Consider the following 72,089-nt stretch of genomic DNA (forward strand, 5'->3'; position numbering starts at 1 on the left):
CTCAGCCCCCACCTAGGGAAACCTACCAAACCTGTGCATTTCTGAAAACTAGAGACCTAGGGGAATCCAAGATGGGGTGACTTGTGTGGCTCGGACCAGGTTCTGTTACCCAGAATCCTTTGCAAACCTCAAAATTTGGCTAAAAAAACACATGTTCCTCACATTTCAGTGGCAGAAAGTTCTGGAATCTGAGAGGAGCCACAAATTTCCTTCCACCCAGCGTTCCGCCACGTCTCCCGATAAAAATGATACCTCACTTGTGTGGGTAGGCCTAGCGCCCACGACAGGAAACGCCCCAAAGCGCAACGTGGACACATCCAAATTTGTTGAAGGAAAACAGAGGTGTTTTTTGCAAAGTGCCTACCTGTAGATTTTGGCCTGTAGCTCAGCCGCCACCTAGGGAAACCTACCAAACCTGTGCATTTCTGAAAACTAGAGACCTAGGGGAATCCAAGATGGGGTGACTTGTGTGGCTCGGACCAGGTTCTGTTACCCAGAATCCTTTGCAAACCTCAAAATTTGGCAAAAAAAAACACATGTTCCTCACATTTCTGTGGCAGAAAGTTATGGAATCTGAGAGGAGCCACAAATTTCCTTCCACCCAGCGTTCCCCCACGTCTCCCGATAAAAATGATACCTCACTTGTGTGGGTAGGCCTAGCGCCCGCGACAGGAAACGCCCCAAAGCGCAACGTGGACACATCCAAATTTTTGAAGGAAAACAGAGGTGTTTTTTGCAAAGTGCCTACCTGTAGATTTTGGCCTGTAGCTCAGCCGCCACCTAGGGAAACCTACCAAACCTGTGCATTTCTGAAAACTAGAGACCTAGGGGAATCCAAGATGGGGTGACTTGTGTGGCTCGGACCAGGTTCTGTTACCCAGAATCCTTTGCAAACCTCAAAATGTGGCTAAAAAAACACATGTTCCTCACAATTCTGTGGCAGAAAGTTCTAGAATCTGAGAGGAGCCACAAATTTCCTTCCACCCAGCGTTCCCCCATGTCTCCCGATAAAAATGATACCTCACTTGTGTGGGTAGGCCTAGCGCCCGCGACAGGAAACGCCCCAAAGCGCAACGTGGACACATCCAAATTTTTGAAGGAAAACAGAGGTGTTTTTTGCAAAGTGCCTACCTGTAGTTTTTGGCCTGTAGCTCAGCCCCCACCTAGGGAAACCTACCAACCCTGTGCATTTCTGAAAACTAGAGACCAAGGGGAATCCAAGATGGGGTGACTTGTGTGGCTCGGACCAGGTTCTGTTACCCAGAATCCTTTGCAAACCTCAAAATTTGGCTAAAAAAACACATGTTCCTCACATTTCAGTGGCAGAAAGTTCTGGAATCTGAGAGGAGCCACAAATTTCCTTCCACCCAGCGTTCCCCCACGTCTCCCGATAAAAATGATACCTCACTTGTGTGGGTAGGCCTAGCGCCCGCGACAGGAAACGCCCCAAAGCGCAACGTGGACACATCCACATTTTTGAAGGAAAACAGAGGTGTTTTTTGCAAAGTGCCTACCTGTAGATTTTGGCCTGTAGCTCAGCCCCCACCTAGGGAAACCTACCAAACCTGTGCATTTCTGAAAACTAGAGACCTAGGGGAATCCAAGATGGGGTGACTTGTGTGGCTCGGACCAGGTTCTGTTACCCAGAATCCTTTGCAAACCTCAAAATTTGGCTAAAAAAACACATGTTCCTCACATTTCAGTGGCAGAAAGTTCTGGAATCTGAGAGGAGCCACAAATTTCCTTCCACCCAGCGTTCCGCCACGTCTCCCGATAAAAATGATACCTCACTTGTGTGGGTAGGCCTAGCGCCCGCGACAGGAAACGCCCCAAAGCGCAACGTGGACACATCCAAATTTTTGAAGGAAAACAGAGGTGTTTTTTGCAAAGTGCCTACCTGTAGATTTTGGCCTGTAGCTCAGCCGCCACCTAGGGAAACCTACCAAACCTGTGCATTTCTGAAAACTAGAGACCTAGGGGAATCCAAGATGGGGTGACTTGTGTGGCTCGGACCAGGTTCTGTTACCCAGAATCCTTTGCAAACCTCAAAATGTGGCTAAAAAAAACACATGTTCCTCACAATTCTGTGGCAGAAAGTTCTAGAATCTGAGAGGAGCCACAAATTTCCTTCCACCCAGCGTTCCCCCATGTCTCCCGATAAAAATGATACCTCACTTGTGTGGGTAGGCCTAGCGCCGGCGACAGGAAACGCCCCAAAGCGCAACGTGGACACATCCAAATTTTTGAAGGAAAACAGAGGTGTTTTTTGCAAAGTGCCTACCTGTAGTTTTTGGCCTGTAGCTCAGCCCCCACCTAGGGAAACCTACCAACCCTGTGCATTTCTGAAAACTAGAGACCAAGGGGAATCCAAGATGGGGTGACTTGTGTGGCTCGGACCAGGTTCTGTTACCCAGAATCCTTTGCAAACCTCAAAATTTGGCTAAAAAAACACATGTTCCTCACATTTCAGTGGCAGAAAGTTCTGGAATCTGAGAGGAGCCACAAATTTCCTTCCACCCAGCGTTCCCCCACGTCTCCCGATAAAAATGATACCTCACTTGTGTGGGTAGGCCTAGCGCCCGCGACAGGAAACGCCCCAAAGCGCAACGTGGACACATCCACATTTTTGAAGGAAAACAGAGGTGTTTTTTGCAAAGTGCCTACCTGTAGATTTTGGCCTGTAGCTCAGCCCCCACCTAGGGAAACCTACCAAACCTGTGCATTTCTGAAAACTAGAGACCTAGGGGAATCCAAGATGGGGTGACTTGTGTGGCTCGGACCAGGTTCTGTTACCCAGAATCCTTTGCAAACCTCAAAATTTGGCTAAAAAAACACATGTTCCTCACATTTCAGTGGCAGAAAGTTCTGGAATCTGAGAGGAGCCACAAATTTCCTTCCACCCAGCGTTCCGCCACGTCTCCCGATAAAAATGATACCTCACTTGTGTGGGTAGGCCTAGCGCCCGCGACAGGAAACGCCCCAAAGCGCAACGTGGACACAGCCAAATTTTTGAAGGAAAACAGAGGTGTTTTTTGCAAAGTGCCTACCTGTAGATTTTGGCCTGTAGCTCAGCCGCCACCTAGGGAAACCTACCAAACCTGTGCATTTCTGAAAACTAGAGACATGGAGAATCCAAGATGGGGTGACTTGTGTGGCTCGGACCAGGTTCTGTTACCCAGAATCCTTTGCAAACCTCAAAATTTGGCTAAAAAAACACATGTTCCGCACATTTCTGTGGCAGAAAGTTCTGGAATCTGAGAGGAGCCACAAATTTCCTTCCACCCAGCGTTCCCCCACGTCTCCCGATAAAAATGATACCTCACTTGTGTGGGTAGGCCTAGCGCCCGCGACAGGAAACGCCCCAAAGTGCAACGTGGACACAGCCACATTTTTGAAGGAAAACAGAGGTGTTTTTTGCAAAGTGCCTACCTTTAGATTTTGGCCTGTAGCTCAGCCGCCACCTAGGGAAACCTACCAAACCTGTGCATTTCTGAAAACTAGAGACCTGGGGAATCCAAGATGGGGTGACTTGTGTGGCTCTGACCAGGTTCTGTTACCCAGAATCCTTTGCAAACCTCAAAATTTGGCTAAAAAAACACATGTTCCTCACATTTCTGTGGCAGAAAGTTCTGGAATCTGAGAGGAGCCACAAATTTCCTTCCACCCAGCGTTCCCCCATGTCTCCCGATAAAAATGATACCTCACTTGTGTGGGTAGGCCTAGCGCCTGCGACAGGAAACGCCCCAAAGCGCAACGTGGACACATCCACATTTTTGAAGGAAAACAGAGGTGTTTTTTGCAAAGTGCCTACCTGTAGATTTTGGCCTGTAGCTCAGCCGCCACCTAGGGAAACCTACCAAACCTGTGCATTTCTGAAAACTAGAGACCTAGGGGAATCCAAGATGGGGTGACTTGTGTGGCTCGGACCAGGTTCTGTTACTCAGAATCCTTTGCAAACCTCACAATTTGGCTAAAAAAACACATGTTCCTCACATTTCTGTGGCAGAAAGTTCTGGAATCTGAGAGGAGCTACAAATTTCCTTCCACCCAGCGTTCCCCCACGTCTCCCGATAAAAATGATACCTCACTTGTGTGGGTAGGCCTAGCGCCCGCTACAGGAAACGCCCCAAAGCGCAACGTGGACACAGCCAAATTTTTGAAGGAAAACAGAGGTGTTTTTTGCAAAGTGCCTACCTGTAGATTTTGGCCTGTAGCTCAGCCGCCACCTAGGGAAACCTACCAAACCTGTGCATTTCTGAAAACTAGAGACCTAGGGGAATCCAAGATGAGGTGACTTGTGTGGCTCGGACCAGGTTCTGTTACCCAGAATCCTTTGCAAACCTCAAAATTTGGCTAAAAAAACACATGTTCCTCACATTTCTGTGGCAGAAAGTTCTGGAATCTGAGAGGAGCCACAAATTTCCTTCCACCCAGCGTTCCCCCACGTCTCCCGATAAAAATGATACCTCACTTGTGTGGGTAGGCCTAGCGCCCGCGACAGGAAACGCCCCAAAGCGCAACGTGGACACATCCAAATTTTTGAAGGAAAACAGAGGTGTCTTTTGCAAAGTGCCTACCTGTAGATTTTGGCCTGTAGCTCAGCCGCCACCTAGGGAAACCTACCAAACCTGTGCATTTCTGAAAACTAGAGACCTAGGGGAATCCAAGATGGGGTGACTTGTGTGGCTCGGACCAGGTTCTGTTACCCCGAATCCTTTGCAAACCTCAAAATTTGGCAAAAAAAAACACATGTTCCTCACATTTCTGTGGCAGAAAGTTATGGAATCTGAGAGGAGCCACAAATTTCCTTCCACCCAGCGTTCCCCCACGTGTCCCGATAAAAATGATACCTCACTTGTGTGGGTAGGCCTAGCGCCCGCGACAGGAAACGCCCCAAAGCGCAACGTGGACACATCCACATTTTTGAAGGAAAACAGAGGTGTTTTTTGCAAAGTGCCTACCTGTAGATTTTGGCCTGTAGCTCAGCCGCCACCTAGGGAAACCTACCAAACCTGTGCATTTCTGAAAACTAGAGACCTAGGGGAATCCAAGATGGGGTGACTTGTGTGGCTCGGACCAGGTTCTGTTACCCAGAATCCTTTGCAAACCTCAAAATTTGGCTAAAAAAACACATGTTCCTCACATTTCTGTGGCAGAAAGTTCTGGAATCTGAAAGGAGCCACAAATTTCCTTCCACCCAGCGTTCCACCACGTCTCCCGATAAAAATGATACCTCACTTGTGTGGGTAGGCCTAGCGCCCGCGACAGGAAACGCCCCAAAGCGCAACGTGGACACATCCAAATTTTTGAAGGAAAACAGAGGTGTTTTTTGCAAAGTGCCTACCTGTAGATTGTGGCCTGTAGCTCAGCCCCCACCTAGGGAAACCTACCAAACCTGTGCATTTCTGAAAACTAGAGACCTAGGGGAATCCAAGATTGGGTGACTTGTGTGGCTCGGACCAGGTTCTCTTACCCAGAATCCTTTGCAAACCTCAAAATTTGGCTAAAAAAACACATGTTCCTCACATTTCTGTGGCAGAAAGTTCTGGAATCTGAGAGGAGCCACAAATTTCCTTCCACCCAGCGTTCCCCCACATATCCCGATAAAAATGATACCTCACTTGTGTGGGTAGGCCTAGCGCCCGCGACAGGAAACGCCCCAAAGCGCAACGTGGACACATCCAAATTTTTGAAGGAAAACAGAGGTGTTTTTTGCAAAGTGCCTACCTGTAGTTTTTGGCCTGTAGCTCAGCCCCCACCTAGGGAAACCTACCAACCCTGTGCATTTCTGAAAACTAGAGACCAAGGGGAATCCAAGATGGGGTGACTTGTGTGGCTCGGACCAGGTTCTGTTACCCAGAATCCTTTGCAAACCTCAAAATTTGGCTAAAAAAACACATGTTCCTCACATTTCAGTGGCAGAAAGTTCTGGAATCTGAGAGGAGCCACAAATTTCCTTCCACCCAGCATTCCCCCACGTCTCCCGATAAAAATGATACCTCACTTGTGTGTGTAGGCCTAGCGCCCGCGACAGGAAACGCCCCAAAGCGCAACGTGGACACATCCACATTTTTGAAGGAAAACAGAGGTGTTTTTTGCAAAGTGCCTACCTGTAGATTTTGGCCTGTAGCTCAGCCCCCACCTAGGGAAACCTACCAAACCTGTGCATTTCTGAAAACTAGAGACCTAGGGGAATCCAAGATGGGGTGACTTGTGTGGCTCGGACCAGGTTCTGTTACCCAGAATCCTTTGCAAACCTCAAAATTTGGCTAAAAAAACACATGTTCCTCACATTTCAGTGGCAGAAAGTTCTGGAATCTGAGAGGAGCCACAAATTTCCTTCCACCCAGCGTTCCGCCACGTCTCCCGATAAAAATGATACCTCACTTGTGTGGGTAGGCCTAGCGCCCGCGACAGGAAACGCCCCAAAGCGCAACGTGGACACATCCAAATTTTTGAAGGAAAACAGAGGTGTTTTTTGCAAAGTGCCTACCTGTAGATTTTGGCCTGTAGCTCAGCCGCCACCTAGGGAAACCTACCAAACCTGTGCATTTCTGAAAACTAGAGACCTGGAGAATCCAAGATGGGGTGACTTATGTGGCTCGGACCAGGTTCTGTTACCCAGAATCCTTTGCAAACCTCAAAATTTGGCTAAAAAAACACATGTTCCGCACATTTCTGTGGCAGAAAGTTCTGGAATCTGAAAGGAGCCACAAATTTCCTTCCACCCAGCGTTCCCCCACGTCTCCCGATAAAAATGATACCTCACTTGTGTGGGTAGGCCTAGCGCCCGCGACAGGAAACGCCCCAAAGCGCAACGTGGACACATCCAAATTTTTGAAGGAAAACAGAGGTGTTTTTTGCAAAGTGCCTACCTGTAGATTTTGGCCTGTAGCTCAGCCGCCACCTAGGGAAACCTACCAAACCTGTGCATTTCTGAAAACTAGAGACCTGGGGAATCCAAGATGGGGTGACTTGTGTGGCTCAGACCAGGTTCTGTTACCCAGAATCCTTTGCAAACCTCAAAATTTGTCTAAAAATACACATGTTCCTCACATTTCTGTGGCAGAAAGTTCTGGAATCTGAGAGGAGCCACAAATTTCCTTCCACCCAGCGTTCCCCCATGTCTCCCGATAAAAATGATACCTCACTTGTGTGGGTAGGCCTAGCGCCTGCGACAGGAAACGCCCCAAAGCGCAACGTGGACACATCCACATTTTTGAAGGAAAACAGAGGTGTTTTTTGCAAAGTGCCTACCTGTAGATTTTGGCCTGTAGCTCAGCCGCCACCTAGGGAAACCTACCAAACCTGTGCATTTCTGAAAACTAGAGACCTAGGGGAATCCAAGATGGGGTGACTTTTGTGGCTCGGACCAGGTTCTGTTACTCAGAATCCTTTGCAAACCTCACAATTTGGCTAAAAAAACACATGTTCCTCACATTTCTGTGGCAGAAAGTTCTGGAATCTGAGAGGAGCTACAAATTTCCTTCCACCCAGCGTTCCCCCACGTCTCCCGATAAAAATGATACCTCACTTGTGTGGGTAGGCCTAGCGCCCGCGACAGGAAACGCCCCAAAGCGCAACGTGGACACAGCCAAATTTTTGAAGGAAAACAGAGGTGTTTTTTGCAAAGTGCCTACCTGTAGATTTTGGCCTGTAGCTCAGCCGCCACCTAGGGAAACCTACCAAACCTGTGTATTTCTGAAAACTAGAGACCTAGGGGAATCCAAGATGGGGTGACTTGTGTGGCTCGGACCAGGTTCTGTTACCCAGAATCCTTCGCAAACCTCAAAATTTGGCTAAAAAAACACATGTTCCTCACATTTCTGTGGCAGAAAGTTCTGGAATCTGAGAGGAGCCACAAATTTTCTTCCACCCAGCGTTCCCCCACGTCTCCCGATAAAAATGATACCTCACTTGTGTGGGTAGGCCTAGCACCCGCGACAGGAAACGCCCCAAAGCGCAACGTGGACACAGCCAAATTTTTGAAAGAAAACAGAGGTGTTTTTTGCAAAGTGCCTACCTGTAGATTTTGACCTGTAGCTCAGCCGCCACCTGGGGAAACCCACCAAACCTGTGCATTTCTGAAAACTAGAGACCTAGGGGAATCCAAGATTGGGTGACTTGTGTGGCTCGGACCAGGTTCTGTTACCCAGAATCCTTTGCAAACCTCAAAATTTGGCTAAAAAAACACATGTTCCTCACATTTCTGTGGCAGAAAGTTCTGGAATCTGAGAGGAGCCACAAATTTCCTTCCACCCAGCGTTCCCCCACATCTCCCGATAAAAATGATACCTCACTTGCGTGGGTAGGCCTAGCGCCCGCGACAGGAAACGCCCCAAAGTGCAACGTGGACACAGCCAAATTTTTGAAGGAAAACAGAGGTGTTTTTTGCAAAGTGCCTACCTGTAGATTTTGGCCTGTAGCTCAGCCGCCACCTAGGGAAACCTACCAAACCTGTGCATTTCTGAAAACTAGAGACCTGGGGAATCCAAGATGGGGTGACTTGTGTGGCTCGGACCAGGTTCTGTTACCCAGAATCCTTTGCAAACCTCAAAATTTGGCTAAAAAAACACATGTTCCTCACATTTCTGTGGCAGAAAGTTCTGGAATCTGAGAGGAGCCACAAATTTCCTTCCACCCAGCGTTCCCCCATGTCTCCCGATAAAAATGATACCTCACTTGTGTGGGTAGGCCTAGCGCCTGCGAGAGGAAACGCCCCAAAGCGCAACGTGGACACATCCAAATTTTTGAAGGAAAACAGAGGTGTTTTTTGCAAAGTGCCTACCTGTAGATTTTGGCCTGTAGCTCAGCCGCCACCTAGGGAAACCTACCAAACCTGGGCATTTCTGAAAACTAGAGACCTAGGGGAATCCAAGATGGGGTGACTTGTGTGGCTCGGACCAGGTTCTGTTACTCAGAATCCTTTGCAAACCTCACAATTTGGCTAAAAAAACACATGTTCCTCACATTTCTGTGGCAGAAAGTTCTGGAATCTGAGAGGAGCCACAAATTTCCTTCCACCCAGCGTTCCCCCACGTCTCCCGATAAAAATGATACCTCACTTGTGTGGGTAGGCCTAGCGCCCGCGACAGGAAACGCCCCAAAGCGCAACGTGGACACAGCCAAATTTTTGAAGGAAAACAGAGGTGTTTTTTGCAAAGTGCCTACCTGTAGATTTTGGCCTGTAGCTCAGCCGCTACCTAGGGAAACCTACCAAACCTGTGTATTTCTGAAAACTAGAGACCTAGGGGAATCCAAGATGGGGTGACTTGTGTGGCTCGGACCAGGTTCTGTTACCCAGAATCCTTCGCAAACCTCAAAATTTGGCTAAAAAAACACATGTTCCTCACATTTCTGTGGCAGAAAGTTCTGGAATCTGAGAGGAGCCACAAATTTCCTTCCACCCAGCGTTCCCCCACGTCTCCCGATAAAAATGATACCTCACTTGTGTGGGTAGGCCTAGCACCCGCGACAGGAAACGCCCCAAAGAGCAACGTGGACACAGCCAAATTTTTGAAAGAAAACAGAGGTGTTTTTTGCAAAGTGCCTACCTGTAGATTTTGACCTGTAGCTCAGCCGCCACCTGGGGAAACCCACCAAACCTGTGCATTTCTGAAAACTAGAGACCTAGGGGAATCCAAGATTGGGTGACTTGTGTGGCTCGGACCAGGTTCTGTTACCCAGAATCCTTTGCAAACCTCAAAATTTGGCTAAAAAAACACATGTTCCTCACATTTCTGTGGCAGAAAGTTCTGGAATCTGAGAGGAGCCACAAATTTCCTTCCACCCAGCGTTCCCCCACATCTCCCGATAAAAATGATACCTCACTTGCGTGGGTAGGCCTAGCGCCCGCGACAGGAAACGCCCCAAAGTGCAACGTGGACACAGCCACATTTTTTAAGGAAAACAGAGGTGTTTTTTGCAAAGTGCCTACCTGTAGATTTTGGCCTGTAGCTCAGCCGCCACCTAGGGAAACCTACCAAACCTGTGCATTTCTGAAAACTAGAGACCTGGGGAATCCAAGATGGGGTGACTTGTGTGGCTCGGACCAGGTTCTGTTACCCAGAATCCTTTGCAAACCTCAAAATTTGGCTAAAAAAACACATGTTCCTCACATTTCTGTGGCAGAAAGTTCTGGAATCTGAGAGGAGCCACAAATTTCCTTCCACCCAGCGTTCCCCCATGTCTCCCGATAAAAATGATACCTCACTTGTGTGGGTAGGCCTAGCGCCTGCGACAGGAAACGCCCCAAAGCGCAACGTGGACACATCCAAATTTTTGAAGGAAAACAGAGGTGTTTTTTGCAAAGTGCCTACCTGTAGATTTTGGCCTGTAGCTCAGCCGCCACCTAGGGAAACCTACCAAACCTGTGCATTTCTGAAAACTAGAGACCTAGGGGAATCCAAGATGGGGTGACTTGTGTGGCTCGGACCAGGTTCTGTTACTCAGAATCCTTTGCAAACCTCACAATTTGGCTAAAAAAACACATGTTCCTCACATTTCTGTGGCAGAAAGTTCTGGAATCTGAGAGGAGCTACAAATTTCCTTCCACCCAGCGTTCCCCCACGTCTCCCGATAAAAATGATACCTCACTTGTGTGGGTAGGCCTAGCGCCCGCGACAGGAAACGCCCCAAAGCGCAACGTGGACACAGCCAAATTTTTGAAGGAAAACAGAGGTGTTTTTTGCACAGTGCCTACCTGTAGATTTTGGCCTGTAGCTCAGCCGCCACCTAGGGAAACCTACCAAACCTGTGTATTTCTGAAAACTAGAGACCTAGGGGAATCCAAGATGGGGTGACTTGTGTGGCTCGGACCAGGTTCTGTTACCCAGAATCCTATGCAAACCTCAAAATTTGGCTAAAAAAACACATGTTCCTCACATTTCAGTGGCAGAAAGTTCTGGAATCTGAGAGGAGCCACGAATTTCCTTCCACCTAGCGTTCCCCCACGTCTCCCGATAAAAATGATACCTCACTTGTGTGGGTAGGCCTAGCGCCCGCGACAGGATATGCCCCAAAACACAACGTGGACACATCACAGAAAACAGACCTGTTTTAAGCAAAGTGCCTACCTGTAGATTTTGGCCTCTAGCTCAGCCGCCACCTAGGGAAACCTACCAAACCTGTGCATTTCTGAAAACTAGAGACCTAGGGGAATCCAAGATGGGGTGATTTGTGTGGCTCAGACCAGGTTCTGTTACCCAGAATCCTTAGCAAACCTCAAAATTTGGCTAAAAAAACACATGTTCCTCACATTTCTGTGGCAGAAAGTTCTGGAACCTGAGAGGAGCCACAAATTTCCTTCGACCCAGCGTTCCCCCATGTCTCCCGATAAAAATGATACCTCACTTGTGTGGGTAGGCCTAGCGCCTGCGACAGGAAACGCCCCAAAGCGCAACGTGGACACATCCAAATTTTTTAAGGAAAACAGAGGTGTTTTTTGCAAAGTGCCTACCTGTAGATTTTGGCCTGTAGCTCAGCCGCCACCTAGGGAAACCTACCAAACCTGTGCATTTCTGAAAACTAGAGACCTAGGGGAATCCAAGATGGGGTGACTTGTGTGGCTCGGACCAGGTTCTGTTACCCAGAATCCTTCGCAAACCTCAAAATTTGGCTAAAAAAACACATGTTCCTCACATTTCTGTGGCAGAAAGTTCTGGAATCTGAGAGGAGCCACAAATTTCCTTCCACTCAGCGTTCCCCCACGCCCCAAAGCGCAACGTGGACACAGCCAAATTTTTGAAGGAAAACAGAGGTGTTTTTTGCAAAGTGCCTACCTGTAGATTTTGGCCTGTAGCTCAGCCCCCACCTAGGGAAACCTACCAAACCTGTGCATTTCTGAAAACTAGAGACCTGGGGAATCCGAGATGGGGTGACTTGTGTGGCTCGGACCAGGTTCTGTTACCCAGAATCCTATGCAAACCTCAAAATTTGGCTAAAAAAACACATGTTCCTCACATTTCAGTGGCAGAAAGTTCTGGAATCTGAGAGGAGCCACAAATTTCCTTCCACCCAGCGTTCCCCCACATCTCCCGATAAAAATGATACCTCACTTGTGTGGGTAGGCCTAGCGCCCGCGACAGGATATGCCCCAAAACACAACGTGGACACATCACAGAAAACAGACCTGTTTTTAGCAAAGTGCCTACCTGTAGATTTTGGCCTCTAGCTCAGCCGCCACCTAGGGAAACCTACCAAACCTGTGCATTTCTGAAAACTAGAGACCTAGGGGAATCCAAGATGGGGTGATTTGTGTGGCTCGGACCAGGTTCTGTTACCCAGAATCCTTTGCAAACCTCAACATTTGGCTAAAAAAACACATGTTCCTCACATTTCTGTGGCAGAACGTTCTGGAATCTGAGAGGAGCCACAAATTTCCTTCCACCCAGCGTTCCCCCATGTCTCCCGATAAAAATGATACCTCACTTGTGTGGGTAGGCCTAGCGCCTGCGACAGGAAACGCCCCAAAGCGCAACGTGGACACATCCAAATTTTTGAAGGAAAACAGAGGTGTTTTTTGCAAAGTGCCTACCTGTAGATTTTGGCCTGTAGCTCAGCCGCCACCTAGGGAAACCTACCAAACCTGTGCATTTCTGAAAACTAGAGACCTAGGGGAATCCAAGATGGGGTGACTTGTGTGGCTCGGACCAGGTTCTGTTACCCAGAATCCTTTGCAAACCTCAAATTTTGGCTAAAAAAACACATGTTCCTCACATTTCTGTGGCAGAAAGTTCTGGAATCTGAGAGGAGCCACAAATTCCCTTTCACCCAGCGTTCCCCCATGTCTCCCGATAAAAATGATACCTCACTTGTGTGGGTAGGCCTAGCGCCCGCGACAGGAAACGCCCCAAAGCGCAACGTGGACACATCCAAATTTTTGAAGGAAAACAGAGGTGTTTTTTGCAAAGTGCCTACCTGTAGATTTTGGCCTGTAGCTCAGCCGCCACCTAGGGAAACCTACCAAACCTGTGCATTTCTGAAAACTAGAGACCTAGGGGAATCCAAGATGGGGTGACTTGTGTGGCTCGGACCAGTTTCTGTTACCCAGAATCCTTTGCAAACCTCAAAATTTGGCAAAAAAAAACACATGTTCCTCACATTTCTGTGGAAGAAAGTTCTGGAATCTGAGAGGAGCCACAAATTTCCTTCCACCCAGCGTTCCCCCACGTCTCCCGATAAAAATGATACCTCACTTGTGTGGGTAGGCCTAGCGCCCGCGACAGGAAACGCCCCAAAGCGCAACGTGGACACATCCAAATTTTTGAAGGAAAACAGAGGTGTTTTTTGCAAAGTGCCTACCTGTAGATTTTGGCCTGTAGCTCAGCCGCCACCTAGGGAAACCTACCAAACCTGTGCATTTCTGAAAACTAGAGACCTAGGGGAATCCAAGATGGGGTGACTTGTGTGGCTCGGACCAGGTTCTGTTACCCAGAACCCTTTGCAAACCTCAAAATGTGGCTAAAAAAACACATGTTCCTCACAATTCTGTGGCAGAAAGTTCTGGAATCTGAGAGGAGCCACAAATTTCCTTCCACCCAGCGTTCCCCCACGTCTCCCGATAAAAATGATACCTCACTTGTGTGGGTAGGCCTAGCGCCCGCGACAGGAAACGCCCCAAAGCGCAACGTGGACACAGCCAAATTTTTGAAGGAAAACAGAGGTGTTTTTTGCAAAGTGCCTACCTGTAGATTTTGGCCTGTAGCTCAGCCGCCACCTAGGGAAACCTACCAAACCTGTGCATTTCTGAAAACTAGAGACCTGGAGAATCCAAGATGGGGTGACTTGTGTGGCTCGGACCAGGTTCTGTTACCCAGAATCCTTTGCAAACCTCAAAATTTGGCTAAAAAAGCACATGTTCCGCACATTTCTGTGGCAGAAAGTTCTGGAATCTGAGAGGAGCCACAAATTTCCTTCCACCCAGCGTTCCCCCACGTCTCCCGATAAAAATGATACCTCACTTGTGTGGGTAGTCCTAGCGCCCGCGACAGGAAACGCCCCAAAGCGCAACGTGGACACATCCAAATTTTTGAAGGAAAACAGAGGTGTTTTTTGCAAAGTGCCTACCTGTAGATTTTGGCCTGTAGCTCAGCCCCCACCTAGGGAAACCTACCAAACCTGTGCATTTCTGAAAACTAGAGACCTAGGGGAATCCAAGATTGGGTGACTTGTGTGGCTCGGACAAGGTTCTATTACCCAGAATCCTTTGCAAACCTCAAAATTTGGCTAAAAAAACACATGTTCCTCACATTTCTGTGGCAGAAAGTTCTGGAATCAGAGAGGAGCCACAAATTTCCTTCCACCCAGCGTTCCCCCACATCTCCCGATAAAAATGATAGCTCACTTGTGTGGGTAGGCCTAGCGCCCGCGACAGGAAACGCCCCAAAGTGCAACGTGGACACAGCCAAATTTTTGAAGGAAAACAGAGGTGTTTTTTGCAAAGTGCCTACCTGTAGATTTTGGCCTGTAGCTCAGCCGCCACCTAGGGAAACCTACCAAACCTGCGCATTTCTGAAAACTAGAGACCTGGGGAATCCAAGATGGGGTGACTTGTGTGGCTCGGACCAGGTTCTGTTACCCAGAATCCTTTGCAAACCTCAAAATTTGGCTAAAAAACCACATGTTCCTCACATTTCTGTGGCAGAAAGTTCTGGAATCTGAGAGGAGCCACAAATTTCCTTCCACCCAGCGTTCCCCCATGTCTCCCGATAAAAATGATACCTCACTTGTGTGGGTAGGCCTAGCGCCTGCGACAGGAAACGCCCCAAAGCGCAACGTGGACACATCCAAATTTTTGAAGGAAAACAGAGGTGTTTTTTGCAAAGTGCCTACCTGTAGATTTTGGCCTGTAGCTCAGCCGCCACCTAGGGAAACCTACCAAACCTGTGCATTTCTGAAAACTAGAGACCTGGAGAATCCAAGATGGGGTGACTTATGTGGCTCAGACCAGGTTCTGTTACCCAGAATCCTTTGCAAACCTCAAAATTTGGCTAAAAAAACACATGTTCCTCACATTTCAGTGGCAGAAAGTTCTGGAATCTGAGCGGAGCCACGAATTTCCTTCCACCTAGCGTTCCCCCACGTCTCCCGATAAAAATGATACCTCACTTGTGTGGGTAGGCCTAGCGCCCGCGACAGGATATGCCCCAAAACACAACGTGGACACATCACAGAAAACAGACCTGTTTTAAGCAAAGTGCCTACCTGTAGATTTTGGCCTCTAGCTCAGCCGCCACCTAGGGAAACCTACCAAACCTGTGCATTTCTGAAAACTAGAGACCTAGGGGAATCCAAGATGGGGTGATTTGTGTGGCTCGGACCAGGTTCTGTTACCCAGAATCCTTAGCAAACCTCAAAATTTGGCTAAAAAAACACATGTTCCTCACATTTCTGTGGCAGAAAGTTCTGGAATCTGAGAGGAGCCACAAATTTCCTTCCACCCAGCGTTCCCCCACGTCTCCCGATAAAAATGATACCTCACTTGTGTGGGTAGGCCTAGCGCCCGCGACAGGAAACACCCCAAAGCGCAACGTGGAGTGGACACATCCACATTTTTGAAGGAAAACAGAGGTGTTTTTTGCAAAGTGCCTACCTGTAGATTTTGGCCTGTAGCTCAGCCGCCACCTAGGGAAACCTACCAAACCTGTGCATTTCTGAAAACTAGAGACCTAGGGGAATCCAAGATGGGGTGACTTGTGTGGCTCGGACCAGGTTCTGTTACCCAGAATCCTTTGCAAACCTCAAAATGTGGCTAAAAAAACACATGTTCCTCACAATTCTGTGGCAGAAAGTTCTTGAATCTGAGAGGAGCCACAAATTTCCTTCCACCCAGCGTTCCCCCACGTCTCCCGATAAAAATGATACCTCACTTGTGTGGGTAGGCCTAGCGCCCGCGACAGGAAACGCCCCAAAGCGCAACGTGGACACAGCCAAATTTTTGAAGGAAAACAGAGGTGTTTTTTGCAAAGTGCCTACCTGTAGATTTTGGCCTGTAGCTCAGCCGCCACCTAGGGAAACCTACCAAACCTGTGCATTTCTGAAAACTAGAGACCTGGAGAATCCAAGATGGGGTGACTTGTGTGGCTCGGACCAGGTTCTGTTACCCAGAATCCTTTGCAAACCTCAAAATTTGGCTAAAAAAGCACATGTTCCGCACATTTCTGTGGCAGAAAGTTCTGGAATCTGAGAGGAGCCACAAATTTCCTTCCACCCAGCGTTCCCCCACGTCTCCCGATAAAAATGATACCTCACTTGTGTGGGTAGGCCTAGCGCCCGCGACAGGAAACGCCCCAAAGCGCAACGTGGACACATCCAAATTTTTGAAGGAAAACAGAGGTGTTTTTTGCAAAGTGCCTACCTGTAGATTTTGGCCTGTAGCTCAGCCCCCACCTAGGGAAACCTACCAAACCTGTGCATTTCTGAAAACTAGAGACCTAGGGGAATCCAAGATTGGGTGACTTGTGTGGCTCGGACAAGGTTCTGTTACCCAGAATCCTTTGCAAACCTCAAAATTTGGCTAAAAAAACACATGTTCCTCACATTTCTGTGGCAGAAAGTTCTGGAATCTGAGAGGAGCCACAAATTTCCTTCCACCCAGCGTTCCCCCACATCTCCCGATAAAAATGATAGCTCACTTGTGTGGGTAGGCCTAGCGCCCGCGACAGGAAACGCCCCAAAGTGCAACGTGGACACAGCCAAATTTTTGAAGGAAAACAGAGGTGTTTTTTGCAAAGTGCCTACCTGTAGATTTTGGCCTGTAGCTCAGCCGCCACCTAGGGAAACCTACCAAACCTGTGCATTTCTGAAAACTAGAGACCTAGGGGAATCCAAGATGGGGTGACTTGTGTGGCTCGAACCAGGTTCTGTTACCCAGAATCCTTCGCAAACCTCAAAATTTGGCTAAAAAAAACACATGTTCCTCACATTTCTGTGGCAGAAAGTTCTGGAATCTGAGAGGAGCCACAAATTTCCTTCCACCCAGCGTTCCCCCACATATCCCGATAAAATTGATACCTCACTTGTGTGGGTAGGCCTAGCGCCCGCGACAGGAAACGCCCCAAAGCGCAACGTGGACACATCCAAATTTTTGAAGGAAAACAGAGGTGTTTTTTGCAAAGTGCCTACCTGTAGTTTTTGGCCTGTAGCTCAGCCCCCACCTAGGGAAACCTACCAACCCTGTGCATTTCTGAAAACTAGAGACCAAGGGGAATCCAAGATGGGGTGACTTGTGTGGCTCGGACCAGGTTCTGTTACCCAGAATCCTTTGCAAACCTCAAAATTTGGCTAAAAAAACACATGTTCCTCACATTTCAGTGGCAGAAAGTTCTGGAATCTGAGAGGAGCCACAAATTTCCTTCCACCCAGCATTCCCCCACGTCTCCCGATAAAAATGATACCTCACTTGTGTGTGTAGGCCTAGCGCCCGCGACAGGAAACGCCCCAAAGCGCAACGTGGACACATCCACATTTTTGAAGGAAAACAGAGGTGTTTTTTGCAAAGTGCCTACCTGTAGATTTTGGCCTGTAGCTCAGCCCCCACCTAGGGAAACCTACCAAACCTGTGCATTTCTGAAAACTAGAGACCTAGGGGAATCCAAGATGGGGTGACTTGTGTGGCTCGGACCAGGTTCTGTTACCCAGAATCCTTTGCAAACCTCAAAATTTGGCTAAAAAAACACATGTTCCTCACATTTCAGTGGCAGAAAGTTCTGGAATCTGAGAGGAGCCACAAATTTCCTTCCACCCAGCGTTCCGCCACGTCTCCCGATAAAAATGATACCTCACTTGTGTGGGTAGGCCTAGCGCCCACGACAGGAAACGCCCCAAAGCGCAACGTGGACACATCCAAATTTGTTGAAGGAAAACAGAGGTGTTTTTTGCAAACTGCCTACCTGTAGATTTTGGCCTGTAGCTCAGCCGCCACCTAGGGAAACCTACCAAACCTGTGCATTTCTGAAAACTAGAGACCTAGGGGAATCCAAGATGGGGTGACTTGTGTGGCTCGGACCAGGTTCTGTTACCCAGAATCCTTTGCAAACCTCAAAATTTGGCAAAAAAAAACACATGTTCCTCACATTTCTGTGGCAGAAAGTTATGGAATCTGAGAGGAGCCACAAATTTCCTTCCACCCAGCGTTCCCCCACGTCTCCCGATAAAAATGATACCTCACTTGTGTGGGTAGGCCTAGCGCCCGCGACAGGAAACGCCCCAAAGCGCAACGTGGACACATCCAAATTTTTGAAGGAAAACAGAGGTGTTTTTTGCAAAGTGCCTACCTGTAGATTTTGGCCTGTAGCTCAGCCGCCACCTAGGGAAACCTACCAAACCTGTGCATTTCTGAAAACTAGAGACCTAGGGGAATCCAAGATGGGGTGACTTGTGTGGCTCGGACCAGGTTCTGTTACCCAGAATCCTTTGCAAACCTCAAAATGTGGCTAAAAAAACACATGTTCCTCACAATTCTGTGGCAGAAAGTTCTAGAATCTGAGAGGAGCCACAAATTTCCTTCCACCCAGCGTTCCCCCATGTCTCCCGATAAAAATGATACCTCACTTGTGTGGGTAGGCCTAGCGCCCGCGACAGGAAACGCCCCAAAGCGCAACGTGGACACATCCAAATTTTTGAAGGAAAACAGAGGTGTTTTTTGCAAAGTGCCTACCTGTAGTTTTTGGCCTGTAGCTCAGCCCCCACCTAGGGAAACCTACCAACCCTGTGCATTTCTGAAAACTAGAGACCAAGGGGAATCCAAGATGGGGTGACTTGTGTGGCTCGGACCAGGTTCTGTTACCCAGAATCCTTTGCAAACCTCAAAATTTGGCTAAAAAAACACATGTTCCTCACATTTCAGTGGCAGAAAGTTCTGGAATCTGAGAGGAGCCACAAATTTCCTTCCACCCAGCGTTCCCCCACGTCTCCCGATAAAAATGATACCTCACTTGTGTGGGTAGGCCTAGCGCCCGCGACAGGAAACGCCCCAAAGCGCAACGTGGACACATCCACATTTTTGAAGGAAAACAGAGGTGTTTTTTGCAAAGTGCCTACCTGTAGATTTTGGCCTGTAGCTCAGCCCCCACCTAGGGAAACCTACCAAACCTGTGCATTTCTGAAAACTAGAGACCTAGGGGAATCCAAGATGGGGTGACGTGTGTGGCTCGGACCAGGTTCTGTTACCCAGAATCCTTTGCAAACCTCAAAATTTGGCTAAAAAAACACATGTTCCTCACATTTCTGTGGCAGAAAGTTCTGGAATCTGAGAGGAGCCACAAATTTCCTTCCACCCAGCGTTCCCCCATGTCTCCCGATAAAAATGATACCTCACTTGTGTGGGTAGGCCTAGCGCCCGCGACAGGAAACGCCCCAAAGCGCAACGTGGACACATCCAAATTTTTGAAGGAAAACAGAGGTGTTTTTTGCAAAGTGCGTACCTGTAGATTTTGGCCTGTAGCTCAGCCGCCACCTAGGGAAACCTACCAAACCTGTGCATTTCTGAAAACTAGAGACCTAGGGGAATCCAAGATGGGGTGACTTGTGTGGCTCGGACCAGGTTCTGTTACTCAGAATCCTTTGCAAACCTCACAATTTGGCTAAAAAAACACATGTTCCTCACATTTCTGTGGCAGAAAGTTCTGGAATCTGAGAGGAGCTACAAATTTCCTTCCACCCAGCGTTCCCCCACGTCTCCCGATAAAAATGCTACCTCACTTGTGTGGGTAGGCCTAGCGCCCGCGACAGGAAACGCCCCAAAGCGCAACGTGGACACAGCCAAATTTTTGAAGGAAAACAGAGGTGTTTTTTGCAAAGTGCCTACCTGTAGAATTTGGCCTGTAGCTCAGCCGCCACCTAGGGAAACCTACCAAACCTGTGTATTTCTGAAAACTAGAGACCTAGGGGAATCCAAGATGGGGTGACTTGTGTGGCTCGGACCAGGTTCTGTTACCCAGAATCCTTCGCAAACCTCAAAATTTCGCTAAAAAAACACATGTTCCTCACATTTCTGTGGCAGAAAGTTCTGGAATCTGAGAGGAGCCACAAATTTCCTTCCACCCAGCGTTCCCCCACGTCTCCCGATAAAAATGATACCTCACTTGTGTGGGTAGGCCTAGCACCCGCGACAGGAAACGCCCCAAAGCGCAACGTGGACACATCCACATTTTTGAAGGAAAACAGAGGTGTTTTTTGCAAAGTGCCTACCTGTAGATTTTGGCCTGTAGCTCAGCCGCCACCTAGGGAAACCTACCAAACCTGTGCATTTCTGAAAACTAGAGACCTGGGGAATCCAAGATGGGGTGACTTGTGTGGCTCTGACCAGGTTCTGTTACCCAGAATCCTTTGCAAACCTCAAAATTTGGCTAAAAAAACACATGTTCCTCACATTTCTGTGGCAGAAAGTTCTGGAATCTGAGAGGAGCCACAAATTTCCTTCCACCCAGCGTTCCCCCATGTCTCCCGATAACAATGATACCTCACTTGTGTGGGTAGGCCTAGCGCCTGCGACAGGAAACGCCCCAAAGCGCAACGTGGACACATCCACATTTTTGAAGGAAAACAGAGGTGTTTTTTGCAAAGTGCCTACCTGTAGATTTTGGCCTGTAGCTCAGCCGCCACCTAGGGAAACCTACCAAACCTGTGCATTTCTGAAAACTAGAGACCTAGGGGAATCCAAGATGGGTTGACTTGTGTGGCTCGGACCAGGTTCTGTTACTCAGAATCCTTTGCAAACCTCACAATTTGGCTAAAAAAACACATGTTCCTCACATTTCTGTGGCAGAAAGTTCTGGAATCTGAGAGGAGCCACAAATTTCCTTCCACCCAGCGTTCCCCCATGTCTCCCGATAAAAATGATACCTCACTTGTGTGGGTAGGCCTAGCGCCCGCGACAGGAAACGCCCCAAAGCGCAACGTGGACACATCCAAATTTTTTAAGGAAAACAGAGGTGTTTTTTGCAAAGTGCGTACCTGTAGATTTTGGCCTGTAGCTCAGCCGCCACCTAGGGAAACCTACCAAACCTGTGCATTTCTGAAAACTAGAGACCTAGGGGAATCCAAGATGGGGTGACTTGTGTGGCTCGGACCAGGTTCTGTTACCCAGAATCCTTTGCAAACCTCAAAATTTGGCAAAAAAAAACACATGTTCCTCACATTTCTGTGGCAGAAAGTTATGGAATCTGAGAGGAGCCACAAATTTCCTTCCACCCAGCGTTCCCCCACGTCTCCCGATAAAAATGATACCTCACTTGTGTGGGTAGGCCTAGCGCCCGCGACAGGAAACGCCCCAAAGCGCAACGTGGACACATCCAAATTTTTGAAGGAAAACAGAGGTGTTTTTTGCAAAGTGCCTACCTGTAGATTTTGGCCTGTAGCTCAGCCGCCACCTAGGGAAACCTACCAAACCTGTGCATTTCTGAAAACTAGAGACCTAGGGGAATCCAAGATGGGGTGACTTGTGTGGCTCGGACCAGGTTCTGTTACCCAGAATCCTTTGCAAACCTCAAAATGTGGCTAAAAAAACACATGTTCCTCACAATTCTGTGGCAGAAAGTTCTAGAATCTGAGAGGAGCCACAAATTTCCTTCCACCCAGCGTTCCCCCATGTCTCCCGATAAAAATGATACCTCACTTGTGTGGGTAGGCCTAGCGCCCGCGACAGGAAATGCCCCAAAGCGCAACGTGGACACATCCAAATTTTTGAAGGAAAACAGAGGTGTTTTTTGCAAAGTGCCTACCTGTAGTTTTTGGCCTGTAGCTCAGCCCCCACCTAGGGAAACCTACCAACCCTGTGCATTTCTGAAAACTAGAGACCAAGGGGAATCCAAGATGGGGTGACTTGTGTGGCTCGGACCAGGTTCTGTTACCCAGAATCCTTTGCAAACCTCAAAATTTGGCTAAAAAAACACATGTTCCTCACATTTCAGTGGCAGAAAGTTCTGGAATCTGAGAGGAGCCACAAATTTCCTTCCACCCAGCGTTCCCCCACGTCTCCCGATAAAAATGATACCTCACTTGTGTGGGTAGGCCTAGCGCCCGCGACAGGAAACGCCCCAAAGCGCAACGTGGACACATCCACATTTTTGAAGGAAAACAGAGGTGTTTTTTGCAAAGTGCCTACCTGTAGATTTTGGCCTGTAGCTCAGCCCCCACCTAGGGAAACCTACCAAACCTGTGCATTTCTGAAAACTAGAGACCTAGGGGAATCCAAGATGGGGTGACGTGTGTGGCTCGGACCAGGTTCTGTTACCCAGAATCCTTTGCAAACCTCAAAATTTGGCTAAAAAAACACATGTTCCTCACATTTCTGTGGCAGAAAGTTCTGGAATCTGAGAGGAGCCACAAATTTCCTTCCACCCAGCGTTCCCCCATGTCTCCCGATAAAAATGATACCTCACTTGTGTGGGTAGGCCTAGCGCCCGCGACAGGAAACGCCCCAAAGCGCAACGTGGACACATCCAAATTTTTGAAGGAAAACAGAGGTGTTTTTTGCAAAGTGCGTACCTGTAGATTTTGGCCTGTAGCTCAGCCGCCACCTAGGGAAACCTACCAAACCTGTGCATTTCTGAAAACTAGAGACCTAGGGGAATCCAAGATGGGGTGACTTGTGTGGCTCGGACCAGGTTCTGTTACTCAGAATCCTTTGCAAACCTCACAATTTGGCTAAAAAAACACATGTTCCTCACATTTCTGTGGCAGAAAGTTCTGGAATCTGAGAGGAGCTACAAATTTCCTTCCACCCAGCGTTCCCCCACGTCTCCCGATAAAAATGCTACCTCACTTGTGTGGGTAGGCCTAGCGCCCGCGACAGGAAACGCCCCAAAGCGCAACGTGGACACAGCCAAATTTTTGAAGGAAAACAGAGGTGTTTTTTGCAAAGTGCCTACCTGTAGAATTTGGCCTGTAGCTCAGCCGCCACCTAGGGAAACCTACCAAACCTGTGTATTTCTGAAAACTAGAGACCTAGGGGAATCCAAGATGGGGTGACTTGTGTGGCTCGGACCAGGTTCTGTTACCCAGAATCCTTCGCAAACCTCAAAATTTCGCTAAAAAAACACATGTTCCTCACATTTCTGTGGCAGAAAGTTCTGGAATCTGAGAGGAGCCACAAATTTCCTTCCACCCAGCGTTCCCCCACGTCTCCCGATAAAAATGATACCTCACTTGTGTGGGTAGGCCTAGCACCCGCGACAGGAAACGCCCCAAAGCGCAACGTGGACACATCCACATTTTTGAAGGAAAACAGAGGTGTTTTTTGCAAAGTGCCTACCTGTAGATTTTGGCCTGTAGCTCAGCCGCCACCTAGGGAAACCTACCAAACCTGTGCATTTCTGAAAACTAGAGACCTGGGGAATCCAAGATGGGGTGACTTGTGTGGCTCTGACCAGGTTCTGTTACCCAGAATCCTTTGCAAACCTCAAAATTTGGCTAAAAAAACACATGTTCCTCACATTTCTGTGGCAGAAAGTTCTGGAATCTGAGAGGAGCCACAAATTTCCTTCCACCCAGCGTTCCCCCATGTCTCCCGATAACAATGATACCTCACTTGTGTGGGTAGGCCTAGCGCCTGCGACAGGAAACGCCCCAAAGCGCAACGTGGACACATCCACATTTTTGAAGGAAAACAGAGGTGTTTTTTGCAAAGTGCCTACCTGTAGATTTTGGCCTGTAGCTCAGCCGCCACCTAGGGAAACCTACCAAACCTGTGCATTTCTGAAAACTAGAGACCTAGGGGAATCCAAGATGGGGTGACTTGTGTGGCTCGGACCAGGTTCTGTTACTCAGAATCCTTTGCAAACCTCACAATTTGGCTAAAAAAACACATGTTCCTCACATTTCTGTGGCAGAAAGTTCTGGAATCTGAGAGGAGCTACAAATTTCCTTCCACCCAGCGTTCCCCCACGTCTCCCGATAAAAATGATACCTCACTTGTGTGGGTAGGCCTAGCGCCCGCGACAGGAAACGCCCCAAAGCGCAACGTGGACACAGCCAAATTTTTGAAGGAAAACAGAGGTGTTTTTTGCAAAGTGCCTACCTGTAGATTTTGGCCTGTAGCTCAGCCGCCACCTAGGGAAACCTACCAAACCTGTGCATTTCTGAAAACTAGAGACCTAGGGGAATCCAAGATGAGGTGACTTGTGTGGCTCGGACCAGGTTCTGTTACCCAGAATCCTTTGCAAACCTCAAAATTTGGCTAAAAAAACACATGTTCCTCACATTTCTGTGGCAGAAAGTTCTGGAATCTGAGAGGAGCCACAAATTTCCTTCCACCCAGCGTTCCCCCACGTCTCCCGATAAAAATGATACCTCACTTGTGTGGGTAGGCCTAGCGCCCGCGACAGGAAACGCCCCAAAGCGCAACGTGGACACATCCAAATTTTTGAAGGAAAACAGAGGTGTTTTTTGCAAAGTGCCTACCTGTAGATTTTGGCCTGTAGCTCAGCCGCCACCTAGGGAAACCTACCAAACCTGTGCATTTCTGAAAACTAGAGACCTAGGGGAATCCAAGATGGGGTGACTTGTGTGGCTCGGACAAGGTTCTGTTACCCAGAATCCTTTGCAAACCTCAAAATTTGGCTAAAAAAACACATGTTCCTCACATTTCTGTGGCAGAAAGTTCTGGAATCTGAGAGGAGCCACAAATTTCCTTCCACCCAGCGTTCCCCCACGTCTCCCGATAAAAATGATACCTCACTTGTGTGGGTAGGCCTAGCACCCGCGAGAGGAAACGCCCCAAAGCGCAACGTGGACACATCCACATTTTTGAAGGAAAACAGAGGTGTTTTTTGCAAAGTGCCTACCTGTAGATTTTGGCCTGTAGCTCAGCCGCCACCTAGGGAAACCTACCAAACCTGTGCATTTCTGAAAACTAGAGACCTGGGGAATCCAAGATGGGGTGACTTGTGTGGCTCTGACCAGGTTCTGTTACCCAGAATCCTTTGCAAACCTCAAAATTTGGCTAAAAAAACACATGTTCCTCACATTTCTCTGGCAGAAAGTTCTGGAATCTGAGAGGAGCCACAAATTTCCTTCCACCCAGCGTTCCCCCATGTCTCCCGATAAAAATGATACCTCACTTGTGTGGGTAGGCCTAGCGCCTGCGACAGGAAACGCCCCAAAGCGCAACGTGGACACATCCACATTTTTGAAGGAAAACAGAGGTGTTTTTTGCAAAGTGCCTACCTGTAGATTTTGGCCTGTAGCTCAGCCGCCACCTAGGGAAACCTACCAAACCTGTGCATTTCTGAAAACTAGAGACCTAGGGGAATCCAAGATGGGGTGACTTGTGTGGCTCGGACCAGGTTCTGTTACTCAGAATCCTTTGCAAACCTCACAATTTGGCTAAAAAAACACATGTTCCTCACATTTCTGTGGCAGAAAGTTCTGGAATCTGAGAGGAGCTACAAATTTCCTTCCACCCAGCGTTCCCCCACGTCTCCCGATAAAAATGCTACCTCACTTGTGTGGGTAGGCCTAGCGCCCGCGACAGGAAACGCCCCAAAGCGCAACGTGGACACAGCCAAATTTTTGAAGGAAAACAGAGGTGTTTTTTGCAAAGTGCCTACCTGTAGAATTTGGCCTGTAGCTCAGCCGCCACCTAGGGAAACCTACCAAACCTGTGTATTTCTGAAAACTAGAGACCTAGGGGAATCCAAGATGGGGTGACTTGTGTGGCTCGGACCAGGTTCTGTTACCCAGAATCCTTCGCAAACCTCAAAATTTGGCTAAAAAAACACATGTTCCTCACATTTCTGTGGCAGAAAGTTCTGGAATCTGAGAGGAGCCACAAATTTCCTTCCACCCAGCGTTCCCCCACGTCTCCCGATAAAAATGATACCTCACTTGTGTGGGTAGGCCTAGCACCCGCGACAGGAAACGCCCCAAAGCGCAACGTGGACACATCCACATTTTTGAAGGAAAACAGAGGTGTTTTTTGCAAAGTGCCTACCTGTAGATTTTGGCCTGTAGCTCAGCCGCCACCTAGGGAAACCTACCAAACCTGTGCATTTCTGAAAACTAGAGACCTGGGGAATCCAAGATGGGGTGACTTGTGTGGCTCTGACCAGGTTCTGTTACCCAGAATCCTTTGCAAACCTCAAAATTTGGCTAAAAAAACACATGTTCCTCACATTTCTGTGGCAGAAAGTTCTGGAATCAGAGAGGAGCCACAAATTTCCTTCCACCCAGCGTTCCCCCACATCTCCCGATAAAAATGATAGCTCACTTGTGTGGGTAGGCCTAGCGCCCGCGACAGGAAACGCCCCAAAGTGCAACGTGGACACAGCCAAATTTTTGAAGGAAAACAGAGGTGTTTTTTGCAAAGTGCCTACCTGTAGATTTTGGCCTGTAGCTCAGCCGCCACCTAGGGAAACCTACCAAACCTGTGCATTTCTGAAAACTAGAGACCTGGGGAATCCAAGATGGGGTGACTTGTGTGGCTCGGACCAGGTTCTGTTACCCAGAATCCTTTGCAAACCTCAAAATTTGGCTAAAAAACCACATGTTCCTCACATTTCTGTGGCAGAAAGTTCTGGAATCTGAGAGGAGCCACAAATTTCCTTCCACCCAGCGTTCCCCCATGTCTCCCGATAAAAATGATACCTCACTTGTGTGGGTAGGCCTAGCGCCTGCGACAGGAAACGCCCCAAAGCGCAACGTGGACACATCCAAATTTTTGAAGGAAAACAGAGGTGTTTTTTGCAAAGTGCCTACCTGTAGATTTTGGCCTGTAGCTCAGCCGCCACCTAGGGAAACCTACCAAACCTGTGCATTTCTGAAAACTAGAGACCTGGAGAATCCAAGATGGGGTGACTTATGTGGCTCAGACCAGGTTCTGTTACCCAGAATCCTTTGCAAACCTCAAAATTTGGCTAAAAAAACACATGTTCCTCACATTTCAGTGGCAGAAAGTTCTGGAATCTGAGCGGAGCCACGAATTTCCTTCCACCTAGCGTTCCCCCACGTCTCCCGATAAAAATGATACCTCACTTGTGTGGGTAGGCCTAGCGCCCGCGACAGGATATGCCCCAAAACACAACGTGGACACATCACAGAAAACAGACCTATTTTAAGCAAAGTGCCTACCTGTAGATTTTGGCCTCTAGCTCAGCCGCCACCTAGGGAAACCTACCAAACCTGTGCATTTCTGAAAACTAGAGACCTAGGGGAATCCAAGATGGGGTGATTTGTGTGGCTCGGACCAGGTTCTGTTACCCAGAATCCTTAGCAAACCTCAAAATTTGGCTAAAAAAACACATGTTCCTCACATTTCTGTGGCAGAAAGTTCTGGAACCTGAGAGGAGCCACAAATTTCCTTCGACCCAGCGTTCCCCCATGTCTCCCGATAAAAATGATACCTCACTTGTGTGGGTAGGCCTAGCGCCTGCGACAGGAAACGCCCCAAAGCGCAACGTGGACACATCCAAATTTTTTAAGGAAAACAGAGGTGTTTTTTGCAAAGTGCCTACCTGTAGATTTTGGCCTGTAGCTCAGCCGCCACCTAGGGAAACCTACCAAACCTGTGCACTTCTGAAAACTAGAGACCTAGGGGAATCCAAGATGGGGTGACTTGTGTGGCTCGGACCAGGTTCTGTTACCCAGAATCCTTCGCAAACCTCAAAATTTGGCTAAAAAAACACATGTTCCTCACATTTCTGTGGCAGAAAGTTCTGGAATCTGAGAGGAGCCACAAATTTCCTTCCACTCAGCGTTCCCCCACGCCCCAAAGCGCAACGTGGACACAGCCAAATTTTTGAAGGAAAACAGAGGTGTTTTTTGCAAAGTGCCTACCTGTAGATTTTGGCCTGTAGCTCAGCCCCCACCTAGGGAAACCTACCAAACCTGTGCAATTCTGAAAACTAGAGACCTGGGGAATCCGAGATGGGGTGACTTGTGTGGCTCGGACCAGGTTCTGTTACCCAGAATCCTATGCAAACCTCAAAATTTGGCTAAAAAAACACATTTTCCTCACATTTCAGTGGCAGAAAGTTCTGGAATCTGAGAGGAGCCACAAATTTCCTTCCACCCAGCGTTCCCCCACATCTCCCGATAAAAATGATACCTCACTTGTGTGGGTAGGCCTAGCGCCCGCGACAGGATATGCCCCAAAACACAACGTGGACACATCACAGAAAACAGACCTGTTTTTAGCAAAGTGCCTACCTGTAGATTTTGGCCTCTAGCTCAGCCGCCACCTAGGGAAACCTACCAAACCTGTGCATTTCTGAAAACTAGAGACCTAGGGGAATCCAAGATGGGGTGATTTGTGTGGCTCGGACCAGGTTCTGTTACCCAGAATCCTTTGCAAACCTCAACATTTGGCTAAAAAAACACATGTTCCTCACATTTCTGTGGCAGAACGTTCTGGAATCTGAGAGGAGCCACAAATTTCCTTCCACCCAGCGTTCCCCCATGTCTCCCGATAAAAATGATACCTCACTTGTGTGGGTAGGCCTAGCGCCTGCGACAGGAAACGCCCCAAAGCGCAACGTGGACACATCCAAATATTTGAAGGAAAACAGAGGTGTTTTTTGCAAAGTGCCTACCTGTAGATTTTGGCCTGTAGCTCAGCCGCCACCTAGGGAAACCTACCAAACCTGTGCATTTCTGAAAACTAGAGACCTAGGGGAATCCAAGATGGGGTGACTTGTGTGGCTCGGACCAGGTTCTGTTACCCAGAATCCTTTGCAAACCTCAAATTTTGGCTAAAAAAACACATGTTCCTCACATTTCTGTGGCAGAAAGTTCTGGAATCTGAGAGGAGCCACAAATTCCCTTTCACCCAGCGTTCCCCCATGTCTCCCGATAAAAATGATACCTCACTTGTGTGGGTAGGCCTAGCGCCCGCGACAGGAAACGCCCCAAAGCGCAACGTGGACACATCCAAATTTTTGAAGGAAAACAGAGGTGTTTTTTGCAAAGTGCCTACCTGTAGATTTTGGCCTGTAGCTCAGCCGCCACCTAGGGAAACCTACCAAACCTGTGCATTTCTGAAAACTAGAGACCTAGGGGAATCCAAGATGGGGTGACTTGTGTGGCTCGGACCAGTTTCTGTTACCCAGAATCCTTTGCAAACCTCAAAATTTGGCAAAAAAAAACACATGTTCCTCACATTTCTGTGGCAGAAAGTTCTGGAATCTGAGAGGAGCCACAAATTTCCTTCCACCCAGCGTTCCCCCACGTCTCCCGATAAAAATGATACCTCACTTGTGTGGGTAGGCCTAGCGCCCGCGACAGGAAACGCCCCAAAGCGCAACGTGGAGTGGACACATCCAAATTTTTGAAGGAAAACAGAGGTGTTTTTTGCAAAGTGCCTACCTGTAGATTTTGGCCTGTAGCTCAGCCGCCACCTAGGGAAACCTACCAAACCTGTGCATTTCTGAAAACTAGAGACCTAGGGGAATCCAAGATGGGGTGACTTGTGTGGCTCGGACCAGGTTCTGTTACCCAGAATCCTTTGCAAACCTCAAAATGTGGCTAAAAAAACACATGTTCCTCACAATTCTGTGGCAGAAAGTTCTGGAATCTGAGAGGAGCCACAAATTTCCTTCCACCCAGCGTTCCCCCACGTCTCCCGATAAAAATGATACCTCACTTGTGTGGGTAGGCCTAGCGCCCGCGACAGGAAACGCCCCAAAGCGCAACGTGGACACATCCAAATTTTTGAAGGAAAACAGAGGTGTTTTTTGCAAAGTGCCTACCTGTAGATTTTGGCCTGTAGCTCAGCCGCCACCTAGGGAAACCTACCAAACCTGTGCATTTCTGAAAACTAGAGACCTAGGGGAATCCAAGATGGGGTGACTTGTGTGGCTCGGACCAGTTTCTGTTACCCAGAATCCTTTGCAAACCTCAAAATTTGGCAAAAAAAAACACATGTTCCTCACATTTCTGTGGCAGAAAGTTCTGGAATCTGAGAGGAGCCACAAATTTCCTTCCACCCAGCGTTCCCCCACGTCTCCCGATAAAAATGATACCTCACTTGTGTGGGTAGGCCTAGCGCCCGCGACAGGAAACGCCCCAAAGCGCAACGTGGAGTGGACACATCCAAATTTTTGAAGGAAAACAGAGGTGTTTTTTGCAAAGTGCCTACCTGTAGATTTTGGCCTGTAGCTCAGCCGCCACCTAGGGAAACCTACCAAACCTGTGCATTTCTGAAAACTAGAGACCTGGAGAATCCAAGATGGGGTGACTTATGTGGCTCAGACCAGGTTCTGTTACCCAGAATCCTTTGCAAACCTCAAAATTTGGCTAAAAAAACACATGTTCCTCACATTTCAGTGGCAGAAAGTTCTGGAATCTGAGCGGAGCCACGAATTTCCTTCCACCTAGCGTTCCCCCACGTCTCCCGATAAAAATGATACCTCACTTGTGTGGGTAGGCCTAGCGCCCGCGACAGGATATGCCCCAAAACACAACGTGGACACATCACAGAAAACAGACCTATTTTAAGCAAAGTGCCTACCTGTAGATTTTGGCCTCTAGCTCAGCCGCCACCTAGGGAAACCTACCAAACCTGTGCATTTCTGAAAACTAGAGACCTAGGGGAATCCAAGATGGGGTGATTTGTGTGGCTCGGACCAGGTTCTGTTACCCAGAATCCTTAGCAAACCTCAAAATTTGGCTAAAAAAACACATGTTCCTCACATTTCTGTGGCAGAAAGTTCTGGAACCTGAGAGGAGCCACAAATTTCCTTCGACCCAGCGTTCCCCCATGTCTCCCGATAAAAATGATACCTCACTTGTGTGGGTAGGCCTAGCGCCTGCGACAGGAAACGCCCCAAAGCGCAACGTGGACACATCCAAATTTTTTAAGGAAAACAGAGGTGTTTTTTGCAAAGTGCCTACCTGTAGATTTTGGCCTGTAGCTCAGCCGCCACCTAGGGAAACCTACCAAACCTGTGCACTTCTGAAAACTAGAGACCTAGGGGAATCCAAGATGGGGTGACTTGTGTGGCTCGGACCAGGTTCTGTTACCCAGAATCCTTCGCAAACCTCAAAATTTGGCTAAAAAAACACATGTTCCTCACATTTCTGTGGCAGAAAGTTCTGGAATCTGAGAGGAGCCACAAATTTCCTTCCACTCAGCGTTCCCCCACGCCCCAAAGCGCAACGTGGACACAGCCAAATTTTTGAAGGAAAACAGAGGTGTTTTTTGCAAAGTGCCTACCTGTAGATTTTGGCCTGTAGCTCAGCCCCCACCTAGGGAAACCTACCAAACCTGTGCAATTCTGAAAACTAGAGACCTGGGGAATCCGAGATGGGGTGACTTGTGTGGCTCGGACCAGGTTCTGTTACCCAGAATCCTATGCAAACCTCAAAATTTGGCTAAAAAAACACATTTTCCTCACATTTCAGTGGCAGAAAGTTCTGGAATCTGAGAGGAGCCACAAATTTCCTTCCACCCAGCGTTCCCCCACATCTCCCGATAAAAATGATACCTCACTTGTGTGGGTAGGCCTAGCGCCCGCGACAGGATATGCCCCAAAACACAACGTGGACACATCACAGAAAACAGACCTGTTTTTAGCAAAGTGCCTACCTGTAGATTTTGGCCTCTAGCTCAGCCGCCACCTAGGGAAACCTACCAAACCTGTGCATTTCTGAAAACTAGAGACCTAGGGGAATCCAAGATGGGGTGATTTGTGTGGCTCGGACCAGGTTCTGTTACCCAGAATCCTTTGCAAACCTCAACATTTGGCTAAAAAAACACATGTTCCTCACATTTCTGTGGCAGAACGTTCTGGAATCTGAGAGGAGCCACAAATTTCCTTCCACCCAGCGTTCCCCCATGTCTCCCGATAAAAATGATACCTCACTTGTGTGGGTAGGCCTAGCGCCTGCGACAGGAAACGCCCCAAAGCGCAACGTGGACACATCCAAATATTTGAAGGAAAACAGAGGTGTTTTTTGCAAAGTGCCTACCTGTAGATTTTGGCCTGTAGCTCAGCCGCCACCTAGGGAAACCTACCAAACCTGTGCATTTCTGAAAACTAGAGACCTAGGGGAATCCAAGATGGGGTGACTTGTGTGGCTCGGACCAGGTTCTGTTACCCAGAATCCTTTGCAAACCTCAAATTTTGGCTAAAAAAACACATGTTCCTCACATTTCTGTGGCAGAAAGTTCTGGAATCTGAGAGGAGCCACAAATTCCCTTTCACCCAGCGTTCCCCCATGTCTCCCGATAAAAATGATACCTCACTTGTGTGGGTAGGCCTAGCGCCCGCGACAGGAAACGCCCCAAAGCGCAACGTGGACACATCCAAATTTTTGAAGGAAAACAGAGGTGTTTTTTGCAAAGTGCCTACCTGTAGATTTTGGCCTGTAGCTCAGCCGCCACCTAGGGAAACCTACCAAACCTGTGCATTTCTGAAAACTAGAGACCTAGGGGAATCCAAGATGGGGTGACTTGTGTGGCTCGGACCAGTTTCTGTTACCCAGAATCCTTTGCAAACCTCAAAATTTGGCAAAAAAAAACACATGTTCCTCACATTTCTGTGGCAGAAAGTTCTGGAATCTGAGAGGAGCCACAAATTTCCTTCCACCCAGCGTTCCCCCACGTCTCCCGATAAAAATGATACCTCACTTGTGTGGGTAGGCCTAGCGCCCGCGACAGGAAACGCCCCAAAGCGCAACGTGGAGTGGACACATCCAAATTTTTGAAGGAAAACAGAGGTGTTTTTTGCAAAGTGCCTACCTGTAGATTTTGGCCTGTAGCTCAGCCGCCACCTAGGGAAACCTACCAAACCTGTGCATTTCTGAAAACTAGAGACCTAGGGGAATCCAAGATGGGGTGACTTGTGTGGCTCGGACCAGGTTCTGTTACCCAGAATCCTTTGCAAACCTCAAAATGTGGCTAAAAAAACACATGTTCCTCACAATTCTGTGGCAGAAAGTTCTGGAATCTGAGAGGAGCCACAAATTTCCTTCCACCCAGCGTTCCCCCACGTCTCCCGATAAAAATGATACCTCACTTGTGTGGGTAGGCCTAGCGCCCGCGACAGGAAACGCCCCAAAGCGCAACGTGGACACAGCCAAATTTTTGAAGGAAAACAGAGGTGTTTTTTGCAAAGTGCCTACCTGTAGATTTTGGCCTGTAGCTCAGCCGCCACCTAGGGAAACCTACCAAACCTGTGCATTTCTGAAAACTAGAGACCTGGAGAATCCAAGATGGGGTGACTTGTGTGGCTCGGACCAGGTTCTGTTACCCAGAATCCTTTGCAAACCTCAAAATTTGGCTAAAAAAGCACATGTTCCGCACATTTCTGTGGCAGAAAGTTCTGGAATCTGAGAGGAGCCACAAATTTCCTTCCACCCAGCGTTCCCCCACGTCTCCCGATAAAAATGATACCTCACTTGTGTGGGTAGGCCTAGCGCCCGCGACAGGAAACGCCCCAAAGCGCAACGTGGACACATCCAAATTTTTGAAGGAAAACAGAGGTGTTTTTTGCAAAGTGCCTACCTGTAGATTTTGGCCTGTAGCTCAGCCCCCACCTAGGGAAACCTACCAAACCTGTGCATTTCTGAAAACTAGAGACCTAGGGGAATCCAAGATTGGGTGACTTGTGTGGCTCGGACAAGGTTCTGTTACCCAGAATCCTTTGCAAACCTCAAAATTTGGCTAAAAAAACACATGTTCCTCACATTTCTGTGGCAGAAAGTTCTGGAATCTGAGAGGAGCCACAAATTTCCTTCCACCCAGCGTTCCCCCACATCTCCCGATAAAAATGATAGCTCACTTGTGTGGGTAGGCCTAGCGCCCGCGACAGGAAACGCCCCAAAGCGCAACGTGGACACAGCCAAATTTTTGAAGGAAAACAGAGGTGTTTTTTGCAAAGTGCCTACCTGTAGATTTTGGCCTGTAGCTCAGCCGCCACCTAGGGAAACCTACCAAACCTGTGCATTTCTGAAAACTAGAGACCTAGGGGAATCCAAGATGGGGTGACTTGTGTGGCTCGAACCAGGTTCTGTTACCCAGAATCCTTCGCAAACCTCAAAATTTGGCTAAAAAAAACACATGTTCCTCACATTTCTGTGGCAGAAAGTTCTGGAATCTGAGAGGAGCCACAAATTTCCTTCCACTCAGCGTTCCCCCACGCCCCAAAGCGCAACGTGGACACAGCCAAATTTTTGAAGGAAAACAGAGGTGTTTTTTGCAAAGTGCCTACCTGTAGATTTTGGCCTGTAGCTCAGCCGCCACCTAGGGAAACCTACCAAACCTGTGCATTTCTGAAAACTAGAGACCTGGGGAATCCAAGATGGGGTGACTTGTGTGGCTCGGACCAGGTTCTGTTACCCAGAATCCTATGCAAACCTCAAAATTTGGCTAAAAAAACACATGTTCCTCACATTTCAGTGGCAGAAAGTTCTGGAATCTGAGAGGAGCCACAAATTTCCTTCCACCCAGCGTTCCCCCACATCTCCCGATAAAAATGATACCTCACTTGTGTGGGTAGGCCTAGCGCCCGCGACAGGATATGCCCCAAAACACAACGTGGACACATCACAGAAAACAGACCTGTTTTTAGCAAAGTGCCTACCTGTAGATTTTGGCCTCTAGCTCAGCCGCCACCTAGGGAAACCTACCAAACCTGTGCATTTCTGAAAACTAGAGACCTGGAGAATCCAAGATGGGGTGACTTGTGTGGCTCGGACCAGGTTCTGTTACCCAGAATCCTTTGCAAACCTCAAAATTTGGCTAAAAAAACAGATGTTCCGCACATTTCTGTGGCAGAAAGTTCTGGAATCTGAGAGGGCCACAAATTTCCTTCCACCCAGCGTTCCCCCACGTCTCCCGATAAAAATGATACCTCACTTGTGTGGGTAGGCCTAGCGCCCGCGACAGGAAACGCCCCAAAGCGCAACGTGGACACATCCAAATTGTTGAAGGAAAACAGAGGTGTTTTTTGCAAAGTGCCTACCTGTAGATTTTGGCCTGTAGCTCAGCCGCCACCTATGGAAACCTACCAAACCTGTGCATTTCTGAAAACTAGAGACCTAGGGGAATCCAAGATTGGGTGACTTGTGTGGCTCGGACCAGGTTCTGTTACCCAGAATCCTTTGCAAACCTCAACATTTGGCTAAAAAAACACATGTTCCTCACATTTCTGTGGCAGAACGTTCTGGAATCTGAGAGGAGCCACAAATTTCCTTCCACCCAGCGTTCCCCCACATCTCCCGATAAAAATGATACCTCACTTGTGTGGGTAGGCCTAGCGCCCGCGACAGGAAACGCCCCAAAGTGCAACGTGGACACAGCCAAATTTTTGAAGGAAAACAGAGGTGTTTTTTGCAAAGTGCCTACCTGTAGATTTTGGCCTGTAGCTCAGCCGCCACCTAGGGAAACCTACCAAACCTGTGCATTTCTGAAAACTAGAGACCTGGGGAATCCAAGATGGGGTGACTTGTGTGGCTCGGACCAGGTTCTGTTACCCAGAATACTTTGCAAACCTCAAAATTTGGCTAAAAAAACACATGTTCCTCACATTTCTGTGGCAGAAAGTTCTGGAATCTGAGAGGAGCCACAAATTTCCTTCCACCCAGCGTTCCCCCATGTCTCCCGATAAAAATGATACCTCACTTGTGTGGGTAGGCCTAGCGCCCGCGACAGGAAACGCCCCAAAGCGCAACGTGGACACATCCAAATTTTTGAAGGAAAACAGAGGTGTTTTTTGCAAAGTGCGTACCTGTAGATTTTGGCCTGTAGCTCAGCCGCCACCTAGGGAAACCTACCAAACCTGTGCATTTCTGAAAACTAGAGACCTAGGGGAATCCAAGATGGGGTGACTTGTGTGGCTCGGACCAGGTTCTGTTACTCAGAATCCTTTGCAAACCTCACAATTTGGCTAAAAAAACACATGTTCCTCACATTTCTGTGGCAGAAAGTTCTGGAATCTGAGAGGAGCTACAAATTTCCTTCCACCCAGCGTTCCCCCACGTCTCCCGATAAAAATGCTACCTCACTTGTGTGGGTAGGCCTAGCGCCCGCGACAGGAAACGCCCCAAAGCGCAACGTGGACACAGCCAAATTTTTGAAGGAAAACAGAGGTGTTTTTTGCAAAGTGCCTACCTGTAGAATTTGGCCTGTAGCTCAGCCGCCACCTAGGGAAACCTACCAAACCTGTGTATTTCTGAAAACTAGAGACCTAGGGGAATCCAAGATGGGGTGACTTGTGTGGCTCGGACCAGGTTCTGTTACCCAGAATCCTTCGCAAACCTCAAAATTTCGCTAAAAAAACACATGTTCCTCACATTTCTGTGGCAGAAAGTTCTGGAATCTGAGAGGAGCCACAAATTTCCTTCCACCCAGCGTTCCCCCACGTCTCCCGATAAAAATGATACCTCACTTGTGTGGGTAGGCCTAGCACCCGCGACAGGAAACGCCCCAAAGCGCAACGTGGACACATCCACATTTTTGAAGGAAAACAGAGGTGTTTTTTGCAAAGTGCCTACCTGTAGATTTTGGCCTGTAGCTCAGCCGCCACCTAGGGAAACCTACCAAACCTGTGCATTTCTGAAAACTAGAGACCTGAGGAATCCAAGATGGGGTGACTTGTGTGGCTCTGACCAGGTTCTGTTACCCAGAATCCTTTGCAAACCTCAAAATTTGGCTAAAAAAACACATGTTCCTCACATTTCTGTGGCAGAAAGTTCTGGAATCTGAGAGGAGCCACAAATTTCCTTCCACCCAGCGTTCCCCCATGTCTCCCGATAACAATGATACCTCACTTGTGTGGGTAGGCCTAGCGCCTGCGACAGGAAACGCCCCAAAGCGCAACGTGGACACATCCACATTTTTGAAGGAAAACAGAGGTGTTTTTTGCAAAGTGCCTACCTGTAGATTTTGGCCTGTAGCTCAGCCGCCACCTAGGGAAACCTACCAAACCTGTGCATTTCTGAAAACTAGAGACCTAGGGGAATCCAAGATGGGGTGACTTGTGTGGCTCGGACCAGGTTCTGTTACTCAGAATCCTTTGCAAACCTCACAATTTGGCTAAAAAAACACATGTTCCTCACATTTCTGTGGCAGAAAGTTCTGGAATCTGAGAGGAGCTACAAATTTCCTTCCACCCAGCGTTCCCCCACGTCTCCCGATAAAAATGATACCTCACTTGTGTGGGTAGGCCTGGCGCCCGCGACAGGAAACGCCCCAAAGCGCAACGTGGACACAGCCAAATTTTTGAAGGAAAACAGAGGTGTTTTTTGCAAAGTGCCTACCTGTAGATTTTGGCCTGTAGCTCAGCCGCCACCTAGGGAAACCTACCAAACCTGTGCATTTCTGAAAACTAGAGACCTAGGGGAATCCAAGATGAGGTGACTTGTGTGGCTCGGACCAGGTTCTGTTACCCAGAATCCTTTGCAAACCTCAAAATTTGGCTAAAAAAACACATGTTCCTCACATTTCTGTGGCAGAAAGTTCTGGAATCTGAGAGGAGCCACAAATTTCCTTCCACCCAGCGTTCCCCCACGTCTCCCGATAAAAATGATACCTCACTTGTGTGGGTAGGCCTAGCGCCCGCGACAGGAAACGCCCCAAAGCGCAACGTGGACACATCCAAATTTTTGAAGGAAAACAGAGGTGTTTTTTGCAAAGTGCCTACCTGTAGATTTTGGCCTGTAGCTCAGCCGCCACCTAGGGAAACCTACCAAACCTGTGCATTTCTGAAAACTAGAGACCTAGGGGAATCCAAGATGGGGTGACTTTTGTGGCTCGGACCAGGTTCTGTTACCCAGAATCCTTTGCAAACCTCAAAATTTGGCCAAAAAAAACACATGTTCCTCACATTTCTGTGGCAGAAAGTTATGGAATCTGAGAGGAGCCACAAATTTCCTTCCACCCAGCGTTCCCCCACGTCTCCCGATAAAAATGATACCTCACTTGTGTGGGTAGGCCTAGCGCCCGCGACAGGAAACGCCCCAAAGTGCAACGTGGACACATCCACATTTTTGAAGGAAAACAGAGGTGTTTTTTGCAAAGTGCCTACCTGTAGATTTTGGCCTGTAGCTCAGCCGCCACCTAGGGAAACCTACCAAACCTGTGCATTTCTGAAAACTAGAGACCTAGGGGAATCCAAGATGGGGTGACTTGTGTGGCTCGGACAAGGTTCTGTTACCCAGAATCCTTTGCAAACCTCAAAATTTGGCTAAAAAAACACATGTTCCTCACATTTCTGTGGCAGAAAGTTCTGGAATCTGAGAGGAGCCACAAATTTCCTTCCACCCAGCGTTCCCCCACGTCTCCCGATAAAAATGATACCTCACTTGTGTGGGTAGGCCTAGCACCCGCGAGAGGAAACGCCCCAAAGCGCAACGTGGACACATCCACATTTTTGAAGGAAAACAGAGGTGTTTTTTGCAAAGTGCCTACCTGTAGATTTTGGCCTGTAGCTCAGCCGCCACCTAGGGAAACCTACCAAACCTGTGCATTTCTGAAAACTAGAGACCTGGGGAATCCAAGATGGGGTGACTTGTGTGGCTCTGACCAGGTTCTGTTACCCAGAATCCTTTGCAAACCTCAAAATTTGGCTAAAAAAACACATGTTCCTCACATTTCTGTGGCAGAAAGTTCTGGAATCTGAGAGGAGCCACAAATTTCCTTCCACCCAGCGTTCCCCCATGTCTCCCGATAAAAATGATACCTCACTTGTGTGGGTAGGCCTAGCGCCTGCGACAGGAAACGCCCCAAAGCGCAACGTGGACACATCCACATTTTTGAAGGAAAACAGAGGTGTTTTTTGCAAAGTGCCTACCTGTAGATTTTGGCCTGTAGCTCAGCCGCCACCTAGGGAAACCTACCAAACCTGTGCATTTCTGAAAACTAGAGACCTAGGGGAATCCAAGATGGGGTGACTTGTGTGGCTCGGACCAGGTTCTGTTACTCAGAATCCTTTGCAAACCTCACAATTTGGCTAAAAAAACACATGTTCCTCACATTTCTGTGGCAGAAAGTTCTGGAATCTGAGAGGAGCTACAAATTTCCTTCCACCCAGCGTTCCCCCACGTCTCCCGATAAAAATGCTACCTCACTTGTGTGGGTAGGCCTAGCGCCCGCGACAGGAAACGCCCCAAAGCGCAACGTGGACACAGCCAAATTTTTGAAGGAAAACAGAGGTGTTTTTTGCAAAGTGCCTACCTGTAGAATTTGGCCTGTAGCTCAGCCGCCACCTAGGGAAACCTACCAAACCTGTGTATTTCTGAAAACTAGAGACCTAGGGGAATCCAAGATGGGGTGACTTGTGTGGCTCGGACCAGGTTCTGTTACCCAGAATCCTTCGCAAACCTCAAAATTTGGCTAAAAAAACACATGTTCCTCACATTTCTGTGGCAGAAAGTTCTGGAATCTGAGAGGAGCCACAAATTTCCTTCCACCCAGCGTTCCCCCACGTCTCCCGATAAAAATGATACCTCACTTGTGTGGGTAGGCCTAGCACCCGCGACAGGAAACGCCCCAAAGCGCAACGTGGACACATCCACATTTTTGAAGGAAAACAGAGGTGTTTTTTGCAAAGTGCCTACCTGTAGATTTTGGCCTGTAGCTCAGCCGCCACCTAGGGAAACCTACCAAACCTGTGCATTTCTGAAAACTAGAGACCTGGGGAATCCAAGATGGGGTGACTTGTGTGGCTCTGACCAGGTTCTGTTACCCAGAATCCTTTGCAAACCTCAAAATTTGGCTAAAAAAACACATGTTCCTCACATTTCTGTGGCAGAAAGTTCTGGAATCTGAGAGGAGCCACAAATTTCCTTCCACCCAGCGTTCCCCCATGTCTACCGATAAAAATGATACCTCACTTGTGTGGGTAGGCCTAGCGCCTGCGACAGGAAACGCCCCAAAGCGCAACGTGGACACATCCACATTTTTGAAGGAAAACAGAGGTGTTTTTTGCAAAGTGCCTACCTGTAGATTTTGGCCTGTAGCTCAGCCGCCACCTAGGGAAACCTACCAAACCTGTGCATTTCTGAAAACTAGAGACCTAGGGGAATCCAAGATGGGGTGACTTGTGTGGCTCGGACCAGGTTCTGTTACTCAGAATCCTTTGCAAACCTCACAATTTGGCTAAAAAAACACATGTTCCTCACATTTCTGTGGCAGAAAGTTCTGGAATCTGAGAGGAGCTACAAATTTCCTTCCACCCAGCGTTCCCCCACGTCTCCCGATAAAAATGATACCTCACTTGTGTGGGTAGGCCTAGCGCCCGCGACAGGAAACGCCCCAAAGCGCAACGTGGACACAGCCAAATTTTTGAAGGAAAACAGAGGTGTTTTTTGCAAAGTGCCTACCTGTAGATTTTGGCCTGTAGCTCAGCCGCCACCTAGGGAAACCTACCAAACCTGTGCATTTCTGAAAACTAGAGACCTAGGGGAATCCAAGATGAGGTGACTTGTGTGGCTCGGACCAGGTTCTGTTACCCAGAATCCTTTGCAAACCTCAAAATTTGGCTAAAAAAACACATGTTCCTCACATTTCTGTGGCAGAAAGTTCTGGAATCTGAGAGGAGCCACAAATTTCCTTCCACCCAGCGTTCCCCCACGTCTCCCGATAAAAATGATACCTCACTTGTGTGGATAGGCCTAGCGCCCGCTACAGGAAACGCCCCAAAGCGCAACGTGGACACATCCAAATTTTTGAAGGAAAACAGAGGTGTTTTTTGCAAAGTGCCTACCTGTAGATTTTGGCCTGTAGCTCAGCCGCCACCTAGGGAAACCTACCAAACCTGTGCATTTCTGAAAACTAGAGACCTAGGGGAATCCAAGATGGGGTGACTTGTGTGGCTCGGACCAGGTTCTGTTACCCAGAATCCTTTGCAAACCTCAAAATTTGGCAAAAAAAAACACATGTTCCTCACATTTCTGTGGCAGAAAGTTATGGAATCTGAGAGGAGCCACAAATTTCCTTCCACCCAGCGTTCCCCCACGTCTCCCGATAAAAATGATACCTCACTTGTGTGGGTAGGCCTAGCGCCCGCGACAGGAAACGCCCCAAAGCGCAACGTGGACACATCCAAATTTTTGAAGGAAAACAGAGGTGTTTTTTGCAAAGTGCCTACCTGTAGATTGTGGCCTGTAGCTCAGCCGCCACCTAGGGAAACCTACCAAACCTGTGCATTTCTGAAAACTAGAGACCTAGGGGAATCCAAGATGGGGTGACTTGTGTGGCTCGGACAAGGTTCTGTTACCCAGAATCCTTTGCAAACCTCAAAATTTGGCTAAAAAAACACATGTTCCTCACATTTCTGTGGCAGAAAGTTATGGAATCTGAGAGGAGCCACAAATTTCCTTCCACCCAGCGTTCCCCCACGTCTCCCGGTAAAAATGATACCTCACTTGTGTGGGTAGGCCTAGCCCCCGCGACAGGAAACGCCCCAAAGCGCAACGTGGACACATCCACATTTTTGAAGGAAAACAGAGGTGTTTTTTGCAAAGTGCCTACCTGTAGATTTTGGCCTGTAGCTCAGCCGCCACCTAGGGAAACCTACCAAACCTGTGCATTTCTGAAAACTAGAGACCTGGGGAATCCAAGATGGGGTGACTTGTGTGGCTCTGACCAGGTTCTGTTACCCAGAATCCTTTGCAAACCTCAAAATTTGGCTAAAAAAACACATGTTCCTCACATTTCTGTGGCAGAAAGTTCTGGAATCTGAGAGGAGCCACAAATTTCCTTCCACCCAGCGTTCCCCCATGTCTCCCGATAAAAATGATACCTCACTTGTGTGGGTAGGCCTAGCGCCTGCGACAGGAAACGCCCCAAAGCGCAACGTGGACACATCCACATTTTTGAAGGAAAACAGAGGTGTTTTTTGCAAAGTGCCTACCTGTAGATTTTGGCCTGTAGCTCAGCCGCCACCTAGGGAAACCTACCAAACCTGTGCATTTCTGAAAACTAGAGACCTAGGGGAATCCAAGATGGGGTGACTTGTGTGGCTCGGACCAGGTTCTGTTACTCAGAATCCTTTGCAAACCTCACAATTTGGCTAAAAAAACACATGTTCCTCACATTTCTGTGGCAGAAAGTTCTGGAATCTGAGAGGAGCTACAAATTTCCTTCCACCCAGCGTTCCCCCACGTCTCCCGATAAAAATGATACCTCACTTGTGTGGGTAGGCCTAGCGCCCGCGACAGGAAACGCCCCAAAGCGCAACGTGGACACAGCCAAATTTTTGAAGGAAAACAGAGGTGTTTTTTGCAAAGTGCCTACCTGTAGATTTTGGCCTGTAGCTCAGCCGCCACCTAGGGAAACCTACCAAACCTGTGCATTTCTGAAAACTAGAGACCTAGGGGAATCCAAGATGAGGTGACTTGTGTGGCTCGGACCAGGTTCTGTTACCCAGAATCCTTTGCAAACCTCAAAATTTGGCTAAAAAAACACATGTTCCTCACATTTCTGTGGCAGAAAGTTCTGGAATCTGAGAGGAGCCACAAATTTCCTTCCACCCAGCGTTCCCCCACGTCTCCCGATAAAAATGATACCTCACTTGTGTGGGTAGGCCTAGCGCCCGCGACAGGAAACGCCCCAAAGCGCAACGTGGACACATCCAAATTTTTGAAGGAAAACAGAGGTGTTTTTTGCAAAGTGCCTACCTGTAGATTTTGGCCTGTAGCTCAGCCGCCACCTAGGGAAACCTACCAAACCTGTGCATTTCTGAAAACTAGAGACCTAGGGGAATCCAAGATGGGGTGACTTGTGTGGCTCGGACCAGGTTCTGTTACCCAGAATCCTTTGCAAACCTCAAAATTTGGCAAAAAAAAACACATGTTCCTCACATTTCTGTGGCAGAAAGTTATGGAATCTGAGAGGAGCCACAAATTTCCTTCCACCCAGCGTTCCCCCACGTCTCCCGATAAAAATGATACCTCACTTGTGTGGGTAGGCCTAGCGCCCGCGACAGGAAACGCCCCAAAGCGCAACGTGGACACATCCACATTTTTGAAGGAAAACAGAGGTGTTTTTTGCAAAGTGCCTACCTGTAGATTTTGGCCTGTAGCTCAGCCGCCACCTAGGGAAACCTACCAAACCTGTGCATTTCTGAAAACTAGAGACCTAGGGGAATCCAAGATGGGGTGACTTGTGTGGCTCGGACCAGGTTCTGTTACCCAGAATCCTTTGCAAACCTCAAAATTTGGATAAAAAAACACATGTTCCTCACATTTCTGTGGCAGAAAGTTCTGGAATCTGAAAGGAGCCACAAATTTCCTTCCACCCAGCGTTCCCCCACGTCTCCCGATAAAAATGATACCTCACTTGTGTGGGTAGGCCTAGCGCCCGCGACAGGAAACGCCCCAAAGCGCAACGTGGACACATCCAAATTTTTGAAGGAAAACAGAGGTGTTTTTTGCAAAGTGCCTACCTGTAGATTTTGGCCTGTAGCTCAGCCCCCACCTAGGGAAACCTACCAAACCTGTGCATTTCTGAAAACTAGAGACCTAGGGGAATCCAAGATTGGGTGACTTGTGTGGCTCGGACCAGGTTCTGTTACCCAGAATCCTTTGCAAACCTCAAAATTTGGCTAAAAAAACACATGTTCCTCACATTTCTGTGGCAGAAAGTTCTGGAATCTGAGAGGAGCCACAAATTTCCTTCCACCCAGCGTTCCCCCACATATCCCGATAAAATTGATACCTCACTTGTGTGGGTAGGCCTAGCGCCCGCGACAGGAAACGCCCCAAAGCGCAACGTGGACACATCCAAATTTTTGAAGGGAAACAGAGGTGTTTTTTGCAAAGTGCCTACCTGTAGTTTTTGGCCTGTAGCTCAGCCCCCACCTAGGGAAACCTACCAACCCTGTGCATTTCTGAAAACTAGAGACCAAGGGGAATCCAAGATGGGGTGACTTGTGTGGCTCGGACCAGGTTCTGTTACCCAGAATCCTTTGCAAACCTCAAAATTTGGCTAAAAAAACACATGTTCCTCACATTTCAGTGGCAGAAAGTTCTGGAATCTGAGAGGAGCCACAAATTTCCTTCCACCCAGCATTCCCCCACGTCTCCCGATAAAAATGATACCTCACTTGTGTGTGTAGGCCTAGCGCCCGCGACAGGAAACGCCCCAAAGCGCAACGTGGACACATCCACATTTTTGAAGGAAAACAGAGGTGTTTTTTGCAAAGTGCCTACCTGTAGATTTTGGCCTGTAGCTCAGCCCCCACCTAGGGAAACCTACCAAACCTGTGCATTTCTGAAAACTAGAGACCTAGGGGAATCCAAGATGGGGTGACTTGTGTGGCTCGGACCAGGTTCTGTTACCCAGAATCCTTTGCAAACCTCAAAATTTGGCTAAAAAAACACATGTTCCTCACATTTCAGTGGCAGAAAGTTCTGGAATCTGAGAGGAGCCACAAATTTCCTTCCACCCAGCGTTCCGCCACGTCTCCCGATAAAAATGATACCTCACTTGTGTGGGTAGGCCTAGCGCCCACGACAGGAAACGCCCCAAAGCGCAACGTGGACACATCCAAATTTGTTGAAGGAAAACAGAGGTGTTTTTTGCAAACTGCCTACCTGTAGATTTTGGCCTGTAGCTCAGCCGCCACCTAGGGAAACCTACCAAACCTGTGCATTTCTGAAAACTAGAGACCTAGGGGAATCCAAGATGGGGTGACTTGTGTGGCTCGGACCAGGTTCTGTTACCCAGAATCCTTTGCAAACCTCAAAATTTGGCAAAAAAAAACACATGTTCCTCACATTTCTGTGGCAGAAAGTTATGGAATCTGAGAGGAGCCACAAATTTCCTTCCACCCAGCGTTCCCCCACGTCTCCCGATAAAAATGATACCTCACTTGTGTGGGTAGGCCTAGCGCCCGCGACAGGAAACGCCCCAAAGCGCAACGTGGACACATCCAAATTTTTGAAGGAAAACAGAGGTGTTTTTTGCAAAGTGCCTACCTGTAGATTTTGGCCTGTAGCTCAGCCGCCACCTAGGGAAACCTACCAAACCTGTGCATTTCTGAAAACTAGAGACCTAGGGGAATCCAAGATGGGGTGACTTGTGTGGCTCGGACCAGGTTCTGTTACCCAGAATCCTTTGCAAACCTCAAAATGTGGCTAAAAAAACACATGTTCCTCACAATTCTGTGGCAGAAAGTTCTAGAATCTGAGAGGAGCCACAAATTTCCTTTCACCCAGCGTTCCCCCATGTCTCCCGATAAAAATGATACCTCACTTGTGTGGGTAGGCCTAGCGCCCGCGACAGGAAACGCCCCAAAGCGCAACGTGGACACATCCAAATTTTTGAAGGAAAACAGAGGTGTTTTTTGCAAAGTGCCTACCTGTAGTTTTTGGCCTGTAGCTCAGCCCCCACCTAGGGAAACCTACCAACCCTGTGCATTTCTGAAAACTAGAGACCAAGGGGAATCCAAGATGGGGTGACTTGTGTGGCTCGGACCAGGTTCTGTTACCCAGAATCCTTTGCAAACCTCAAAATTTGGCTAAAAAAACACATGTTCCTCACATTTCAGTGGCAGAAAGTTCTGGAATCTGAGAGGAGCCACAAATTTCCTTCCACCCAGCATTCCCCCACGTCTCCCGATAAAAATGATACCTCACTTGTGTGTGTAGGCCTAGCGCCCGCGACAGGAAACGCCCCAAAGCGCAACGTGGACACATCCACATTTTTGAAGGAAAACAGAGGTGTTTTTTGCAAAGTGCCTACCTGTAGATTTTGGCCTGTAGCTCAGCCCCCACCTAGGGAAACCTACCAAACCTGTGCATTTCTGAAAACTAGAGACCTAGGGGAATCCAAGATGGGGTGACTTGTGTGGCTCGGACCAGGTTCTGTTACCCAGAATCCTTTGCAAACCTCAAAATTTGGCTAAAAAAACACATGTTCCTCACATTTCAGTGGCAGAAAGTTCTGGAATCTGAGAGGAGCCACAAATTTCCTTCCACCCAGCGTTCCGCCACGTCTCCCGATAAAAATGATACCTCACTTGTGTGGGTAGGCCTAGCGCCCACGACAGGAAACGCCCCAAAGCGCAACGTGGACACATCCAAATTTGTTGAAGGAAAACAGAGGTGTTTTTTGCAAACTGCCTACCTGTAGATTTTGGCCTGTAGCTCAGCCGCCACCTAGGGAAACCTACCAAACCTGTGCATTTCTGAAAACTAGAGACCTAGGGGAATCCAAGATGGGGTGACTTGTGTGGCTCGGACCAGGTTCTGTTACCCAGAATCCTTTGCAAACCTCAAAATTTGGCAAAAAAAAACACATGTTCCTCACATTTCTGTGGCAGAAAGTTATGGAATCTGAGAGGAGCCACAAATTTCCTTCCACCCAGCGTTCCCCCACGTCTCCCGATAAAAATGATACCTCACTTGTGTGGGTAGGCCTAGCGCCCGCGACAGGAAACGCCCCAAAGCGCAACGTGGACACATCCAAATTTTTGAAGGAAAACAGAGGTGTTTTTTGCAAAGTGCCTACCTGTAGATTTTGGCCTGTAGCTCAGCCGCCACCTAGGGAAACCTACCAAACCTGTGCATTTCTGAAAACTAGAGACCTAGGGGAATCCAAGATGGGGTGACTTGTGTGGCTCGGACCAGGTTCTGTTACCCAGAATCGTTTGCAAACCTCAAAATGTGGCTAAAAAAACACATGTTCCTCACAATTCTGTGGCAGAAAGTTCTAGAATCTGAGAGGAGCCACAAATTTCCTTCCACCCAGCGTTCCCCCATGTCTCCCGATAAAAATGATACCTCACTTGTGTGGGTAGGCCTAGCGCCCGCGACAGGAAACGCCCCAAAGCGCAACGTGGACACATCCAAATTTTTGAAGGAAAACAGAGGTGTTTTTTGCAAAGTGCCTACCTGTAGTTTTTGGCCTGTAGCTCAGCCCCCACCTAGGGAAACCTACCAACCCTGTGCATTTCTGAAAACTAGAGACCAAGGGGAATCCAAGATGGGGTGACTTGTGTGGCTCGGACCAGGTTCTGTTACCCAGAATCCTTTGCAAACCTCAAAATTTGGCTAAAAAAACACATGTTCCTCACATTTCAGTGGCAGAAAGTTCTGGAATCTGAGAGGAGCCACAAATTTCCTTCCACCCAGCGTTCCCCCACGTCTCCCGATAAAAATGATACCTCACTTGTGTGGGTAGGCCTAGCGCCCGCGACAGGAAACGCCCCAAAGCGCAACGTGGACACATCCACATTTTTGAAGGAAAACAGAGGTGTTTTTTGCAAAGTGCCTACCTGTAGATTTTGGCCTGTAGCTCAGCCCCCACCTAGGGAAACCTACCAAACCTGTGCATTTCTGAAAACTAGAGACCTAGGGGAATCCAAGATGGGGTGACGTGTGTGGCTCGGACCAGGTTCTGTTACCCAGAATCCTTTGCAAACCTCAAAATTTGGCTAAAAAAACACATGTTCCTCACATTTCAGTGGCAGAAAGTTCTGGAATCTGAGAGGAGCCACAAATTTCCTTCCACCCAGCGTTCCGCCACGTCTCCCGATAAAAATGATACCTCACTTGTGTGGGTAGGCCTAGCGCCCGCGACAGGAAACGCCCCAAAGCGCAACGTGGACAAATCCAAATTTTTGAAGGAAAACAGAGGTGTTTTTTGCAAAGTGCCTACCTGTAGATTTTGGCCTGTAGCTCAGCCGCCACCTAGGGAAACCTACCAAACCTGTGCATTTCTGAAAACTAGAGACCTAGGGGAATCCAAGATGGGGTGACTTGTGTGGCTCGGACCAGGTTCTGTTACCCAGAATCCTTTGCAAACCTCAAAATGTGGCTAAAAAAACACATGTTCCTCACAATTCTGTGGCAGAAAGTTCTAGAATCTGAGAGGAGCCACAAATTTCCTTCCACCCAGCGTTCCCCCATGTCTCCCGATAAAAATGATACCTCACTTGTGTGGGTAGGCCTAGCGCCGGCGACAGGAAACGCCCCAAAGCGCAACGTGGACACATCCAAATTTTTGAAGGAAAACAGAGGTGTTTTTTGCAAAGTGCCTACCTGTAGTTTTTGGCCTGTAGCTCAGCCCCCACCTAGGGAAACCTACCAACCCTGTGCATTTCTGAAAACTAGAGACCAAGGGGAATCCAAGATGGGGTGACTTGTGTGGCTCGGACCAGGTTCTGTTACCCAGAATCCTTTGCAAACCTCAAAATTTGGCTAAAAAACACATGTTCCTCACATTTCAGTGGCAGAAAGTTCTGGAATCTGAGAGGAGCCACAAATTTCCTTCCACCCAGCGTTCCCCCACGTCTCCCGATAAAAATGATACCTCACTTGTGTGGGTAGGCCTAGCGCCCGCGACAGGAAACGCCCCAAAGCGCAACGTGGACACATCCACATTTTTGAAGGAAAACAGAGGTGTTTTTTGCAAAGTGCCTACCTGTAGATTTTGGCCTGTAGCTCAGCCCCCACCTAGGGAAACCTACCAAACCTGTGCATTTCTGAAAACTAGAGACCTAGGGGAATCCAAGATGGGGTGACTTGTGTGGCTCGGACCAGGTTCTGTTACCCAGAATCCTTTGCAAACCTCAAAATTTGGCTAAAAAAACACATGTTCCTCACATTTCAGTGGCAGAAAGTTCTGGAATCTGAGAGGAGCCACAAATTTCCTTCCACCCAGCGTTCCGCCACGTCTCCCGATAAAAATGATACCTCACTTGTGTGGGTAGCCCTAGCGCCCGCGACAGGAAACGCCCCAAAGCGCAACGTGGACACAGCCAAATTTTTGAAGGAAAACAGAGGTGTTTTTTGCAAAGTGCCTACCTGTAGATTTTGGCCTGTAGCTCAGCCGCCACCTAGGGAAACCTACCAAACCTGTGCATTTCTGAAAACTAGAGACATGGAGAATCCAAGATGGGGTGACTTGTGTGGCTCGGACCAGGTTCTGTTACCCAGAATCCTTTGCAAACCTCAAAATTTGGCTAAAAAAACACATGTTCCGCACATTTCTGTGGCAGAAAGTTCTGGAATCTGAGAGGAGCCACAAATTTCCTTCCACCCAGCGTTCCCCCACGTCTCCCGATAAAAATGATACCTCACTTGTGTGGGTAGGCCTAGCACCCGCGACAGGAAACGCCCCAAAGCGCAACGTGGACACATCCAAATTTTTGAAGGAAAACAGAGGTGTTTTTTGCAAAGTGCCTACCTTTAGATTTTGGCCTGTAGCTCAGCCCCCACCTAGGGAAACCTACCAAACCTGTGCATTTCTGAAAACTAGAGACCTAGGGGAATCCAAGATTGGGTGACTTGTGTGGCTCGGACCAGGTTCTGTTACCCAGAATCCTTTGCAAACCTCAAAATTTGGCTAAAAAAACACATGTTCCTCACATTTCTGTGGCAGAAAGTTCTGGAATCTGAGAGGAGCCACAAATTTCCTTCCACCCAGCGTTCCCCCACATATCCCGATAAAAATGGTACCTCACTTGTGTGGGTAGGCCTAGCGCCCGCGACAGGAAACGCCCCAAAGTGCAACGTGGACACAGCCAAATTTTTGAAGGAAAACAGAGGTGTTTTTTGCAAAGTGCCTACCTGTAGATTTTGGCCTGTAGCTCAGCCGCCACCTAGGGAAACCTACCAAACCTGTGCATTTCTGAAAACTAGAGACCTGGGGAATCCAAGATGGGGTGACTTGTGTGGCTCTGACCAGGTTCTGTTACCCAGAATCCTTTGCAAACCTCAAAATTTGGCTAAAAAAACACATGTTCCTCACATTTCTGTGGCAGAAAGTTCTGGAATCTGAGAGGAGCTACAAATTTCCTTCCACCCAGCGTTCCCCCACGTCTCCCGATAAAAATGATACCTCACTTGTGTGGGTAGGCCTAGCGCCCGCTACAGGAAACGCCCCAAAGCGCAACGTGGACACAGCCAAATTTTTGAAGGAAAACAGAGGTGTTTTTTGCAAAGTGCCTACCTGTAGATTTTGGCCTGTAGCTCAGCCGCCACCTAGGGAAACCTACCAAACCTGTGCATTTCTGAAAACTAGAGACCTAGGGGAATCCAAGATGAGGTGACTTGTGTGGCTCGGACCAGGTTCTGTTACCCAGAATCCTTTGCAAACCTCAAAATTTGGCTAAAAAAACACATGTTCCTCACATTTCTGTGGCAGAAAGTTCTGGAATCTGAGAGGAGCCACAAATTTCCTTCCACCCAGCGTTCCCCCACGTCTCCCGATAAAAATGATACCTCACTTGTGTGGGTAGGCCTAGCGCCCGCGACAGGAAACGCCCCAAAGCGCAACGTGGACACATCCAAATTTTTGAAGGAAAACAGAGGTGTCTTTTGCAAAGTGCCTACCTGTAGATTTTGGCCTGTAGCTCAGCCGCCACCTAGGGAAACCTACCAAACCTGTGCATTTCTGAAAACTAGAGACCTAGGGGAATCCAAGATGGGGTGACTTGTGTGGCTCGGACCAGGTTCTGTTACCCCGAATCCTTTGCAAACCTCAAAATTTGGCAAAAAAAAACACATGTTCCTCACATTTCTGTGGCAGAAAGTTATGGAATCTGAGAGGAGCCACAAATTTCCTTCCACCCAGCGTTCCCCCACGTCTCCCGATAAAAATGATACCTCACTTGTGTGGGTAGGCCTAGCGCCCGCGACAGGAAACGCCCCAAAGCGCAACGTGGACACATCCACATTTTTGAAGGAAAACAGAGGTGTTTTTTGCAAAGTGCCTACCTGTAGATTTTGGCCTGTAGCTCAGCCGCCACCTAGGGAAACCTACCAAACCTGTGCATTTCTGAAAACTAGAGACCTAGGGGAATCCAAGATGGGGTGACTTGTGTGGCTCGGACCAGGTTCTGTTACCCAGAATCCTTTGCAAACCTCAAAATTTGGCTAAAAAAACACATGTTCCTCACATTTCTGTGGCAGAAAGTTCTGGAATCTGAAAGGAGCCACAAATTTCCTTCCACCCAGCGTTCCACCACGTCTCCCGATAAAAATGATACCTCACTTGTGTGGGTAGGCCTAGCGCCCGCGACAGGAAACGCCCCAAAGCGCAACGTGGACACATCCAAATTTTTGAAGGAAAACAGAGGTGTTTTTTGCAAAGTGCCTACCTGTAGATTGTGGCCTGTAGCTCAGCCCCCACCTAGGGAAACCTACCAAACCTGTGCATTTCTGAAAACTAGAGACCTAGGGGAATCCAAGATTGGGTGACTTGTGTGGCTCGGACCAGGTTCTGTTACCCAGAATCCTTTGCAAACCTCAAAATTTGGCTAAAAAAACACATGTTCCTCACATTTCTGTGGCAGAAAGTTCTGGAATCTGAGAGGAGCCACAAATTTCCTTCCACCCAGCGTTCCCCCACATATCCCGATAAAAATGATACCTCACTTGTGTGGGTAGGCCTAGCGCCCGCGACAGGAAACACCCCAAAGCGCAACGTGGACACATCCAAATTTTTGAAGGAAAACAGAGGTGTTTTTTGCAAAGTGCCTACCTGTAGTTTTTGGCCTGTAGCTCAGCCCCCACCTAGGGAAACCTACCAACCCTGTGCATTTCTGAAAACTAGAGACCAAGGGGAATCCAAGATGGGGTGACTTGTGTGGCTCGGACCAGGTTCTGTTACCCAGAATCCTTTGCAAACCTCAAAATTTGGCTAAAAAAACACATGTTCCTCACATTTCAGTGGCAGAAAGTTCTGGAATCTGAGAGGAGCCACAAATTTCCTTCCACCCAGCATTCCCCCACGTCTCCCGATAAAAATGATACCTCACTTGTGTGTGTAGGCCTAGCGCCCGCGACAGGAAACGCCCCAAAGCGCAACGTGGACACATCCACATTTTTGAAGGAAAACAGAGGTGTTTTTTGCAAAGTGCCTACCTGTAGATTTTGGCCTGTAGCTCAGCCCCCACCTAGGGAAACCTACCAAACCTGTGCATTTCTGAAAACTAGAGCCCTAGGGGAATCCAAGATGGGGTGACTTGTGTGGCTCGGACCAGGTTCTGTTACCCAGAATCCTTTGCAAACCTCAAAATTTGGCTAAAAAAACACATGTTCCTCACATTTCAGTGGCAGAAAGTTCTGGAATCTGAGAGGAGCCACAAATTTCCTTCCACCCAGCGTTCCGCCACGTCTCCCGATAAAAATGATACCTCACTTGTGTGGGTAGGCCTAGCGCCCGCGACAGGAAACGCCCCAAAGCGCAACGTGGACACATCCACATTTTTGAAGGAAAACAGAGGTGTTTTTTGCAAAGTGCCTACCTGTAGATTTTGGCCTGTAGCTCAGCCGCCACCTATGGAAACCTACCAAACCTGTGCATTTCTGAAAACTAGAGACCTGGAGAATCCAAGATGGGGTGACTTATGTGGCTCGGACCAGGTTCTGTTACCCAGAATCCTTTGCAAACCTCAAAATTTGGCTAAAAAAACACATGTTCCGCACATTTCTGTGGCAGAAAGTTCTGGAATCTGAAAGGAGCCACAAATTTCCTTCCACCCAGCGTTCCCCCACGTCTCCCGATAAAAATGATACCTCACTTGTGTGGGTAGGCCTAGCGCCCGCGACAGGAAACGCCCCAAAGCGCAACGTGGACACATCCAAATTTTTGAAGGAAAACAGAGGTGTTTTTTGCAAAGTGCCTACCTGTAGATTTTGGCCTGTAGCTCAGCCCCCACCTAGGGAAACCTACCAAACCTGTGCATTTCTGAAAACTAGAGACCTAGGGGAATCCAAGATTGGGTGACTTGTGTGGCTCGGACCAGGTTCTGTTACCCAGAATCCTTTGCAAACCTCAAAATTTGGCTAAAAAAACACATGTTCCTCACATTTCTGTGGCAGAAAGTTCTGGAATCTGAGAGGAGCCACAAATTTCCTTCCACCCAGCGTTCCCCCACATATCCCGATAAAAATGATACCTCACTTGTGTGGGTATGCCTAGCGCCCGCGACAGGAAACGCCCCAAAGTGCAACGTGGACACAGCCAAATTTTTGAAGGAAAACAGAGGTGTTTTTTGCAAAGTGCCTACCTGTAGATTTTGGCCTGTAGCTCAGCCGCCACCTAGGGAAACCTACCAAACCTGTGCATTTCTGAAAACTAGAGACCTGGGGAATCCAAGATGGGGTGACTTGTGTGGCTCGGACCAGGTTCTGTTACCCAGAATCCTTTGCAAACCTCAAAATTTGGCTAAAAAAACACATGTTCCTCACATTTCTGTGGCAGAAAGTTCTGGAATCTGAGAGGAGCCACGAATTTCCTTCCACCCAGCGTTCCCCCATGTCTCCCGATAAAAATGATACCTCACTTGTGTGGGTAGGCCTAGCGCCTGCGACAGGAAACGCCCCAAAGCGCAACGTGGACACATCCACATTTTTGAAGGAAAACAGAGGTGTTTTTTGCAAAGTGCCTACCTGTAGATTTTGGCCTGTAGCTCAGCCGCCACCTAGGGAAACCTACCAAACCTGTGCATTTCTGAAAACTAGAGACCTAGGGGAATCCAAGATGGGGTGACTTGTGTGGCTCGGACCAGGTTCTGTTACTCAGAATCCTTTGCAAACCTCACAATTTGGCTAAAAAAACACATGTTCCTCACATTTCTGTGGCAGAAAGTTCTGGAATCTGAGAGGAGCTACAAATTTCCTTCCACCCAGCGTTCCCCCACGTCTCCCGATAAAAATGATACCTCACTTGTGTGGGTAGGCCTAGCGCCCGCGACAGGAAACGCCCCAAAGCGCAACGTGGACACAGCCAAATTTTTGAAGGAAAACAGAGGTGTTTTTTGCAAAGTGCCTACCTGTAGATTTTGGCCTGTAGCTCAGCCGCCACCTAGGGAAACCTACCAAACCTGTGTATTTCTGAAAACTAGAGACCTAGGGGAATCCAAGATGGGGTGACTTGTGTGGCTCGGACCAGGTTCTGTTACCCAGAATCCTTCGCAAACCTCAAAATTTGGCTAAAAAAACACATGTTCCTCACATTTCTGTGGCAGAAAGTTCTGGAATCTGAGAGGAGCCACAAATTTTCTTCCACCCAGCGTTCCCCCACGTCTCCCGATAAAAATGATACCTCACTTGTGTGGGTAGGCCTAGCACCCGCGACAGGAAACGCCCCAAAGCGCAACGTGGACACAGCCAAATTTTTGAAAGAAAACAGAGGTGTTTTTTGCAAAGTGCCTACCTGTAGATTTTGACCTGTAGCTCAGCCGCCACCTGGGGAAACCCACCAAACCTGTGCATTTCTGAAAACTAGAGACCTAGGGGAATCCAAGATTGGGTGACTTGTGTGGCTCGGACCAGGTTCTGTTACCCAGAATCCTTTGCAAACCTCAAAATTTGGCTAAAAAAACACATGTTCCTCACATTTCTGTGGCAGAAAGTTCTGGAATCTGAGAGGAGCCACAAATTTCCTTCCACCCAGCGTTCCCCCACATCTCCCGATAAAAATGATACCTCACTTGCGTGGGTAGGCCTAGCGCCCGCGACAGGAAACGCCCCAAAGTGCAACGTGGACACAGCCAAATTTTTGAAGGAAAACAGAGGTGTTTTTTGCAAAGTGCCTACCTGTAGATTTTGGCCTGTAGCTCAGCCGCCACCTAGGGAAACCTACCAAACCTGTGCATTTCTGAAAACTAGAGACCTGGGGAATCCAAGATGGGGTGACTTGTGTGGCTCGGACCAGGTTCTGTTACCCAGAATCCTTTGCAAACCTCAAAATTTGGCTAAAAAAACACATGTTCCTCACATTTCTGTGGCAGAAAGTTCTGGAATCTGAGAGGAGCCACAAATTTCCTTCCACCCAGCGTTCCCCCATGTCTCCCGATAAAAATGATACCTCACTTGTGTGGGTAGGCCTAGCGCCTGCGAGAGGAAACGCCCCAAAGCGCAACGTGGACACATCCAAATTTTTGAAGGAAAACAGAGGTGTTTTTTGCAAAGTGCCTACCTGTAGATTTTGGCCTGTAGCTCAGCCGCCACCTAGGGAAACCTACCAAACCTGGGCATTTCTGAAAACTAGAGACCTAGGGGAATCCAAGATGGGGTGACTTGTGTGGCTCGGACCAGGTTCTGTTACTCAGAATCCTTTGCAAACCTCACAATTTGGCTAAAAAAACACATGTTCCTCACATTTCTGTGGCAGAAAGTTCTGGAATCTGAGAGGAGCCACAAATTTCCTTCCACCCAGCGTTCCCCCACGTCTCCCGATAAAAATGATACCTCACTTGTGTGGGTAGGCCTAGCGCCCGCGACAGGAAACGCCCCAAAGCGCAACGTGGACACAGCCAAATTTTTGAAGGAAAACAGAGGTGTTTTTTGCAAAGTGCCTACCTGTAGATTTTGGCCTGTAGCTCAGCCGCCACCTAGGGAAACCTACCAAACCTGTGTATTTCTGAAAACTAGAGACCTAGGGGAATCCAAGATGGGGTGACTTGTGTGGCTCGGACCAGGTTCTGTTACCCAGAATCCTTCGCAAACCTCAAAATTTGGCTAAAAAAACACATGTTCCTCACATTTCTGTGGCAGAAAGTTCTGGAATCTGAGAGGAGCCACAAATTTCCTTCCACCCAGCGTTCCCCCACGTCTCCCGATAAAAATGATACCTCACTTGTGTGGGTAGGCCTAGCACCCGCGACAGGAAACGCCCCAAAGCGCAACGTGGACACAGCCAAATTTTTGAAAGAAAACAGAGGTGTTTTTTGCAAAGTGCCTACCTGTAGATTTTGACCTGTAGCTCAGCCGCCACCTGGGGAAACCCACCAAACCTGTGCATTTCTGAAAACTAGAGACCTAGGGGAATCCAAGATTGGGTGACTTGTGTGGCTCGGACCAGGTTCTGTTACCCAGAATCCTTTGCAAACCTCAAAATTTGGCTAAAAAAACACATGTTCCTCACATTTCTGTGGCAGAAAGTTCTGGAATCTGAGAGGAGCCACAAATTTCCTTCCACCCAGCGTTCCCCCACATCTCCCGATAAAAATGATACCTCACTTGCGTGGGTAGGCCTAGCGCCCGCGACAGGAAACGCCCCAAAGTGCAACGTGGACACAGCCAAATTTTTTAAGGAAAACAGAGGTGTTTTTTGCAAAGTGCCTACCTGTAGATTTTGGCCTGTAGCTCAGCCGCCACCTAGGGAAACCTACCAAACCTGTGCATTTCTGAAAACTAGAGACCTGGGGAATCCAAGATGGGGTGACTTGTGTGGCTCGGACCAGGTTCTGTTACCCAGAATCCTTTGCAAACCTCAAAATTTGGCTAAAAAAACACATGTTCCTCACATTTCTGTGGCAGAAAGTTCTGGAATCTGAGAGGAGCCACAAATTTCCTTCCACCCAGCGTTCCCCCATGTCTCCCGATAAAAATGATACCTCACTTGTGTGGGTAGGCCTAGCGCCTGCGACAGGAAACGCCCCAAAGCGCAACGTGGACACATCCAAATTTTTGAAGGAAAACAGAGGTGTTTTTTGCAAAGTGCCTACCTGTAGATTTTGGCCTGTAGCTCAGCCGCCACCTAGGGAAACCTTCCAAACCTGTGCATGTCTGAAAACTAGAGACCTAGGGGAATCCAAGATGGGGTGACTTGTGTGGCTCGGACCAGGTTCTGTTACTCAGAATCCTTTGCAAACCTCACAATTTGGCTAAAAAAACACATGTTCCTCACATTTCTGTGGCAGAAAGTTCTGGAATCTGAGAGGAGCTACAAATTTCCTTCCACCCAGCGTTCCCCCACGTCTCCCAATAAAAATGATACCTCACTTGTGTGGGTAGGCCTAGCGCCCGCGACAGGAAACGCCCCAAAGCGCAACGTGGACACAGCCACATTTTTGAAGGAAAACAGAGGTGTTTTTTGCACAGTGCCTACCTGTAGATTTTGGCCTGTAGCTCAGCCGCCACCTAGGGAAACCTACCAAACCTGTGTATTTCTGAAAACTAGAGACCTAGGGGAATCCAAGATGGGGTGACTTGTGTGGCTCGGACCAGGTTCTGTTACCCAGAATCCTTCGCAAACCTCAAAATTTGGCTAAAAAAACACGTTCCTCACATTTCTGTGGCAGAAAATTCTGGAATCTGAGAGGAGCCACAAATTTCCTTCCACCCAGCGTTCCCCCACGTCTCCCAATAAAAATGATACCTCACTTGTGTGGGTAGGCCTAGCACCCGCGACAGGAAACGCCCCAAAGCGCAACGTGGACACAGCCAAATTTTTGAAAGAAAACAGAGGTGTTTTTTGCAAAGTGCCTACCTGTAGATTTTGACCTGTAGCTCAGCCGCCACCTAGGGAAACCCACCAAACCTGTGCATTTCTGAAAACTAGAGACCTAGGGGAATCCAAGATGGGGTGACTTGTGTGGCTCGGACCAGGTTCTGTTACCCAGAATCCTATGCAAACCTCAAAATTTGGCTAAAAAAACACATGTTCCTCAAATTTCAGTGGCAGAAAGTTCTGGAATCTGAGAGGAGCCACGAATTTCCTTCCACCTAGCGTTCCCCCACGTCTCCCGATAAAAATGATACCTCACTTGTGTGGGTAGGCCTAGCGCCCGCGACAGGATATGCCCCAAAACACAACGTGGACACATCACAGAAAACAGACCTGTTTTAAGCAAAGTGCCTACCTGTAGATTTTGGCCTCTAGCTCAGCCGCCACCTAGGGAAACCTACCAAACCTGTGCATTTCTGAAAACTAGAGACCTAGGGGAATCCAAGATGGGGTGATTTGTGTGGCTCAGACCAGGTTCTGTTACCCAGAATCCTTAGCAAACCTCAAAATTTGGCTAAAAAAACACATGTTCCTCACATTTCTGTGGCAGAAAGTTCTGGAACCTGAGAGGAGCCACAAATTTCCTTCGACCCAGCGTTCCCCCATGTCTCCCGATAAAAATGATACCTCACTTGTGTGGGTAGGCCTAGCGCCTGAGATAGGAAACGCCCCAAAGCGCAACGTGGACACATCCAAATTTTTTAAGGAAAACAGAGGTGTTTTTTGCAAAGTGCCTACCTGTAGATTTTGGCCTGTAGCTCAGCCGCCACCTAGGGAAACCTACCAAACCTGTGCATTTCTGAAAACTAGAGACCTAGGGGAATCCAAGATGGGGTGACTTGTGTGGCTCGGACCAGGTTCTGTTACCCAGAATCCTTCGCAAACCTCAAAATTTGGCTAAAAAAACACATGTTCCTCACATTTCTGTGGCAGAAAGTTCTGGAATCTGAGAGGAGCCACAAATTTCCTTCCACTCAGCGTTCCCCCACGCCCCAAAGCGCAACGTGGACACAGCCAAATTTTTGAAGGAAAACAGAGGTGTTTTTTGCAAAGTGCCTACCTGTAGATTTTGGCCTGTAGCTCAGCCCCCACCTAGGGAAACCTACCAAACCTGTGCATTTCTGAAAACTAGAGACCTGGGGAATCCGAGATGGGGTGACTTGTGTGGCTCGGACCAGGTTCTGTTACCCAGAATCCTATGCAAACCTCAAAATTTGGCTAAAAAAACACATGTTCCTCACATTTCAGTGGCAGAAAGTTCTGGAATCTGAGAGGAGCCACAAATTTCCTTCCACCCAGCGTTCCCCCACATCTCCCGATAAAAATGATACCTCACTTGTGTGGGTAGGCCTAGCGCCCGCGACAGGATATGCCCCAAAACACAACGTGGACACATCACAGAAAACAGACCTGTTTTTAGCAAAGTGCCTACCTGTAGATTTTGGCCTCTAGCTCAGCCGCCACCTAGGGAAACCTACCAAACCTGTGCATTTCTGAAAACTAGAGACCTAGGGGAATCCAAGATGGGGTGATTTGTGTGGCTCGGACCAGGTTCTGTTACCCAGAATCCTTTGCAAACCTCAACATTTGGCTAAAAAAACACATGTTCCTCACATTTCTGTGGCAGAACGTTCTGGAATCTGAGAGGAGCCACAAATTTCCTTCCACCCAGCGTTCCCCCATGTCTCCCGATAAAAATGATACCTCACTTGTGTGGGTAGGCCTAGCGCCTGCGACAGGAAACGCCCCAAAGCGCAACGTGGACACATCCAAATTTTTGAAGGAAAACAGAGGTGTTTTTTGCAAAGTGCCTACCTGTAGATTTTGGCCTGTAGCTCAGCCGCCACCTAGGGAAACCTACCAAACCTGTGCATTTCTGAAAACTAGAGACCTAGGGGAATCCAAGATGGGGTGACTTGTGTGGCTCGGACCAGGTTCTGTTACCCAGAATCCTTTGCAAACCTCAAATTTTGGCTAAAAAAACACATGTTCCTCACATTTCTGTGGCAGAAAGTTCTGGAATCTGAGAGGAGCCACAAATTCCCTTTCACCCAGCGTTCCCCCACATCTCCCGATAAAAATGATACCTCACTTGCGTGGGTAGGCCTAGCGCCCGCGACAGGAAACGCCCCAAAGTGCAACGTGGACACAGCCAAATTTTTTAAGGAAAACAGAGGTGTTTTTTGCAAAGTGCCTACCTGTAGATTTTGGCCTGTAGCTCAGCCGCCACCTAGGGAAACCTACCAAACCTGTGCATTTCTGAAAACTAGAGACCTGGGGAATCCAAGATGGGGTGACTTGTGTGGCTCGGACCAGGTTCTGTTACCCAGAATCCTTTGCAAACCTCAAAATTTGGCTAAAAAAACACATGTTCCTCACATTTCTGTGGCAGAAAGTTCTGGAATCTGAGAGGAGCCACAAATTTCCTTCCACCCAGCGTTCCCCCATGTCTCCCGATAAAAATGATACCTCACTTGTGTGGGTAGGCCTAGCGCCTGCGACAGGAAACGCCCCAAAGCGCAACGTGGACACATCCAAATTTTTGAAGGAAAACAGAGGTGTTTTTTGCAAAGTGCCTACCTGTAGATTTTGGCCTGTAGCTCAGCCGCCACCTAGGGAAACCTACCAAACCTGTGCATTTCTGAAAACTAGAGACCTAGGGGAATCCAAGATGGGGTGACTTGTGTGGCTCGGACCAGGTTCTGTTACTCAGAATCCTTTGCAAACCTCACAATTTGGCTAAAAAAACACATGTTCCTCACATTTCTGTGGCAAAAAGTTCTGGAATCTGAGAGGAGCTACAAATTTCCTTCCACCCAGCGTTCCCCCACGTCTCCCTATAAAAATGATACCTCACTTGTGTGGGTAGGCCTAGCGCCCGCGACAGGAAACGCCCCAAAGCGCAACGTGGACACAGCCAAATTTTTGAAGGAAAACAGAGGTGTTTTTTGCACAGTGCCTACCTGTAGATTTTGGCCTGTAGCTCAGCCGCCACCTAGGGAAACCTACCAAACCTGTGTATTTCTGAAAACTAGAGACCTAGGGGAATCCAAGATGGGGTGACTTGTGTGGCTCGGACCAGGTTCTGTTACCCAGAATCCTTCGCAAACCTCAAAATTTGGCTAAAAAAACACGTTCCTCACATTTCTGTGGCATAAAATTCTGGAATCTGAGAGGAGCCACAAATTTCCTTCCACCCAGCGTTCCCCCACGTCTCCCGATAAAAATGATACCTCACTTGTGTGGGTAGGCCTAGCACCCGCGACAGGAAACGCCCCAAAGCGCAACGTGGACACAGCCAAATTTTTGAAAGAAAACAGAGGTGTTTTTTGCAAAGTGCCTACCTGTAGATTTTGACCTGTAGCTCAGCCGCCACCTAGGGAAACCCACCAAACCTGTGCATTTCTGAAAACTAGAGACCTAGGGGAATCCAAGATGGGGTGACTTGTGTGGCTCGGACCAGGTTCTGTTACCCAGAATCCTATGCAAACCTCAAAATTTGGCTAAAAAAACACATGTTCCTCACATTTCAGTGGCAGAAAGTTCTGGAATCTGAGAGGAGCCACGAATTTCCTTCCACCTAGCGTTCCCCCACGTCTCCCGATAAAAATGATACCTCACTTGTGTGGGTAGGCCTAGCGCCCGCGACAGGATATGCCCCAAAACACAACGTGGACACATCACAGAAAACAGACCTGTTTTAAGCAAAGTGCCTACCTGTAGATTTTGGCCTCTAGCTCAGCCGCCACCTAGGGAAACCTACCAAACCTGTGCATTTCTGAAAACTAGAGACCTAGGGGAATCCAAGATGGGGTGATTTGTGTGGCTCAGACCAGGTTCTGTTACCCAGAATCCTTAGCAAACCTCAAAATTTGGCTAAAAAAACACATGTTCCTCACATTTCTGTGGCAGAAAGTTCTGGAACCTGAGAGGAGCCACAAATTTCCTTCGACCCAGCGTTCCCCCATGTCTCCCGATAAAAATGATACCTCACTTGTGTGGGTAGGCCTAGCGCCTGCGACAGGAAACGCCCCAAAGCGCAACGTGGACACATCCAAATTTTTTAAGGAAAACAGAGGTGTTTTTTGCAAAGTGCCTACCTGTAGATTTTGGCCTGTAGCTCAGCCGCCACCTAGGGAAACCTACCAAACCTGTGCATTTCTGAAAACTAGAGACCTAGGGGAATCCAAGATGGGGTGACTTGTGTGGCTCGGACCAGGTTCTGTTACCCAGAATCCTTCGCAAACCTCAAAATTTGGCTAAAAAAACACATGTTCCTCACATTTCTGTGGCAGAAAGTTCTGGAATCTGAGAGGAGCCACAAATTTCCTTCCACTCAGCGTTCCCCCACGCCCCAAAGCGCAACGTGGACACAGCCAAATTTTTGAAGGAAAACAGAGGTGTTTTTTGCAAAGTGCCTACCTGTAGATTTTGGCCTGTAGCTCAGCCCCCACCTAGGGAAACCTACCAAACCTGTGCATTTCTGAAAACTAGAGACCTGGGGAATCCGAGATGGGGTGACTTGTGTGGCTCGGACCAGGTTCTGTTACCCAGAATCCTATGCAAACCTCAAAATTTGGCTAAAAAAACACATGTTCCTCACATTTCAGTGGCAGAAAGTTCTGGAATCTGAGAGGAGCCACAAATTTCCTTCCACCCAGCATTCCCCCACATCTCCCGATAAAAATGATACCTCACTTGTGTGGGTAGGCCTAGCGCCCGCGACAGGATATGCCCCAAAACACAACGTGGACACATCACAGAAAACAGACCTGTTTTTAGCAAAGTGCCTACCTGTAGATTTTGGCCTCTAGCTCAGCCGCCACCTAGGGAAACCTACCAAACCTGTGCATTTCTGAAAACTAGAGACCTAGGGGAATCCAAGATGGGGTGATTTGTGTGGCTCGGACCAGGTTCTGTTACCCAGAATCCTTTGCAAACCTCAACATTTGGCTAAAAAAACACATGTTCCTCACATTTCTGTGGCAGAACGTTCTGGAATCTGAGAGGAGCCACAAATTTCCTTCCACCCAGCGTTCCCCCATGTCTCCCGATAAAAATGATACCTCACTTGTGTGGGTAGGCCTAGCGCCTGCGACAGGAAACGCCCCAAAGCGCAACGTGGACACATCCAAATTTTTGAAGGAAAACAGAGGTGTTTTTTGCAAAGTGCCTACCTGTAGATTTTGGCCTGTAGCTCAGCCGCCACCTAGGGAAACCTACCAAACCTGTGCATTTCTGAAAACTAGAGACCTAGGGGAATCCAAGATGGGGTGACTTGTGTGGCTCGGACCAGGTTCTGTTACCCAGAATCCTTTGCAAACCTCAAAATTTGGCTAAAAAAACACATGTTCCTCACATTTCTGTGGCAGAAAGTTCTGGAATCTGAGAGGAGCCACAAATTTCCTTCCACCCAGCGTTCCCCCACATCTCCCGATAAAAATGATACCTCACTTGCGTGGGTAGGCCTAGCGCCCGCGACAGGAAACGCCCCAAAGTGCAACGTGGACACAGCCAAATTTTTTAAGGAAAACAGAGGTGTTTTTTGCAAAGTGCCTACCTGTAGATTTTGGCCTGTAGCTCAGCCGCCACCTAGGGAAACCTACCAAACCTGTGCATTTCTGAAAACTAGAGACCTGGGGAATCCAAGATGGGGTGACTTGTGTGGCTCGGACCAGGTTCTGTTACCCAGAATCCTTTGCAAACCTCAAAATTTGGCTAAAAAAACACATGTTCCTCACATTTCTGTGGCAGAAAGTTCTGGAATCTGAGAGGAGCCACAAATTTCCTTCCACCCAGCGTTCCCCCATGTCTCCCGATAAAAATGATACCTCACTTGTGTGGGTAGGCCTAGCGCCTGCGACAGGAAACGCCCCAAAGCGCAACGTGGACACATCCAAATTTTTGAAGGAAAACAGAGGTGTTTTTTGCAAAGTGCCTACCTGTAGATTTTGGCCTGTAGCTCAGCCGCCACCTAGGGAAACCTACCAAACCTGTGCATTTCTGAAAACTAGAGACCTAGGGGAATCCAAGATGGGGTGACTTGTGTGGCTCGGACCAGGTTCTGTTACTCAGAATCCTTTGCAAACCTCACAATTTGGCTAAAAAAACACATGTTCCTCACATTTCTGTGGCAGAAAGTTCTGGAATCTGAGAGGAGCTACAAATTTCCTTCCACCCAGCGTTCCCCCACGTCTCCCGATAAAAATGATACCTCACTTGTGTGGGTAGGCCTAGCGCCCGCGACAGGAAACGCCCCAAAGCGCAACGTGGACACAGCCAAATTTTTGAAGGAAAACAGAGGTGTTTTTTGCACAGTGCCTACCTGTAGATTTTGGCCTGTAGCTCAGCCGCCACCTAGGGAAACCTACCAAACCTGTGTATTTCTGAAAACTAGAGACCTAGGGGAATCCAAGATGGGGTGACTTGTGTGGCTCGGACCAGGTTCTGTTACCCAGAATCCTTCGCAAACCTCAAAATTTGGCTAAAAAAACACGTTCCTCACATTTCTGTGGCAGAAAATTCTGGAATCTGAGAGGAGCCACAAATTTCCTTCCACCCAGCGTTCCCCCACGTCTCCCGATAAAAATGATACCTCATTTGTGTGGGTAGGCCTAGCACCCGCGACAGGAAACGCCCCAAAGCGCAACGTGGACACAGCCAAATTTTTGAAAGAAAACAGAGGTGTTTTTTGCAAAGTGCCTACCTGTAGATTTTGACCTGTAGCTCAGCCGCCACCTAGGGAAACCCACCAAACCTGTGCATTTCTGAAAACTAGAGACCTAGGGGAATCCAAGATGGGGTGACTTGTGTGGCTCGGACCAGGTTCTGTTACCCAGAATCCTATGCAAACCTCAAAATCTGGCTAAAAAAACACATGTTCCTCACATTTCAGTGGCAGAAAGTTCTGGAATCTGAGAGGAGCCACGAATTTCCTTCCACCTAGCGTTCCCCCACGTCTCCCGATAAAAATGATACCTCACTTGTGTGGGTAGGCCTAGCGCCCGCGACAGGATATGCCCCAAAACACAACGTGGACACATCACAGAAAACAGACCTGTTTTAAGCAAAGTGCCTACCTGTAGATTTTGGCCTCTAGCTCAGCCGCCACCTAGGGAAACCTACCAAACCTGTGCATTTCTGAAAACTAGAGACCTAGGGGAATCCAAGATGGGGTGATTTGTGTGGCTCAGACCAGGTTCTGTTACCCAGAATCCTTGGCAAACCTCAAAATTTGGCTAAAAAAACACATGTTCCTCACATTTCTGTGGCAGAAAGTTCTGGAACCTGAGAGGAGCCACAAATTTCCTTCGACCCAGCGTTCCCCCATGTCTCCCGATAAAAATGATACCTCACTTGTGTGGGTAGGCCTAGCGCCTGCGACAGGAAACGCCCCAAAGCGCAACGTGGACACATCCAAATTTTTTAAGGAAAACAGAGGTGTTTTTTGCAAAGTGCCTACCTGTAGATTTTGGCCTGTAGCTCAGCCGCCACCTAGGGAAACCTACCAAACCTGTGCATTTCTGAAAACTAGAGACCTAGGGGAATCCAAGATGGGGTGACTTGTGTGGCTCGGACCAGGTTCTGTTACCCAGAATCCTTCGCAAACCTCAAAATTTGGCTAAAAAAACACATGTTCCTCACATTTCTGTGGCAGAAAGTTCTGGAATCTGAGAGGAGCCACAAATTTCCTTCCACTCAGCGTTCCCCCACGCCCCAAAGCGCAACGTGGACACAGCCAAATTTTTGAAGGAAAACAGAGGTGTTTTTTGCAAAGTGCCTACCTGTAGATTTTGGCCTGTAGCTCAGCCCCCACCTAGGGAAACCTACCAAACCTGTGCATTTCTGAAAACTAGAGACCTGGGGAATCCGAGATGGGGTGACTTGTGTGGCTCGGACCAGGTTCTGTTACCCACAATCCTATGCAAACCTCAAAATTTGGCTAAAAAAACACATGTTCCTCACATTTCAGTGGCAGAAAGTTCTGGAATCTGAGAGGAGCCACAAATTTCCTTCCACCCAGCGTTCCCCCACATCTCCCGATAAAAATGATACCTCACTTGTGTGGGTAGGCCTAGCGCCCGCGACAGGATATGCCCCAAAACACAACGTGGACACATCACAGAAAACAGACCTGTTTTTAGCAAAGTGCCTACCTGTAGATTTTGGCCTCTAGCTCAGCCGCCACCTAGGGAAACCTACCAAACCTGTGCATTTCTGAAAACTAGAGACCTAGGGGAATCCAAGATGGGGTGATTTGTGTGGCTCGGACCAGGTTCTGTTACCCAGAATCCTTTGCAAACCTCAACATTTGGCTAAAAAAACACATGTTCCTCACATTTCTGTGGCAGAACGTTCTGGAATCTGAGAGGAGCCACAAATTTCCTTCCACCCAGCGTTCCCCCATGTCTCCCGATAAAAATGATACCTCACTTGTGTGGGTAGGCCTAGCGCCTGCGACAGGAAACGCCCCAAAGCGCAACGTGGACACATCCAAATTTTTGAAGGAAAACAGAGGTGTTTTTTGCAAAGTGCCTACCTGTAGATTTTGGCCTGTAGCTCAGCCGCCACCTAGGGAAACCTACCAAACCTGTGCATTTCTGAAAACTAGAGACCTAGGGGAATCCAAGATGGGGTGACTTGTGTGGCTCGGACCAGGTTCTGTTACCCAGAATCCTTTGCAAACCTCAAATTTTGGCTAAAAAAACACATGTTCCTCACATTTCTGTGGCAGAAAGTTCTGGAATCTGAGAGGAGCCACAAATTTCCTTCCACTCAGCGTTCCCCCACGCCCCAAAGCGCAACGTGGACACAGCCAAATTTTTGAAGGAAAACAGAGGTGTTTTTTGCAAAGTGCCTACCTGTAGATTTTGGCCTGTAGCTCAGCCCCCACCTAGGGAAACCTACCAAACCTGTGCATTTCTGAAAACTAGAGACCTGGGGAATCCGAGATGGGGTGACTTGTGTGGCTCGGACCAGGTTCTGTTACCCAGAATCCTATGCAAACCTCAAAATTTGGCTAAAAAAACACATGTTCCTCACATTTCAGTGGCAGAAAGTTCTGGAATCTGAGAGGAGCCACAAATTTCCTTCCACCCAGCATTCCCCCACATCTCCCGATAAAAATGATACCTCACTTGTGTGGGTAGGCCTAGCGCCCGCGACAGGATATGCCCCAAAACACAACGTGGACACATCACAGAAAACAGACCTGTTTTTAGCAAAGTGCCTACCTGTAGATTTTGGCCTCTAGCTCAGCCGCCACCTAGGGAAACCTACCAAACCTGTGCATTTCTGAAAACTAGAGACCTAGGGGAATCCAAGATGGGGTGATTTGTGTGGCTCGGACCAGGTTCTGTTACCCAGAATCCTTTGCAAACCTCAACATTTGGCTAAAAAAACACATGTTCCTCACATTTCTGTGGCAGAACGTTCTGGAATCTGAGAGGAGCCACAAATTTCCTTCCACCCAGCGTTCCCCCATGTCTCCCGATAAAAATGATACCTCACTTGTGTGGGTAGGCCTAGCGCCTGCGACAGGAAACGCCCCAAAGCGCAACGTGGACACATCCAAATTTTTTAAGGAAAACAGAGGTGTTTTTTGCAAAGTGCCTACCTGTAGATTTTGGCCTGTAGCTCAGCCGCCACCTAGGGAAACCTACCAAACCTGTGCATTTCTGAAAACTAGAGACCTGGGGAATCCAAGATGGGGTGACTTGTGTGGCTCGGACCAGGTTCTGTTACCCAGAATCCTTTGCAAACCTCAAAATTTGGCTAAAAAAACACATGTTCCTCACATTTCTGTGGCAGAAAGTTCTGGAATCTGAGAGGAGCCACAAATTTCCTTCCACCCAGCGTTCCCCCATGTCTCCCGATAAAAATGATACCTCACTTGTGTGGGTAGGCCTAGCGCCTGCGACAGGAAACGCCCCAAAGCGCAACGTGGACACATCCAAATTTTTGAAGGAAAACAGAGGTGTTTTTTGCAAAGTGCCTACCTGTAGATTTTGGCCTGTAGCTCAGCCGCCACCTAGGGAAACCTACCAAACCTGTGCATTTCTGAAAACTAGAGACCTAGGGGAATCCAAGATGGGGTGACTTGTGTGGCTCGGACCAGGTTCTGTTACTCAGAATCCTTTGCAAACCTCACAATTTGGCTAAAAAAACACATGTTCCTCACATTTCTGTGGCAGAAAGTTCTGGAATCTGAGAGGAGCTACAAATTTCCTTCCACCCAGCGTTCCCCCACGTCTCCCGATAAAAATGATACCTCACTTGTGTGGGTAGGCCTAGCGCCCGCGACAGGAAACGCCCCAAAGCGCAACGTGGACACAGCCAAATTTTTGAAGGAAAACAGAGGTGTTTTTTGCACAGTGCCTACCTGTAGATTTTGGCCTGTAGCTCAGCCGCCACCTAGGGAAACCTACCAAACCTGTGTATTTCTGAAAACTAGAGACCTAGGGGAATCCAAGATGGGGTGACTTGTGTGGCTCGGACCAGGTTCTGTTACCCAGAATCCTTCGCAAACCTCAAAATTTGGCTAAAAAAACACGTTCCTCACATTTCTGTGGCAGAAAATTCTGGAATCTGAGAGGAGCCACAAATTTCCTTCCACCCAGCGTTCCCCCACGTCTCCCGATAAAAATGATACCTCACTTGTGTGGGTAGGCCTAGCACCCGCGACAGGAAACGCCCCAAAGCGCAACGTGGACACAGCCAAATTTTTGAAAGAAAACAGAGGTGTTTTTTGCAAAGTGCCTACCTGTAGATTTTGACCTGTAGCTCAGCCGCCACCTAGGGAAACCCACCAAACCTGTGCATTTCTGAAAACTAGAGACCTAGGGGAATCCAAGATGGGGTGACTTGTGTGGCTCGGACCAGGTTCTGTTACCCAGAATCCTATGCAAACCTCAAAATTTGGCTAAAAAAACACATGTTCCTCACATTTCAGTGGCAGAAAGTTCTGGAATCTGAGAGGAGCCACGAATTTCCTTCCACCTAGCGTTCCCCCACGTCTCCCGATAAAAATGATACCTCACTTGTGTGGGTAGGCCTAGCGCCCGCGACAGGATATGCCCCAAAACACAACGTGGACACATCACAGAAAACAGACCTGTTTTAAGCAAAGTGCCTACCTGTAGATTTTGGCCTCTAGCTCAGCCGCCACCTAGGGAAACCTACCAAACCTGTGCATTTCTGAAAACTAGAGACCTAGGGGAATCCACGATGGGGTGATTTGTGTGGCTCAGACCAGGTTCTGTTACCCAGAATCCTTAGCAAACCTCAAAATTTGGCTAAAAAAACACATGTTCCTCACATTTCTGTGGCAGAAAGTTCTGGAACCTGAGAGGAGCCACAAATTTCCTTCGACCCAGCGTTCCCCCATGTCTCCCGATAAAAATGATACCTCACTTGTGTGGGTAGGCCTAGCGCCTGCGACAGGAAACGCCCCAAAGCGCAACGTGGACACATCCAAATTTTTTAAGGAAAACAGAGGTGTTTTTTGCAAAGTGCCTACCTGTAGATTTTGGCCTGTAGCTCAGCCGCCACCTAGGGAAACCTACCAAACCTGTGCATTTCTGAAAACTAGAGACCTAGGGGAATCCAAGATGGGGTGACTTGTGTGGCTCGGACCAGGTTCTGTTACCCAGAATCCTTCGCAAACCTCAAAATTTGGCTAAAAAAACACATGTTCCTCACATTTCTGTGGCAGAAAGTTCTGGAATCTGAGAGGAGCCACAAATTTCCTTCCACTCAGCGTTCCCCCACGCCCCAAAGCGCAACGTGGACACAGCCAAATTTTTGAAGGAAAACAGAGGTGTTTTTTGCAAAGTGCCTACCTGTAGATTTTGGCCTGTAGCTCAGCCCCCACCTAGGGAAACCTACCAAACCTGTGCATTTCTGAAAACTAGAGACCTGGGGAATCCGAGATGGGGTGACTTGTGTGGCTCGGACCAGGTTCTGTTACCCAGAATCCTATGCAAACCTCAAAATTTGGCTAAAAAAACACATGTTCCTCACATTTCAGTGGCAGAAAGTTCTGGAATCTGAGAGGAGCCACAAATTTCCTTCCACCCAGCGTTCCCCCACATCTCCCGATAAAAATGATACCTCACTTGTGTGGGTAGGCCTAGCGCCCGCGACAGGATATGCCCCAAAACACAACGTGGACACATCACAGAAAACAGACCTGTTTTTAGCAAAGTGCCTACCTGTAGATTTTGGCCTCTAGCTCAGCCGCCACCTAGGGAAACCTACCAAACCTGTGCATTTCTGAAAACTAGAGACCTAGGGGAATCCAAGATGGGGTGATTTGTGTGGCTCGGACCAGGTTCTGTTACCCAGAATCCTTTGCAAACCTCAACATTTGGCTAAAAAAACACATGTTCCTCACATTTCTGTGGCAGAACGTTCTGGAATCTGAGAGGAGCCACAAATTTCCTTCCACCCAGCGTTCCCCCATGTCTCCCAATAAAAATGATACCTCACTTGTGTGGGTAGGCCTAGCGCCTGCGACAGGAAACGCCCCAAAGCGCAACGTGGACACATCCAAATTTTTGAAGGAAAACAGAGGTGTTTTTTGCAAAGTGCCTACCTGTAGATTTTGGCCTGTAGCTCAGCCGCCACCTAGGGAAACCTACCAAACCTGTGCATTTCTAAAAACTAGAGACCTAGGGGAATCCAAGATGGGGTGACTTGTGTGGCTCGGACCAGGTTCTGTTACCCAGAATCCTTTGCAAACCTCAAATTTTGGCTAAAAAAACACATGTTCCTCACATTTCTGTGGCAGAAAGTTCTGGAATCTGAGAGGAGCCACAAATTCCCTTTCACCCAGCGTTCCCCCATGTCTCCCGATAAAAATGATACCTCACTTGTGTGGGTAGGCCTAGCGCCCGCGACAGGAAACGCCCCAAAGCGCAACGTGGACACATCCAAATTTTTGAAGGAAAACAGAGGTGTTTTTTGCAAAGTGCCTACCTGTAGATTTTGGCCTGTAGCTCAGCCGCCACCTAGGGAAACCTACCAAACCTGTGCATTTCTGAAAACTAGAGACCTAGGGGAATCCAAGATGGGGTGACTTGTGTGGCTCGGACCAGGTTCTGTTACCCAGAACCCTTTGCAAACCTCAAAATGTGGCTAAAAAAACACATGTTCCTCACAATTCTGTGGCAGAAAGTTCTGGAATCTGAGAGGAGCCACAAATTTCCTTCCACCCAGCGTTCCCCCACGTCTCCCGATAAAAATGATACCTCACTTGTGTGGGTAGGCCTAGCGCCCGCGACAGGAAACGCCCCAAAGCGCAACGTGGACACAGCCAAATTTTTGAAGGAAAACAGAGGTGTTTTTTGCAAAGTGCCTACCTGTAGATTTTGGCCTGTAGCTCAGCCGCCACCTAGGGAAACCTACCAAACCTGTGCATTTCTGAAAACTAGAGACCTGGAGAATCCAAGATGGGGTGACTTGTGTGGCTCGGACCAGGTTCTGTTACCCAGAATCCTTTGCAAACCTCAAAATTTGGCTAAAAAAGCACATGTTCCGCACATTTCTGTGGCAGAAAGTTCTGGAATCTGAGAGGAGCCACAAATTTCCTTCCACCCAGCGTTCCCCCACGTCTCCCGATAAAAATGATACCTCACTTGTGTGGGTAGGCCTAGCGCCCGCGACAGGAAACGCCCCAAAGCGCAACGTGGACACATCCACATTTTTGAAGGAAAACAGAGGTGTTTTTTGCAAAGTGCCTACCTGTAGATTTTGGCCTGTAGCTCAGCCCCCACCTAGGGAAACCTACCAAACCTGTGCATTTCTGAAAACTAGAGACCTAGGGGAATCCAAGATTGGGTGACTTGTGTGGCTCGGACAAGGTTCTGTTACCCAGAATCCTTTGCAAACCTCAAAATTTGGCTAAAAAAACACATGTTCCTCACATTTCTGTGGCAGAAAGTTCTGGAATCAGAGAGGAGCCACAAATTTCCTTCCACCCAGCGTTCCCCCACATCTCCCGATAAAAATGATAGCTCACTTGTGTGGGTAGGCCTAGCGCCCGCGACAGGAAACGCCCCAAAGTGCAACGTGGACACAGCCAAATTTTTGAAGGAAAACAGAGGTGTTTTTTGCAAAGTGCCTACCTGTAGATTTTGGCCTGTAGCTCAGCCGCCACCTAGGGAAACCTACCAAACCTGTGCATTTCTGAAAACTAGAGACCTGGGGAATCCAAGATGGGGTGACTTGTGTGGCTCGGACCAGGTTCTGTTACCCAGAATCCTTTGCAAACCTCAAAATTTGGCTAAAAAACCACATGTTCCTCACATTTCTGTGGCAGAAAGTTCTGGAATCTGAGAGGAGCCACAAATTTCCTTCCACCCAGCGTTCCCCCATGTCTCCCGATAAAAATGATACCTCACTTGTGTGGGTAGGCCTAGCGCCTGCGACAGGAAACGCCCCAAAGCGCAACGTGGACACATCCAAATTTTTGAAGGAAAACAGAGGTGTTTTTTGCAAAGTGCCTACCTGTAGATTTTGGCCTGTAGCTCAGCCGCCACCTAGGGAAACCTACCAAACCTGTGCATTTCTGAAAACTAGAGACCTGGAGAATCCAAGATGGGGTGACTTATGTGGCTCAGACCAGGTTCTGTTACCCAGAATCCTTTGCAAACCTCAAAATTTGGCTAAAAAAACACATGTTCCTCACATTTCAGTGGCAGAAAGTTCTGGAATCTGAGAGAAGCCACGAATTTCCTTCCACCTAGCGTTCCCCCACGTCTCCCGATAAAAATGATACCTCACTTGTGTGGGTAGGCCTAGCGCCCGCGACAGGATATGCCCCAAAACACAACGTGGACACATCACAGAAAACAGACCTGTTTTAAGCAAAGTGCCTACCTGTAGATTTTGGCCTCTAGCTCAGCCGCCACCTAGGGAAACCTACCAATCTTGTGCATTTCTGAAAACTAGAGACCTAGGG

Source organism: Pleurodeles waltl, chromosome 9 (genome assembly GCF_031143425.1).
Source record: "Pleurodeles waltl isolate 20211129_DDA chromosome 9, aPleWal1.hap1.20221129, whole genome shotgun sequence".
NCBI lineage: Eukaryota > Metazoa > Chordata > Amphibia > Caudata > Salamandridae > Pleurodeles > Pleurodeles waltl.